The sequence below is a fragment of the Cibotium barometz genome, chromosome 21 (genome assembly GCF_041138505.1).
Source record: "Cibotium barometz isolate CiBa-2024 chromosome 21, ASM4113850v1, whole genome shotgun sequence".
Classification (NCBI taxonomy): domain Eukaryota; kingdom Viridiplantae; phylum Streptophyta; class Polypodiopsida; order Cyatheales; family Cibotiaceae; genus Cibotium; species Cibotium barometz.
In genome coordinates, this window is record NC_141066.1 from 35,569,010 (window position 1) to 35,636,219 (window position 67,210).

At 41.6% G+C, this 67,210-nt stretch overlaps 2 protein-coding genes across 2 annotated transcripts; one reads left to right on the forward strand and one right to left on the reverse strand.

Moving 5' to 3' along the window:
• Positions 1–8,222: 8,222 nt before the first annotated feature.
• Positions 8,223–40,259, forward strand: LOC147627130 (deSI-like protein At4g17486). The gene is made up of 3 exons (XM_086815736.1): positions 8,223–9,124; positions 39,016–39,303; positions 39,393–40,259. Exons 1-3 carry the CDS (start codon positions 8,983–8,985, stop codon positions 39,650–39,652), a joined length of 690 nt encoding a protein of 229 aa, XP_086671862.1. The 5' UTR covers positions 8,223–8,982; the 3' UTR covers positions 39,653–40,259.
• LOC147627131 (uncharacterized) lies at positions 12,680–13,542 on the reverse strand. Its single transcript, XM_086815737.1, has 2 exons — positions 12,830–13,542; positions 12,680–12,795 (listed from the first exon to the last, which is right to left on the reverse strand). The coding sequence occupies exon 1, from the start codon at positions 13,436–13,438 to the stop codon at positions 12,980–12,982; it is 459 nt and encodes a 152-aa protein (XP_086671863.1). The 5' UTR covers positions 13,439–13,542; the 3' UTR covers positions 12,680–12,795; positions 12,830–12,979.
• Positions 40,260–67,210: the final 26,951 nt, after the last annotated feature.

The following is a 67,210-nucleotide window of genomic DNA, read 5'->3' on the forward strand; positions in this document are numbered from 1 at the left end:
AGAGAAGAGGAGCCCGACACCCCCCCATGCAAAAAACCACTAGCAAAAACCTTTACCCCATACCACCTACCTAAATACCAATAGCAAATACCATGAGAGTAAATCCACTTACCACACTCTTTAAATTCACCTTGTTTTCAAAGAACCATGGTTTTTGGGCTCTAACCATTTCCCCTTAGACTATTTATTTAATTCTATGGCACATACACATTTAACCAATTAATTTTTCTATGGTTTTCGCCTCTTAATTTCAAATCATGCACACAACCCTCGGGTAAACCTCATACTTTGAATTCAAATATGGACTCGGATTTATTAATTCCCTTGGAGTTTGGATGCTTTCACACATGGGCTCACACATACACGTGCGCATATGCACAAGTGCTCCCATATTCCATTACAATTTGTCAGGGCATGTGAACCTTAGCATTTAGGGTCAAAATCAATGTTCTCACCTGAATATTAACTTTTCAAAGACTTTTATCCATCTCAGAGCAATATTTCCATGTGCTCATTCTATTTATACATTTTATCTCATTTCAAAAGTACATAATTTTATCATTTTAAATCCCAAAAAAATCTTTATTTCATAATTTCTTTTTATACGGGTAGGAGGGATCTTACAATTCTTAGTCTTCTTTTCTTCTCATTTAGAGATAGTGGTTGGCAGCTTGCATTTTTTTCTATCAATATAGAAGGCCTTCTTTTAAACATGGCATAGCTAATGAGTGTGTCCTTTTGTTGCGGATGGTTGTGAGGCACCATCAACTTGATCTTTTTATTTACAACTGTGTGTCACAAAAGCTAGTACTTATGGAGCAATTTGTTGAACCATGTTGCCTACTTCCACTAGAAAGGGAATTTGGCATTCTTCCCTTTCATTTACGACATCTCTCTTCTTCTATCAACTTGCCTCAATTTGTGGAATAAACCAAAGCTCATAACATGCATGATTCTCCTCTTTGCATGCCAAATCTCTAAGGGTACTCTTCATAGGTTTCTTTTGAGAAACCATTGGTGCAAAACTGACACAAAAGGCTTCAATAGTCTTTACACCATTTTGTTCATCTTTCATGAGCAAACTTAACCAGCACACAACCCTCTTTTTGGTGTTCTCAAGGCGTGTTGTATCCTTATCCCACAACCACTTTGCCTTACTTGGACAAGCTTGCACCTCTTCATATTCCTTGACAAATGCAAAGAACCATGGGAATCGCTTATCCCATCAAATAACATCCCTTCTGCACATTGAGCATATTCTATGCTCAAACCAACTCTTCATGAGGTTTAAAAACAAAAAAACAACCTTTCTTTGAGACATAAATGTCTTCTTGGTAGCTTCTTTCTTGAGGATGTAGACTCCAAAAATCTTCATGTTGCTAAAATCTTCACTTGCTTGCTCCATGGACAGCTTCAAGAAACCTCCAATCTTTCCATTGAACCATTGAGAACAAGGTAATCTCACGAATAATCTCTCAGTAAGGTAATGACTGCTGATTTTCCAAAATCAAGAAACAAAATGCATAAAATCCGAATCAAATGAATTAATGAGAAAATCTACTTTAAACTCTCTACCAAATGCTAAGAACATAGCATGGCTCTGATACCATGTTAAAAATCTAAGGTGCTAGGGATAGGCTTGGGAGAGTCTTGCACATAATGAGAGAGATTAGATTAGGGAGGCTCAAAATATTCAAGATAATCCATGATAAAAAGATGTGGACACCAATGAGCACACTCAACCAAATGTATTGTAATATGCTTACAACTATACAATGAGAGGCTTTTAATATAGATAGATTCTAGCCAAGACTCTTTGTGACATCCTTATCCATGAGTTGTGACCTTTCCAAGATAGCACCTACCCATGTGCTTATCCTTCTAGCCTTACACAATCGATATTACCCAAATTATGCTTCCAACACTCCCCCTCTATTACATAAATATGTGACACCATATTTTCTAACAGCCTAGGGGGATGATGGTCTCTCCCCATCCTTCTTTATAGAGTTTTGGGAACACATTAGGGATGAGATCACTATTGTTTTACAAGAGGTGTGGTGTACAAATACGATGCTCCCCTTTCTCGGAGGTTCTTATCCTAAAATGTGGGGATAAGACTAGCATCAAATAGGCCCATCACTTTTACTTAGATATGCATATAAAATTTTAGCTAAGGCATTGAGTATAAGGTTACAATATGGCGAGCACTTTCAGATTTCCCACTCAATGTGTGGCAAGGATGCCCCCTAGCTCCCTTACTGTATCTCTTATTAGTGGAGGCTATGAGTAGGCTTATTCAGGGCTACCCCAAGAGTCTCGAAGTTATTGGACTCAAAGAGGCCTCACATGCATGTCTCTGTGTCTTCCATACAACCTTGAAGATGTTTTGTTTGGAATTAGGAGCCACCATTAATGAGCACAAGTCATCGGTATTCTAGCTCAATGATTCTCCACAAGTAGATTAGGACTTGGATATGTGTGGTTTACTTAGATTGAGAGATGATGCTTTGCAACATACCTTGGTTGTAAGGTTTGCATTGACATCTCCCTAGCACAATAGTTTACACATGTGCTTTGCAAGATACCTTGGTTGTAAGGTTGGCATTGATATCTCCCTCTAGACAATAGTTTGCGCATGTTCTCATGAAAGAAAACTTCAACATTCAATGAAGGTTGTGGCGCTCTTACAAGAGGACAAAGAAATCCTCTTTTATTTAGCTTTCTCTACTTTGGTGGTCTCGCCACCACCAACCATTGAAGATCCATTTTTAGTTTTAGCCCATGATGCCTGAGATGTGCAGGAGCTTCAAAGATAGTCTAAAATTGCTGATGGGAGTTCAGGGAAGCACATACATGATTTGGATTTCTATAGTTCAACATTGCGAGATATCACATCTTTTTAGAGGGATGAGGAGGGATGCTTACATTTCTTTTAGTGCTATGATTTGGTTGATATAGTTGGGTCCACGGATTTATTGGTATAAAAGCTCTTGGCTTTTATCTTGATGCTTTGATTAGAAGATTAATCATTTTAGTATTATTAGTAAAACTCAATTTTCAAAATGCATTTTCTTGATAATGATTAGTGTTAATCATTTTTTAAATTGATTTTTTTACACAGTTTTCAGATTTGCTAATTTCTTAATTTGAGAAGATTAGTAATGAAATTTATATTAATCATTTTTTTGAATTTGTATTAATCACTATTTTCAGAACCCTAATCCACTTCACTGCTTGATTTCTTGAAGTTCTTGATCTTCTTGATCTTGATTTCTTAAAATTTTCTTGATTTTTAAAAATTTTATAGAAATTTCAACAACCAGTATTGAGTGATTTCTTGTTGATGATTCTTGTTGATGAGGGGAGCATTCTTTTTCAAAGATTAATCCTTAGAGCCCTTATTTCTTTTTCAAATATTAATCCTTAGAGCCCTTATTTCTTCAAGATTGAAATCCTAGATTGCTAAATCTTTGAGTTCTTGAAGGAATATTGCAAGGAGAAGGTTGTGGTGCAGAATCAAGAAGTGTGGAAATGAAGATCACGATGACATAGACGGTGTAGAGGCCTTCAGATCGAATGGAAAGCTAAAGCATCGCACGATCAAGGACATAGATCTCTTGCCACCCAGGTTGAAAGGGTAGGTTGTATCTCCCCACCCATTAGTGTACGACCATCTAGGTCAAACGTTAGAGCTCGGGGGGTGCACTTCTAAAAAATCATATGTATCACATGCATTCAAGGGGCATTAAAAAACCCCCTTAACTAAAAGTTTTCCCCAAATAAAACCACCCCTCTTTACTTATGAACTAACGTATTTTTTTTTAAGTTGAATTAAAATACCCCTCCTGTTTTATTGTAATCCTATTAAAATTTTTCCAAAATTTGAATTAAAATACCCCTCCTTTTGATCGCACATGGTACACTAAATTTTTTTGAGGTGAACCCCCTGAGCGTTAGAGATCGCCTTTTGACGGTGGGTGGCATTACTTCACGTTTGACCCAGGTGGTCGCACACTCGTGACGTGGGGAGATACGATCTACCCTTTCGACCCGGGTGGCACGAGATCTACATCCTTGATCGTGCGACTCTTCGGCTTTCCATTTGATCAGGGAGGTCTCTACACTGTCTATGTTCGCGATCTTCATTTCCACACTTGGATGTATACTATATGTTCAATTTTTGGCTTTTATATGTAGCTCTTGTATGCGTATTTTCATGCACGACCACCCTTAGATCTCGAGGACGAAATCATATTAGGAGGGGATGGTTTGTAATAAAGTATTTTTAGGATGCACATACACATGGGATGGGCCTAGGCATATGGGCTTAGGTCATTTACATGTGGGATTATAGCACATGGGCCTTGGGACTACTATAAAAGGCATGTGCTCTAAGACTATTGTACCTTTTAATAAACCCTTTATATACCTTTTGAACCTTTTAATATCTTTGGAGTATCATTAAAGTTTACTTTCCATTATTCTTAGTGTTAATCTCTTAAGCTTTCCTTATCTAGGCTAATTAGGCTAGTCCAAGGCTAACCTAGATGTTGCTTTCTTTTAGAGATTATTGCTAGCATTTTATTTGGAAGGCTAGATGCACTGAGGTCATTGAGAGCACTTTGGTTTATGTTTACACATTTGTATTTGTAGGGTGTTGAGTGATATCATCTACATCCTTATGCCCATTTTGGCTAGAATTCAAGGATTTTCATGAGGTGCGGGAAAGCGTAGACAATTTATGAGAGAGTGGGATCATGGCATCTTTTTCACTAGTACTCATATGGGATGTTGTTGGTAGCTCAAGGCACCTGATTGGTTGACATTTTCCACTTGTTTGGTTTAAAATCTTCCTTTTGTTTTTTTTTTTTCATACTTAATAGAAGTATCTTTTCTAGAAAACAAAATGAATATGATTAGAACGTAATGAATCCACCACATCATACCTATAACTTTTTTTTTCCATCACATGCATAGCTAAATCAACTAGTCATCTATCTTATTTATCATGTACTTTATTTGTCATTTAAATAATAAAGTAAGTGTGTATATATCGAACTAGTTAAATATTAGATATTTACAAATGTAGCTAAATTAGTTAGTGAATTGAATTAATATATATTTTAGAAGTAATTAATTATATAATAGTACAATGAGATATAAGTGCATATGTATATATTATTTTGTTTTTTGACAGTATAGTAATAAGATTCTAAAACATGAAAATTATATTTTAGAAGTTATTAATTACATATAGCACAATGAGATAGAAGTGCATATGTATATATTATTTTGTTTTTTGACAGTTTAGTAATAAGATTCTAAAACATGAAAGTTGTAAGCCATTGGAGTAAGCTACTTGGCTACTTGAGTACTTAACATACTTAAGGTGATCAAGTAGGTTAGTAATAAGATTCTAAAACATGAAAATTGCAAGCCATTGGAGTAAGCTACTCGGCTACTTGAGTACTTAAAATACTTAAGGTGATCAAATAGGTTAGTACTTTGTTAACAATATGCAAGAGAGGGGAATGGTAGAGAAAGGATAAAAATAAGAAGAGGGATAAATTTTATAGATTGATTTATTGGGATAAAAATGAGAAAAGAGAGACATTTTCTAATTGGGATGTTTTCTTTTTACGAAAGTGTATTAAATTTGTTTAAAAGCTTAAACAAAATATTATGTGCACGTGCACACAGAGAGAGAGAGAGAGAGAGAGAGAGAGAGAGAGAGAGAGAGAGAGAGAGAGAGAGAGAGAGAGAGAGAGAGAGAGAGATTGTAGGAACTATTCCAAGAGACCAAAATGATCTATCCAACGGGAAGTGAGATTCTATGTATTCTAACATAGGATGTGTCGAATATCAACTCCATGGACTAACCACTTCTGCCACATTTGGGTGGCAACAGAAGGGTTAGTCCAATTTTTGTTTATTTACCCACACACTTGTTGAGAGAAGCTTTTTTATGTCATAGGAACAACAATCCCGAGAGAGAGAGAGAGAGAGAGAGAGAGAGAGAGAGAGAGGCCACAAACTTTCTTAGGAGTTTGTGATAAAAGGTGGCCCATGTGCATCTAGAGGTCACTTTTCATTATGAACTTGACATCATAGATAGCAAATATAGCTATCAATTTCCATATTTTGAATGTCTATTCTAGTGTGGGAAAGATAAATTGAGGCCCAAAAAATTTTAATAAGAGCTCCCACCTAAATTAGAAAAACATAAGCTTCAAACATTAAATAAATGTGGACTTAAATGATTCATGTCCTTTCTTCTTGTAAATGAGATTGAGTTGCCTCTTTTTTTTAGCTCTCTTCTTCTTTGTTCTCTTCTATTGAAAATAATCCATATTTGACAGAGCTAGTAGTTAGGTTCATGTAGCCTACATGAAATAGTTGATGATATATTGCCTAAAATTAAACTCTCCAATTTACTAGAAGCCTACTATAAGCAGGGGGTGGTGTCATATCTAACTAACCCAAGTTGGCCATCCAAAGGGGATAATGATAGAGAGCTTTGACTCACATGCACGAATTAGTTGGTATTGATTGACTTCTAATGATTCACCCCAATAGCTCTAATGTGTGAACAACCCCATTGCCTCTCTCAAAGTTTCATTTTAGCCATGGTTAGTGAAACCTCCCTTAGTTATCATGTTCGCTTTTTCTCATAATGGTCCCACAACGCACGAAAAAAGGTCCTTCCCTTTGAAAAAACCATGTGGCCAACTCTAAGTGAAGGCTCATACATATTTATTAAAGAGTATCTTTTAAGTCTATAACTTTCCACATATTCCTTCAAGCTTGATTTTTGACCGGCATCATGCCCATTTTTTGACAATTTGAGCATCAAATACACCCAAAAGCTTATGGGGCCCATCACAAAATACATTGAATTTGGAATGTATCTCTCTCTCTCTCTCTCTCTCTCTACATTTTATAATCATAGAATATGCAAACTAAGTCTACTCCCAAGTAGATGTTAAAAAATGTTGATTTAACTTGTCGGCTGGTGGTTGGAGCAATGGAGGTCATGTGTCTCAAGTTTGCACATGGATGGTCATCATAAGATGGGCATGAGACGGTATCTCAACTAAAACATTAAAGGGAGCTTATTAATATTTTTCCATTTTATAGATTTTTCTAAAATGAACTTATGTGAATCTAGTTTTTTAATAATAATCAAGTGCAGTTGTTCAAGATCATACTCTAACGAATGGCCCTTAATGTAAAAAGTGAATCTTACGTCATGCAAGTAATGAGATGTTGCAATTTGGGTCGTAGCCATCGTATAGAGTGAAGAGGCAGAGACATGGAAAGTGCCAATCTTTTAATGTGATGACTGAGATGCCATCTCTTCTTTGTTAAACCATGTGCAAACTTGAGACACATGACCTCCACTACTGCAACCACAAGCCGACAAGTTACATTGACTTGTTTGCATTGCAAGACCTCACATTTCCCATTGTGTAGCATTGACTTTCTTGCAACCTCATATTCCCATTGCTCATTGTGTGTAGCATTAGGATTTATTTATAAGATGCATTACACATCACCTTAGGCCAAGTTTATTTGCAATGGAGATGTCTAGGCTGTGTGACATAAGCGATTGGCAAGTACACTCACCATTGTCAACTAGGATACCTCTTGCTTTACATGTTGTCATTTGACAAGAGTCCGCCTACACGTTTTTCACAAAGAATGGATGAACACAAAATACATATTTATTGTTTTCACCTTAGAAATCAAAAGTGGTTGGTTGCTTAAAGTGTAATCCTTGATACCTAGGTGAAGGCTGGAAGTTGGAATCTCCCTGGTCCACTTTTGCATAGTGTCTACATATCGTATGTCATGCATGCTAGAGAGACTTTTTACGTTGTTCTTGTTGGTGGACTATTGGAAGACTAAGCATTCCTTTTGGTCTCACATACTCTTTGGGAAAAAATGAGTACACCCACAACGGTTTTAGCTTGTATTTGCCAAACCATGTGTGAACCCACCCTAAGATTAAGGTTCAAACATACTTAAGTGAATCTTATCAATAATTTTTTATCAAGGTTCTAAAACCGAACTTTTCAAAATTAAGTTTTATATGCTATTCAAAAGTATATTGAAAAAACAAGTGTGATGAGGAGTCACATTTTGATTGGGCCAGACATGACTCATGAGGATTATGAAATTGTAACGCCCACCTGGCGTGAATTTAAAAGTTTCATTTCGTTTTGCCACTGCTTTTCCTGCAGCCATGGCGGATGGAACGAAGATACTGCAGGCTGCCGATACACAGAAGACCGCCTCGCTCACAACTATTGCAAAATCCCTTTATCGTTGGTTGGGCGCTCTCTCTTGACCCTGTGTAACTCCCCGTAGCTGCTGCTTCTAATCAGAAGCTTTTGATCCCTCTCACACGACGTGCCATTGTTGCGGTGTTAGATTTTCATCCCTTTTCTGCTTCCAGGGTTTCATCTGTGTCAGCGTCTCTGCGGTGTTAGGGCTTTTTGCCATACCTGGATCTCCTGCGGTGTTCATATTATTGCGGTGTTAAGGTTTCAGCCATACCCTGGATCACTCCAATGCTAGAGTTTCAACCATATCCTGGATCCTGCGGTGTTAGGGTTTCAGCCATATCCTGGATCTCCTCCGGTTTCAGGTTTCTCCTTCTTTTTCGTCAATCATAAGGTTCCTGCCTCCTGCGGGTTTCAGCCATCTTCACTCTCTTTTATGGTATCGTGGTTTTTTTTCCGTACTCAGCAACTTCTGCGGTATCAGGGTTTCTGCAGTGTCTATCATCACTAGGGTTTCGGTTGTATTCTTTATCTCCGCAAGAGAAATGGCTAGTATACATTAGACAAAGGATGATGCATGCTGGATCACAGGATCACATTGTGTATTGAGATGATCTTTCTCAGATCTGAGTAATTTCAAGCATTAGCAAGTTGTTGCAGTCATTGCATTCACACTTTGCCAGATTGAAATTCCATGGCTCAGACACTCTTTGATGCCATGGAAGAAGACAACACCATCATTGGAGAGCCCCTAAAGTTAAATGTCTATGACCTTACACACATGAACGGATACATGTACTGGATCGGCCTCGGTGTGTACCATTCTGCAGTTGAAGGTGAGTTAATTCTCTTTTCCTTTTTTTTTTTTTTTTGCATAGCAAAGGTGATCTTCTGCTGTTGCATGATTCTTCTATGATGGATCATGGTGATTGTGATTATGAGCTTTAAATGCAACATGGGTTCAGACAAAACTTGGGTTTGAGTAATTGCAGATCAAATATATGTAATGAAAAGAGAGATCTTAAGAAGGTGCTGGACATGCTCAGCTTCATTGATTGTTATGTGTGTACCAAAATTACCATCTATCATCATTTCAAGGACTCCACAGAAAGCTTTACTTAGAACTATAGATACCTTTCTTTGGTAGGCTGCTTGATTTGCAAATTGATGGTGGTGGCAAGTAAGCCCCTCTATTAAATTTATTTTTTTGAGGCGAACTTCGGCTATAAGATGGCATTGAACGCTAAAAAAAAGAAAGAAAAAAAAGGGGCTCACACAAATATAAAAATGTAATCATTCGCAAAAAACTCCACCCACCACCCCGTTAGGAATTTCCAATAAACCACTAACCTCTTCATTCATTAACTAGCTTTTCTTATTTCTTCAAGAGGAACAAAGACCATTGAACGTCATTCAATATCAAAGCCATCGACAAAGCTTGTTCATTCTCCCTACACACAAAGGTCTTCAATGCGATTGTCCCATCAGGAAAGGGGGAATGTTAATCCAATTCTAGGATTAACAAGAGCTACTGCCATTATCTTACATCAAGGAGTCATGATAGATACACCAACAAAGGGTCATACATTCAAGATATGAAGCAATAGTGTCCAAAGCTATAACTTGGACGGGTGCCCGTAATGGTGTGATGAAGTATTTATGGGTGTCCGTAATGGTGTGATGAAGTATTTATGGCGATTTTTGGCTATAAATTTTTTTAACAATTTTCCTCGAACGATACTTGGTTCCTTAGGATCACTATCATATGGTAATTTTGGTCATATAGGTCGCCAACCCTTGTTTTCTAGTCTTACAAAAATATCAACTTCTCTGCGTAAATAATGCTTGATGCCTCTAAAAAATCACAGCAGCCAAAAGACCGCAGTAATGAGAGATTTGCTTTCATAGACAATTTCTATTTACCGTGAAAAAAATTTATCTGGATTTTTTCCATTTGTCCTTCTGATCTCCTTAGGAATTCTTCTTCATAACTGTTCTTGGCTTCTTTTTGATCTATATTGGGTGAGGGTGTTGAACTAGGATGCTAACCCAGACTGTCATCCGATTGTGGCTATTGCAGGGCTGGGGTGGTGGACAAGGTCCTAGCCACCGTCATCATTGTCATCTTCTTGTTCCTCCTCATTGTCTATTATGCTTCTTTCTCCCCATCATTGTCTATTAGGCAGGTTGCCACACCTTCCACGGAGCCCAAGAGCAAGGCACATATGCCTCTACTACATTTCAGACACACACATGAGAGTTTTGTAAGAAAAATTGGGTGGAGAACTAGGATGCTGAGAGAAAAGAGAATTCAAGAGAAAGAGGGAGATGAGTCGATTCAGAAACCACCTAGGTGGTCGTAATATTAATTAAAATTCTAAAGTTTCTAATCTTGACACTTTATGGTCATTTACAGTGTCATTTTTCCAAATTAATTAATGAATTTACATATTTCACTCATTGCACCTGCTATACCAGGAATCCTTGAGACACATCCATGCTCACATATTCCATTGCTGTCTGGCCTGTTTCGTGCAATAACCAAACAGCAACTGTCTGTCGCGAGAAATCCACCTGTAAAGGGTCCTACAGCCCTGTGGAGGTCCCTAGAGCTGTCCTGTACTGTCCAAGTTGACTTTGGACACCTGTAACTAGCCCAAAACTCGCAATAACCAGAAATTGCAGGTATGAAATTTACCAACCAGCCCTTTAGAAGAGTGTGGGGATCGTTGTCCTGAATCCAGGAAGCAAGCAACTAGCCCTGTAGCAACTCCCAAAGCTCCAACCAGCTCTCCAATATGTTGAATAAATGAGTAAAACAGCCCAAAAGGGCCTCTTGAGGGAGGCGCCTTTTTCAGGTGCCACCTCAGGGGCCTGGTGGGTACACATGCTGGCTGACATGTGTCCCCATAAGGTGTCCAGGTAGGTGTCCAGCCCATAGTGCTCCATTTGTCATGTTTCTATAAGTTTAGGTCCAACCAAATGGGAAATAGCCATAAGCTGTCCGGACTTCATTAATTTTGGTCCAACCAAATGCGAACGCATTATAAGTTGTCCGGCCACTTATTAATGAGTGTGGACCTGCAAACCAATAAACCTTAGTAGTAAATGAAGTAAGCTGTAAATTGAGTGTGGACGCACTTACCACCTGCAAAACCCATAAGCCCACAGTTTTAGGCCCAATAACTTCTCCAGCATCAAACCTTCACCACACCTCTTGCGAAGGCCAGCTCTTTGGTGTTTTCAATAATACTTCTCGCATGTAGTTGGCGACTGTTGTGCACCCTTTGGTCCCCAGCTCGAAAACCCTTTCAAACATTTCCATAGGCAATTTTGCATCCATTTGCAAAGAGTAACTTTGTCTATCTTCAGAAGTAAAGCAATAGTGACATCTGGACCACCACCACTATCCCTCCAAGTAGTTTAAATCTTGAAAGCCTCCGCCACCACCTTGAAGCAGCAAAACCCACAACACCTTTGTACTGTCTCTTCTCGCCCCACCGCAGCTCCTTCTCTACAGCCGGCACCTCAGTCACCACCACCTTGCACACACAGTTGCGCTCCACGCTCCCCTTAGCGCCTTTTTTCCACGAGGCGGCTGTAATATGCGGAAGCTTCGGAGAAGGATCGGTACTTCAAAACTCAGAAATCAGCACTCTTTTCGCGACGGAATTAACGCACAGACTGAAAGACGATGTGCAGAAAATAGAGAGAGAAGGGGGAGATGGAGAGGACACAGTATTGGGTCCCAATTACCCTCTGTAGGGCCCCCACCACGGATGGTGTATTTGCTTTATTAGAATGATGTAAATTTGAAAACAAATACAAAGTACTTGACCTTTTCTTGGTTGGAAAACCTGCCCTTGACCTTCAGTCCTTCACCCCTTTGCTTTAGCAATGTTCTTGGCTGTCCTGGCCCTTGTTTGCTTGGAGCACTTGGTGAATTATGAGATGGATTCATGGATTATGGGCTGGGGTATTTATACTCCCTCTTGTCTCCAGTCGGCCAGCTTCAGGACAGCCTCACGACTAGATTCTTCTTTTTTTAATAAAGTGTTTTCACACTATGATAAACACTGTCCAGCCTGCGCATATATTCTGGGATAGCATCCTGGCTGCTGGGCACCATGCGCATGGGTGTGGGACTGCCCCCCACACCTGGTCGACTGGCTGGGTAGGGCTTCTGACCCTGTCGGCTGCATGTCCAGCAGCAGTACAGCTGGCCGACAGCCCCTCCAGCCCATGCCTTGGCTGGTGGGCACAATGTGGGCCCTCCTGGCCCCTTGGGGGTGGTTCTATACCTCCCCCATGCCCACACTAAGAATGCAAATGCAAATCCTCGCACTGGGGTAGCCCTATGGGCTGGCCCCATCTCTACATGCAAACCTACATGCCTACAGAGGCCTGGCATCCAGTTGCAAACCAGATACACAGCACATCTGACATCATTCCAGAGGGAGACTCACAGCGCGGACTGGCACTGCTTCATGTGCAGGACAATGCACACCTGACCTTGGACTCATGTGCAGGACGATGCACACCTGACCTCGGACGACTGAGATGGATCCCTGGCTGACTCGTCCCGGACTGGGCTCACATGGGACCAGTTCACCATCCCAGGTCCTGCACCTTCTGTACAGAAATGTCTACGTGGCATCCAAGTGCGGGATGCACGTGACATCCCCTTTTGCTTAACTTGACGGAAGCTGCATAGCCTCCAAATAATCCGTCAATAATGCCGGATAGTCTTCGAAAAATTCTTTGTCGAGCCATACCGCTTCATGAGTTCCTCGGTCCTGAAACTTCGTGAGAAACTGTCGTAGTCTTCGGCCTGAGCCATGCTTGAAACGGTGAAGAAGGATCTGTTCTGGAACCATTACTTCTGCTTCATCAATGATGTCTGGTTCCGCTTCGTCTTTGACCTCTGAAGGGGGTGGACCTGCATATGGCTTTAACCAACTGACATGAAATACATCGTGCATAGTCCAACTCGGAGGTAGCTTTAACTGCATAGACACCTCATTAATCTTTTTCCGGATGGGGAATGGACCGAAGCTCCTGAAAGACAACTTTGGGCATCGCTTGTCCACCTGCTTCAATCTTTGCTTCATAATCCGAAGATACACCCAATCTCCTTCCGAAAACTTCATGTCCCTTCGGTCTTTATTGGCCTGTCGAGTGTAGGCCTCTTGCGCTTTAGCCAATCTGTCTTTAACGGACTCTAGGATCTCCTGGTAAGACTCCGTCACTCTGTTCGCCTCCGGTACGAAAGACGAAGTCCTGGTTAACGACTGGAAAGGCGTTCCAAACGTTGCCTCATATGGAGTCCTGCCAATAGCTGAAGAAAAAGAGTCATTCAAAACAGCTTGAACTAAAGGCAAAAATGATTCCCACTTACCTTGCTGATCGTGGACATAACACTTCAGCACATCAAAGGCCAACTGGTTGTATATCTCTGTCTGGCCATCTGTCTGTGGGTGGAATGCACTGGAAAAATTCAACTTAGTACCAAAATTATCAAACAATGCCCTCCAAAAATGACTGGTAAACTTGGCATCTCGGTCTGACACTATGGTCCTAGGAATCCCACCAATCGGGTACCAATGCCGAATGAATAGCTGGGAAACATCCTCGGCGGTCACATTGGCCCTGCAAGGAATAAGCATAACAAATTTGCTGAACCTGTCAACAATAGTTAAACACTGTGTATTACGCTTACTCGGACTGGGAGGCAGATTTGTGACAAAGTCCATCGAAATGTCCTGGAAAGGACCCTCAGGAATTGGCAAAGGCTGTAACAACCCTATCTTCTTTCCACGAGGAGCTTTCACCTTTTGACAAATGTCACAGCGTTGTACATATGTAAACACATCACGCCTCATCTTTGGCCAATAGTATTGCCGTTCTAATTTCTCCAGAGTCGAATTCATGCCCCTATGACCACCTGTAATGGCGTCATGGGCATCATGGAGAAGCGCTGCCCGGAATGATTTCATGACACATAATCGGCCTTTGTAGAAAAGCCAACCATCGCGTATCAGAAAATGGCATGGTCCTGTGGCATCCAATGCCTGTTCCCACTGCGTACCGAATTTCTCGGAATCCGCGTACGTGTGCTTCATGTCTTCTAGTCCTGTACCAACAAGGTCAAGTCTAGTGGTCTGAATCGCAGATACTTGTTGTAGGCATATGCTCACTTATGGTAGTGCTATGTGTGAACAGGGCTTAACCAAGGGCACTTTTTCCCATGTGGTTTTTCCCCTTGGACATCAAGTGTGAAAGGACACATATAATATTTTGTAGTTCTATATTATATGGATGTGGCACACATGCAAGGGTTGACTTGCATTTTGTGGATACCACACTTTTGGCTCTCTCTCTCTCTCTCTCATTTCTGTGTGTGAGCTTCTCTACCCTGCACCTAACCCTAATGTGCAGGTTTGTGTGTGTGAGTGTGTGAGTCCAACACCCAACATTTGGTATCAGAGCTGGGAGCTGGCCCTGGAGTGGTGGCTGTGCAGAATCTGCTAAAAAAACTGCAAAATTCCGTCGGCGCTGTGTTTTTTCCGTCGACTGCGAATTTCCGTCGACACTGTGTTTTTCCGTCGACGTCCGTCCGCCAGTTCCGTCCAGCTGCTCCACCATCCGGCCGCCAGAAACGGGCGGCACTAGTGGGGAGCCACCACCTCCGCCCAGTCTCACGGGCGGCACCGCCCCTGCATCCGGCGGTTACACTCCAGCAGCCGCGGCGCTCCTGTCCGGCCTCTGCATCCGGCGGTTATACTCCAGCAGCCGGCGGCCGCTCCTGTCCGGCGGTTATACCCCTCTGCATCCGGCGGCCGCTCCGTCCCGACCGCCCGCCATCGCCGTTCAGTTCCGGCCGACCACTTGCCATTCAGTTCCGCCCGGCGTCGCCCACCGGTTTCGTTCCAGTCGGCCGTTGCTGTTCCGTACCCACGGCGCCCGCGTAATCCTCCTACGTCACGGCCTTCGTCGTCGTCGTCGTCGCCCAGCATCGACCCTGACCCCGCTCACCGTTCAGCTCAGGCCGCACTTTCCCTTCCGTTCCGACCAACCATGCCCGCCGTTGCCTCCCGTGCGTGCCCGTTGCCCAACGCGCCTGTGGTGGCTGGTACGCTCCGGACGTCTACAACAGCCGCAGCCGTCCTGAGCCCTCCGTGCTAGTGCAAGGCCGCCGGCGGGTCCTGCCCGACACCAGCCCTCTGCAAACCTCTTCGTCGACTGCAGCTCTCCTCGACACCTGCACGGTTCCGCCTCCACCTTGCTGCCAGGTACACGCAGCAGCCTTGAATCTCCACCTGCAACGTCTCCCCGGCTGTGCAACATTGCTGCCCAGGTACCTGCCCAGGTACCTGTGTTTCAGTAAACAAAATAGGGTTTGCCAGGAAGATTTGAATTTGCAGGTGGTGCAGGATTCAAGAAATTTGGGGAATTTATCAATTTCAGGACAAATTGAAAAAATTGGGCATTTTGCTTTGCCTGCAATTTGGGGGTTTTTGAAATTGAGGTCAAAATCAGCAAATTGAACCTCTCTTATTTGCAAAAATTTGGGGGTTTTTTCAAAATTGAGGTCAAAATTGGCAAATTGAAACTCTTACATTTGCAGAAATTTGGGGCTTTTGTGAAAATTGGCCAATTAGATGCACATTGAAGCGATTGGAGTGCATAAAAATTGGGGATTTTCTGATTGGAGCTTGTAATTGGGCATTACAGCTGCGATTTGTCGCGTATGTATACACATTGGGTGTAATTGGACAATTTGGTGCAGGTTTACACTTGCTTTGGTTTGCAGGCATACATTTGCTCAGGACATTTGGTTGCCTGGCAGTGCACATTGGTGCTTGGTTTGCTTGCAGATATATTTTGTTGACATGGCACAGAATGCTACAGATGTATTTGGTGTGCTCACCCAGCAGGACAAACTGGATGGATCTAACTACTCCCTCTGGAGTTTTATGATCCGTAATTTGCTGGTAGCCAAAGGGCTTTGGGGCATCGTGTGTGGTGACGACACACGCCCACATACCATTCAGCCAGCCACGCCTCAAAGGGGAGGTGCTCAAAGAGCTCCTGATGCAGATCCTGCTCCCACACAAGAGCAGAAGAGATGGGACTCTAGAGATGCACATGCCATGTCATTGATAGCCCTTTCAGTGAAAAGGACTATTATTCCACACATTCGTTCATGCAAGACATCGAAGCTTGCATGGGACACATTGGAAGCAATGTATCAGGTACGCAACGAGGCAAGAGTTGCCTACTTGAAGAGGCAATTGGATCTTCTTTCTATGGATGAGGGTGACTCCATGGCAGATCATCTCACCAAAGTGAAAGATTTGCAGGAACAATTGCTCAACATTGATGAGGTTATCCCAGACAGACAGATGGTCACCAACACAGATCTCTCATGGAGATGGCACGATGCATGGTGAAAGCACAAAAGTTGCCTCACAAATTTTGGATGGAAGCTATAATGTGTGCAACTCATGTGTTGAACAGGTGTCCAACAAAAGCTTTGAAAACCATAACACCATTTGAGGCTTGGTATAGCCGAAAGCCAACAGTGGATTATATGCGTACATTTGGGTGTTTGGCATATGCACATGTGCCAGAACAACTCCGAACAAAGCTTGATGACAAAGCAATTAAATGCATTTTTGTGGGCTACAGCAATGAAAGCAAAGGATACCGTCTTTATAATCCAACTACACGAAGGATTTTATTAAGTAGAGATGTGGTATTTGCTGAAAATTCAGAACAGCCCATGGTCAGCTTGTATAAAAGCAATGATACAGGTATACAGGACATGTTTGATGGACTTTTACCCATTGCAATTAGGGGGGATTCAGATCAGCCAGCCCCTACACAAGAAAATCCACATGTAGAACATGTGGACCAGCCAGCCATTCAGCCCCCTTCTGTAGAAGAAGTGGAAGATCTTGTCAGGGAAGAGCAAACAGCCATAGACACAGCCAAGTCAGTGCCAAGATGGTTGCTGAAAACTTTGCAAGAAAGCAAACTTGCAGCTCCACTCACAGGTAGAACAAGGGCTAGTTCTAGCCATGCTTTGAATGTACATCGTGGGGAGTCTGCATTCGCAATGGGTGGTCTCTTTGATTCAGAAGAGCCTTCTTCTTATGAAGAAGCACATGAGAATGAGCATTGGTTGCAAGCTATGCAAGCTGAAATTTCTTCTATCATGAAGAATAATACATGGGATCTTGTGGAATTGCCTAAAGGCAAGCATTTTATTGGCACAAAGTGGGTGTACAAAGTCAAAAGAAAGTCCGATGGTACTATTGATAGGTACAAAGCAAGACTTGTGGCTAAAGGCTACTCCCAGAAAAAGGGAATAGATTATGAAGAGACTTTTGCTCCTACTTCGAGAATGACCACAATAAGATCTGTGATTGCATTGGCTGCCCATAAAGGATGGAAAGTGCATCAATTGGATATCAAAACTGCATTCTTGAATGGGGATTTACAGGAGGAAGTATATGTAAATCAGCCCATTGGTTTTGTAGTTCCTGGTGAGGAACATAAAGTATGCAGGTTGCACAAAGCATTGTATGGGTTAAAGCAAGCTCCAAGAGCTTGGTATGATAAGATACATGCTCATCTAACCAGCCAAGGTTTTGAGAATAGTTCAGCTGAAAGCACATTGTATGTGAAGAAAACCGATCCCAATATTCTCATAGTCATCTTGTATGTAGATGACATGCTCATTACAGGTACAAGCAAAGCACAAATTTCAGATTTCAAAGCTGATTTGAAATCTGAATTCGATATGTCAGATTTGGGGCCTTTACACTACTATCTCGGCATACAGTTTATGCATACAGATGATGGCATTGTTATGCAGCAAACTAAGTACATAAAAAGTTTGCTAAAAAGGTTTCACATGGATGAATGTAAGCCCATTTCTACTCCGGTAGAATCAGGTGTACGGCTTACTATGCATGATATTGGAGAGCCTTTTGAGGCCGGCCTTTATAGCCAGGCAGTGGGATGCCTCATTTACTTGTGTAACACGAGGCCAGACATATCTTTTGGGGTGTCTTTGTTGAGCAAATTCATGCACAGCCCAGGCACAAAGCATTGGCAAGCAGTCAAACGCATTTTTCGATATCTTAAGGGTACCCTGGATCTTGGTTTGTTCTATCCCGGGGGGGGGCAGCTTGCAGCTTTATGCATACAGTGATTCAGATTGGGCTGGTGATTATGATACCAGGCAATCCACCAGTGGGAATTGTTTTTTTCTTGGCAGCTCATGCATATCTTGGTTGAGTAAAAAGCAACCCACTGTTGCTACATCTACTTGTGAGGCTGAGTACAGGGCAATCTTTACAGCTACAGTAGATTGTGTATGGTTGAGGAGACTATTGGCTGATCTTCGTGAGTGTCAGCAGACACCCACCACCATTCTCACTGATAGCCAGAGTGCTATGGCCGTGGCACGAAATCCAGTATTTCATGCACGTACCAAGCACATAGAGATTCATTATCACTATGTCAGAGAGAGGCTACATGCAGGGGAGATCAGTTTATCTTATTGTCCTACACAGGATAATGTTGCAGATCTATTCACAAAGGCTTTACCTCGAGAAAAGTTTGAAGCTTTCCGCAAAGCTTTGGGCTTACTCTCATACAGAGAGTGATCTGCTACCTTGTACAGGTTCACACTTCCACTACAGGGGGGATTTGTAGGCATATGCTCACTTATGGTAGTGCTATGTGTGAACAGGGCTTAACCAAGGGCACTTTTTCCCATGTGGTTTTTCCCCTTGGACATCAAGTGTGAAAGGACACATAATATATTTTGTAGTTCTATATTATATGGATGTGGCACACATGCAAGGGTTGACTTGCATTTTGTGGATACCACACTTTTGGCTCTCTCTCTCTCTCTCATTTCTGTGTGTGAGCTTCTCTACCCTGCACCTAACCCTAATGTGCAGGTTTGTGTGTGTGAGTGTGTGAGTCCAACACCCAACACTTGTCCCTTCCTGCTCAAAGCATCGGCCACTAGATTGGCCTTTCCTGGAAGGTACTCAATCATTCCACCGAACTGCTGGAATATCTGATTCCAGTGGTGTTGTCGATCACTCCACTGTGCACTTGGCATCGTCTGAATCCAGCGCAATGCCTGATGGTCAGTGCGAACCTCGAAGTCACGGCCATACAGGAAATGTTTCCAATGTTTCAAGGCCTGTATAACTGCTAGGAGTTCACTATCATAGACTGAGTAGTTCTTTTCGGCGGGCAGTAACTTACGAGACATGTAAGCTACTGGATGACCATTCTGTTGCAATACACCTCCAATTGCGATGTTACTCGCATCGGTGATCACTTGAAATGGTTCGTTCCACGAGGCAAGGGCTAAACAAGGCGCTTCTGATAAAGCCACCTTGAGGTTCTGGAATGCCTCCAACGCTCGTGGAGTCATTCGAATCTTTTGCCTTCTTGTTTTCACTCCCTTTAGCAGATCGGTGAGGTCTGTCGAGAGATCAGAAAACTTGTCAATGTGGGTGGAATATGCCTGGCATATACCCACAAATGATCTAATGTCATAAGCGGTCTGAGGTACTTCCCAGTTAACGATCTCGGCCACTTTAGCCGGATCAAGTCGAATGCCTTCGGCACTAATTATATATCCCAAGTAATGTACCTGGAACAGATAAAATTTTGACTTCTTGTCATTGACATAGAGCTCGTTGCTTTCCAGCAACTTAAGGACTCTCTCCACATCAATGTCATGCTGCTCAACTGTAGCTGAAAATATGAGTATGTCGTCCAGAAATATGAACACACACTCCAATCAACTCCCGGAAAACACGCATCATCATGCGGTTAAATGTAGCTGGGGCGTTCGTCAATCCAAATGGCATAACCACAAATTCATAGTGGGCCCGTTCTGTACGGAAGGCTGTCTTGGGGATGTCCCCCTCTACAATCCGTACCTGGTGGTACCCACTCTTTAAATCTAATTTAGAGAACACCTTAGCTCCATTCAGCCTCTCGAGAATATAGTCAATTCGAGGCATCGAGAATCGGCTCTTGATAGTCAGCTTGTTGAGTGCACGATAATCGACACACAACCGAGAAGACCCATCTTTCTTCTTGACAAATAAGATCGGTGCTGCAAATGGTGACACGCTGGGGCGGATGAAGCCAGCTTGCAACAATTCTTGGAGTTGGTGGTCCAACTCCGATTCCATTGCATTAGAAAGGCGATATGGAAACTTGCTCGGGGGTTCCGAGCCTGGGAGGAGGTCAATCTTGTGATCCTCCGGTCTGGACGGGGGAAGCTGGGGAGGGAGACTGTCCCGAAGAAAAATCTTCTGGAACTTTTCATGGAGAACCGAGTACTTCTCGGAAGCACTGGCCACCCTCTGGGTTGTGTGGATGTAAATCATCGCACACTGTGCGCCTTTCCTAACTGCTCGCTTAGCTTGCAAGTGGCTTATGAGCGGAAAGTTTGGAATACCTGGCTCACACTTAATGGTCACCGGGGTGTTTGACACATTCCGATCAATCTGGAACGTGTGCTTGTCCCACTTGACATCAGGAAGAAACTTGTGAAACCACTGGATATCCAAAATTATGTCTGCTCCTACAAGAGGGGCAACCATAAAGTCACGCACAAACTCTATGCCCTGAATCACTAATTTAGCACCTAGAGCTTCATACTTGACGCTCGTTGTCATACCTGTGCTAAAACCCTCAACCTGTTTGTCCACCGGAGTTAGCTCGAAACGGGCACGCCTAGCGGCCTCTTTCGTGATCACATCCTCCGTGCTGCCGCTGTCAAACAAGACAACAACTCTCTGGCCACCTATGTAGCCAAAGGACTTGAGCAATTCGTTGCGCTCATACTCCTGGTCATGGGCGCCCTTCTGCTTATCTTCGAGCTCCCGGCTAATAATTGCTCCAACTGAAGCACCGGGGGTTGAAGAACTAGGGGTAGCCACTGGGGTCTGTGTGGGAGCTGTGCTCACCACGGAAGCTGTGGAGGCGGCGGCGGCCTTTGGAGGCTTCTTCGGGCAATCCCGAGAAGTATGTCCTTTTGTGTGACAAAAGTAACATCTACCCTCCTTCCTGTACTGAGAAAGCTCCTCAGCACTCAACTTGCCACCTGTCTTGCCTGCCTCCGCTTTCTGGTCTGGAGTAAGCTTAGACGCATTGTTCGAGTTCTTGGAGCCAGAGGCTCCCGGGCTCTGTCTTGGGGAAGACCCCGTCTGGTTCTGGCTTTTGCCCCCCGAGGCGTTAGCCTTGGGAGAAGCCGGCTGGGAAGTCGGGGGCTTGCCACCATTGTGTTTCATTTCTGCACTCTGCGCAAGCGAGAGTGCGTCCTCAAAGGTGGCTGGCCTAAACATACGCACCTCCCATTGGATTTGCGTGTCCAGGCCATACAAAAACTGCCCTTTCTTGTCCGTATCAGATAAGCCTAATTGCAGACACAAGGTCGAAATTCTATTGGCAAACTGAAGGACTGGTTGCGCGTTCTGACGCGCTCCCCTGAACTCGTCTCTTTGAGTCGCTCAAGGTAGTGGGGCGGTAGAAACCGCTGCTTAAGGTCACGGACGAACTCGTCCCACCCATAAGCTGCCATACCTGATCTGGTGTGGGCATGAGCCCACTGAGTCCACCAAGGAATGGCCTCACCTTCCAAGTACCAACTGGCTAAGATCACTTTGTCAATATCTGATTTCCTAACTGCGGCAAAGTAAGCTTCAAATTGATGTAACCATGAATACAGAGTAGTGGGATCGAGTTTACCATTATACTTACTGAAATTCATTTTCTCGGGAAAATGATTCGAGGGCGCCGCCGGTGTCAATCTGGCGTCCAAAGCTTTGAGGTAACGCTCGTGTTCCACTCGTCGCATGGCGTCGTCTTCGCGTTGTCGAATCTCCAATGCGCGCATCTGCATCTCAAGCAAGGAGCTTGGCTGCGGCTGTGACCCCGCGAGAGGGTCCCTGTGATGAGGATCTGGTATCTGGGATACGGAAGGAGAGGGAGGAGGAGATGGAAAACGCGACGCTGGAGAGCGAGAACGCTCCTCCAGAGCCAAAATCCGCGCCTTCTGCTCATCCAACTTGGTTGTCTGGTCTGCGATTGCTCGCATCATCTGTTGGAACATATCTGTTACACTCAAGCCGGGTGCCCTAGCTGGGCTGCCTGGTGCACTCTGGTCCCATGGTTCTGGTTCTCTCTCGTCGCCAAAGCTCGCCATAGCGGGAAAATGCAATTCCTTTCCGGAACGCAATCTGACCATCCACTATCTGTGTGGGAGACTTCCGAAGGCTTCCGGAGGCTAAAAACCAACCGTCCTTCGAGGGACAGGAGTCACTCCGAAAGGGGTAGTCCACCGGTGTCTAAAAACCAACCACACGAGCGAAAAAATTTTCTGGTTTTCTTTGCTAAATCTTTGTCCTTGAAGTGAGCTCTGATACCACTGTAATATGCGGAAGCTTCGGAGAAGGATCGGTACTTCGAAACTCAGAAATCAGCACTCTTTTTGCGACGGAATTAACGCACAAACTGAAAGACGATGTGCAGAAAATAGAGAGAGAAGGGGGAGATGGAGAGGACACAGTATTGGGTCCCAATTACCCTCTGTAGGGCCCCCACCACGGATGGTGTATTTGCTTTATTAGAATGATGTAAATCTGAAAACAAATACAAAGTACTTGACCTTTTCTTGGCTGGAAAACCTGCCCTTGACCTTCAGTCCTTCACCCCTTTGCTTTAGCAATGTTCTTGGTTGTCCTGGCCCTTGTTTGCTTGGAGCACTTGGTGAATTATGAGATGGATTCATGGATTATGGGCTGGGGTATTTATACTCCCTCTTGTCTCTAGTCGGCCAGCTTCAGGACAGCCTCACGACTAGATTCTTCTTTTTTTAATAAAGTGTTTTCACACTATGATAAACACTGTCCAGCCTGCGCATATATTCTGGGACAGCATCCTGGCTGCTGGGCACCATGCGCATGGGTGTGGGACTGCCCCCCACACCTGGCCGACTGGCTGGGTAGGGCTTCTGACCCTGTTGGCTGCCTGTCCAGCAGCAGTACAGCTGGCCGACAGCCCCTCCAGCCCATGCCTTGGCTGGTGGGCACAATGTGGGCCCTCCTGGCCCCTTGGGGGTGGTTCTATACCTCCCCCATGCCCACACTAAGAATGCAAATGCAAATCCTCGCACTGGGGTAGCCCTATGGGCTGGCCCCATCTCTACATGCAAACCTACATGCCTACAGAGGCCTGGCATCCAATTGCAAACCAGATACACAGCACATCTGACATCATTCCAGAGGGAGACTCACAGCGCGGACTGGCACTGCTTCATGTGCAGGACAATGCACACCTGACCTTGGACTCATGTGCAGGACGATGCACACCTGACCTCGGACGACTGAGATGGATCCCTGGCTGACTCGTCCCGGACTGGGCTCACATGGGACCAGTTCACCATCCCAGGTCCTGCACCTTCTGTACAGAAATGTCTACGTGGCATCCAAGTGCGGGATGCACGTGACATCAGCCACCTCTTTTACCAGCCTTTCCGGCTCTCTACCAGTCCCCACTTTTATCACCAGTCAGTTCCTTGCTATACAAGGCGGTCACCAGACCTTCTCCAGCGCTGCGCCTCTGGTCCCGCCGAATCCCAGCCGGCTCTGCCCACACCAGCTGCGCCTCAGAGCCCCCAGCAGCTCTTCCCCAGGGCGGTCCCCACTCTTTCACTGTCTTCCCCCTCACACCCAGCAGCAAGCCCTTGATACCCGAGGCGGCCACCTCACCCCAGCCCTCTTCAGACTCACAATCACCCGGCTCTTCTCTTTTTTTTCAGAGCGCCGTCCTTTTTCTTCGCTCCCCTCCTTTTCGTTTTTTCTACCACCTTCTACGCCTTCGCCCTCTTCGAGATGTCTGTGCTGGCAACTACCCAAAACCCCCACGTGGCCATTAAAATTATTGGCCATGTGTATATTTTTATTTATTTTATTTCCTTTCAAAGCCTAAATGATGGCCACACTTAATGCTAAAAGAGCCCCTCCTTCCTTCACTTTCGGATCATCACGTCGCGCCCACGACCTTCCAATACCAGAGCTGCAATATCTGCTTTGAATCATCAGCATCATTATTACCAAGACACGGCCATTTCCCAGTCATTTTGAACCTCAATCAAATGCCACTATCATCTCAAGCATGATTTCTGAGCATTTTACCATCTCGTGGGGCCAAGAATTGCCTTTTTCACAGATTCAATCAGTTTTAAAACAATCCTTTAATGAAACCATAGTATCAGTGATCACAATCTTCCAAATTATCCGATTGATTCTTAATTTCCCATCATTCCTTCATCAGAGTATCTATGGCATCATTGGCAACTAGAACGCTCACCACCTGTCCACTCAAGGGCCTTTTCAATAGTTCCTAGCCCATAATACTCGGCAATATAATCACTTATAAAAATCCAGATGGACTCTCGTTGAAGATCAGCAAGATCAACCAACAGATCCATATAAAGAGCCATGGACTCATCCATTGAAGACCAGCAAGGTCAATCAACCAGATCCATGTCCGGTTTCACAAAACAACTTTACTCCTTGTTCCAATATCTTCCTCGACGCACGCGTGGGTATCCTAGGCGACCCAGAGCCCGAGCACCGTATGGTCAGCACCCTCTAGGATCCTTCGCAGGTGACCTAGCGCTTCACTCATAGGTCGCTTCCTTGGTCCCTCATCCACCGTACCGGAAGCTCACCATTTTAATCGAACCGAGGCTGGTCAAGACCTCGGCCGACCTTGCTACGCGAGACGTCCACCATTGACTCTCCATCAGCAGTTGCAACTTTATCAGTTAGGTCTCCACGACCTTAATCACAAGACGGTCAAAATGCTTCCCCAGCATTCTTGACATAAAACAGCCATTTACAAACAGTATTTACAAACAGTTTACAAATACAGTTTCTATATAAACTCTCATTTTTCCACATTATCCCTCATCAATCCACATTACTTATACAAAATTCCATTTATATGAGTACTCATCCCATCACATCATTTGTTAAATACTCGAGCAAAATCCAAACCTATGTACATAGGCACAGGGACTTCTGCTAGCCCCCAAGGTTCACCATAAGCATAAAAACTCCACGATTCACACCACACTCATGTACTGAGGCTTCGAGACCTGGCTCAGCTTCGGCTCGTCTTATTGAACCTCATTTACAATATGAACATATGTACATGGGCATCATATAATGACTCAAGTCATGGCACTTAATCCCATGCATCTGAATTTGTATTTAATGGCCTCACATGCATGGTTTCACACCATAGACGTGCCATGGCACGACACCGTCATAGCACACCATGTGTGCATGGCCGGAATCCACACGGGCACCGCCCGAAAGTCCACAAATGTCCTGCCATGTCCTTGGACTCATATGCATCCACTCATATGATCCATACACATGCCCAGGTATAATACATACATGCATCCGCATGTTTCTAGGCCTGACACGCATCCGCATGTTCCTAGAATATAGGGGTTTGTGACACTCACCAGTGAGATGGGGAGCCGCTACGTGGACTCTATCTTGAGGATCTGTGATCCTAGCTAATGGAAAATGAGCAATGAATTGATGAATAAACTGATTTACTGCTAAATGATCACACTTACCATCATACTTACTGAAATTAGGTTGACTTCGAATGACGGTAGTTGATGTTGCGGATTGCTGGTTGGTGGCACCTGAGACTGGGGATGCTGAAGAGAGGTGCTGGTATCTAAGATGAATGGCCTCCTTTTCCCTTTGGTACTCGAGTAACGTACGTTCTCGATCGAGCTCTCGTTGGTGCTTCCGAGCGGCAAGTTCAGCTTGACGCTCCGGTCTTCATCGATCCTGCATTGGGCTTCCTTATAGTCCCGTCTTTCTGCTTTTTCTTGTTGATTTCTAGCTTCTGCTTCTGCTTTTTCTTCTCTCCTTTGGGCCTCGTCCTCTCTCCTTTGTTGTTCCATCTGAAAGAAGCTGGAGATGTAGTTGGGTGCTGTTGGAGGCGGAGGAGGACGTGCTGCTGCTGCCTCCAAGAGTTGGAGACGCTCCATGGGTAGTTGGTTTTGAGCTCTAAGAAGAGCTATGGTGTCTGCGGTAGACGGAAGAGCAAGGTCTCCTTCGGGGGAGACGTCTTCCGGCTGATGAGTACGCTCCTCTGTAGACATGATGCTGAAGTCGGTGGTCGTGCCAGAACGCAATCTGACCATCCAAGGATGCCCTCACGCTAGGATATGGTGTTTGTGGACAAGCTAAATCTGATACCAACGTAACATGCAGCGGAAGTCTTCGTATTGGAGGATCCTGTCACACAAATGCTCACACCGTCTTCTGTAACTTGAGTTTCGCGAGTTTAGCAATCCACTTTAATACTTCAAAATTTAGAGATATGAGAGAGAGAGATGAGAACTGTACACCGTATGGGGTCCCGAATTACCCACTGAAGGGCCCCCTATCCCGTTACCGAGATAGTATTTGCTTTATTATCTTTAAAGAGACTGACGGTGTGACTGACGATAAGCCAAACGCAAGACCTCTGAAGACCAAGTGTTGGGTTGAATTGTGCACTACTGTAGAAGCACCAAAGATGTCCAATCTCGAGCCTATTCACTCTTCTCAATGGTATGAGGGAGGGATGCAAAGCTAGGGCTGAGAGAGGGGCTGTTTGGGACTGTTCTAGACTGTATATGAATGCTGTAAATGAATGAGAATGTTGCGTTTTACCTTCACCAAGTGGTTGGAGCAAAACGATGAATGAATGAATGTTGAAAACTGCATGTATATAGAAAACACAAGATGGATTGAAGGCTGAATGCTGAACTGCTGCGTTTTCCTGATGTAGATGGCTGAATGCTCATGTGTTTGAGGTGCCTAGGGCTGTAGGAGACAACTGCTGAAGAGAGATGGCTGAAATTGCAATCGCCTATGCTCCTTATGCTGAGGATGACAAGCGCTTGATGGCTCTCTTGCTGAATATGATGAATGAATAGATGATTGTGCAAAGCCTCTATTTATACTAGTGATGTTGCTAGTCGGTTGGCACTAGATGTTGGCCGATTGCTATATAAACATTAAATGCTTAATGATGATGCATAAATGCTGAAAATGATGGGAAAAATACGAGAAAAATCCTAGATAATTCCTAGATGCTATCTAAGGTTCCTGCAATGGTCTAGATGCTATGCATGAATGATGTGCAATATGCAGGATGCTTTCTAATGCAAACCCTAAAGTTTCTACTGACTGTATATGCATGAATGCGTCTCTTTAAGTGGGTTAAGGGACTTAGACTGACTGACTGACTGACTGACTGACTATGGCTGAGAATGACCTACGTAGTTTGTGACTTACTTATCCTGGACTGAGGATATACACTGGGGTCATGGCGTATGACGAATATCATCCTGAATGGAACTAATACTGTACAAATGTCGCACTGCTGATGATGAGCCAGCTTGTCACCATGCACTACAGTGCAGAGTGCATGTGACATTCATCAAAGTGAAGTCCTTATGATATCCCATAGAAACCGCATGACTCATGGGTCTCCGAGTATCTTTCATCAAACTTGCAATGGATTAGTATCCACTGCCAACCTCTTGACGATGTCAATCTGATGATCTTCCGATTTCTCTGGCTTCTTGCATTGGCTTGTTTGGACAATTTGCAGCCATACGTCCCTTCTTTCCACTATTAGCCACCAATTTCAAGGCAGCATCCTTCCAATGCATGCGTACCATGCGAAGCTTTGACTTTTCAGAGTAGTCGTCTCCGCCAAAAGCGGCGTCAAACTGCTTAACAAAAGATAATGCTTTTTGTGCATCTTGCTTTCCATGAAAAGCATCAAACTTGACGCTCTTCTCTCCCGGCTTGGAGTCCTTCTTGCCGGTAGGTGAAGGCTCCTTTGCCTTCCTTTCTCTGACCTGTCCTGAAGAAGTTGCATTTGAGAAAGCAGGCTTGGGGATCCCTTTTTCCTCCACGAGAAATAGACCAGGTAGCTCTAGATCCTTCTGCAATGGTGCCTCCTTTAGCACAAAGATAGGCTTTAGTAGCTTCAACTCCTTAGGCTTTGGTGGCTTGGTCCTTGATGAAATCTTCAAACATCTGAGCCCTTCTATGGTCCTAGTACTAGATCCAAATCCAAATCCAATGAATCTAAGTCCAATGAATCCAAATCCAAATCCAAATCCAAGTCCAAGTCCAAGTCCAAGTCCAAAGAACTCCAAATCTAAATCCAAGTCCAAGTCCAACGAACTCCAAGTCTAAGTCCAAGTCCAAAGAACTCCAAATCCAAGTCCAAGTCCAAAGAACTCCAAGCTTGAAAGCAGGGTATACTGGGAATTTAAGTAGATGACGAAGTAAATGTTATTTAGTAGCAAATTCAATGCCTAATCCGGAGTAGACCACAAGGAGTGGATGCACAGATGAGTACATTCCAGATCAGGTCCATGACCACAAAGCAATACGACGATCTTGGCGGCGGCGGCAGTGTTAATATCAGAAATCACCGATGGTGGTTTGGTTGACGACTGTCGGGCAACTACTAGCTGATGTTGACGGCACTGGCTAGTACTGAAAGCAGCACCTCAGATGGCGGCTAACAACAGCAGTAGGTGCTGGCTGCAAGCGGCAACAGGTTTTGGCGGCGGTTCAGGTGCAGGCGAGCAGGCAGTACTGGAGAGCGCAACCAGGCAGCTCTGATGGCACAGATAGGCAGTTCAGGAATCAGCGCTGGCTGGAGCAGGCAGCCACACAAGCTGGTGCAAGTATGAGGCAGCACTGGTGGAGGATGACGGCGGTGCTGGCTGAGGCTTGCGGCAGCGCTGGCTGGTTCGTGCAGACAAGCTGGCTAGCGCAACCTGGCTGTAGGCAGCGCGCATCAACCAGGGAGCAGGCAGTGACAGTTGGGTTGCAGATGACGGCAGTTCAGGTGGCGGCAGAGATACAGCCATGCAGCGTTGATGCAGTACAGCAGGACGACGGTGCTTCTTAGTAGGTGGTGGCGGCGCACAACTACAGCACCTAGGTGTTGATGAAGTTGACGAGGGTGATGTTCTACACTTCCCCACGTTTTTGATGGTGAAGGCAAAGAAGAGCTTTAAGCCTTAATGATGATGGAGAACGTAACACATCCTTCCACACCCATGCTGATGTTGTTGATGAGCCCCACGATGGTGAAAAGGGAGGGGTTCATGCTTCTTTTATACTTGAGGGGATCCTTGCTTTGCTTTTCTAACTTCAGGGCCTTGGAGCTGCTTTTTAGAAAAGCAACTTTTAGGTTTTTGGTCTAGCTCAGTCTCGCGGTCAACCCAATTTGACTTTTTGCTTTTTCTTGCTTTTTGACCAAGATTGGTGCTTTTTCTTGAACAAACCTTATGGTCCTTGCTCCCATGCTTTCTTTCACCTGTCTAGTGTTTGGGCAAGGGTTCCATCATGTGAAATAGAGCTAGGAGGGTCAAATAGTTACACTATGTGTGAAACACTGGTCAAGATTGGTGAAGGGACCAAATGGTGACATCCCTTCTGTCTTATAAGCAGTTGTTTGCAACTGTTTAAGCCAAATGGTGACATCCCTTCTGTCTTATAAAGCAGTTGTTTGCAATTGTTTAAGCTTGATACCATTGAAATATTCTTCAAATAAAGTAGTTGTATTGCCAATTTATAATATTTCATAATCCATGCATTAAAGCCATAAATCCAAATCCACGATCCAAAGTCAGATACGAGCACAAGAGCCAACCGTATCGAAAAAGAAACTTTATCCATATCCCTAGTCAACAACTTTGATAATAACCAGACACAGGCACAAGAGCCAATTGTGTCCCAAATATCCATAAATTCCATAAGTAGCTTTGAGTAGTAGGGCTACCACCCTTCCATGAGTGCTTGTCGCCAGGGTTTTTCCTTCCACAAGACTTCACTCACCAGGGCTACTACCCTTCCATGAGTGAGTCCAAGATAACATCCACAGTTGTAGGCGCATTCCCTTGACAACAAGATATTAGTCCACATGACCGTTGGTGTAGACATGAGTCCCTTGCCATGCAAATCAATGGTCTTGTATGAGGTCTTTAAATGCAAAAACACGGTTTCCTAGGCATTGCATGTCAAAAACGCTCGAAAATTACCGAAATGGCCAACATTATCTTGGCCATTGCGCAAAAGGAAGCGTAACGTCAAGGAAATTGTTAGAACCATTGTGCAAGGACCGTTTCACAAAGGAATCAAAATTGCTCACAATTTTATACTTTCTCCAAAATTGTGCAAGGACCGTTCCTTGTTGTAAAACAAAGGAAATAAAGCACAATCAAAACTGCTCACAATTTTATACTTCCTCCAAAATTTTCCCATCAATTTTATATCGCTCCCATATTTTACATTATTATCAAAAATTTTCCCTCAATCTTGTATTTTTTTAAAAAATTTGGATTTCCCTCACTTTGCTCCCCACAAACCACCACCAATTTCATAATTTTCCCTAAATTTTATATTTCACTGCTAATTCCATAGTTTCTCCAAAAACTTTTCCCTCAATTTCATATTGCCCCCAAAATCTCCCTCTCAATTTCAGATTCCCCCCAAATTGTCATTTTCGAGCTGTTTTTGTTTTCTAGTTTTATGTTGTTTCCTTTTCTTGAAGACCCCGACTGTATCCATTTCCATTTTTGTTGCATGCAACTATGGTAGAAGTATAGATAATGTCGTTTTTGAGCACGTTGCCTGGCAAGGCTGCTTAAGGAGTCACTGATTCCAATGAGGGTATGAATTAAGTCCATGTTTTGCTTGATTGATAATACTGTAGATGGAATTTGTGTTTTCATAGTCACACCATTATTCGGTGTAAACGCAATTTTTGTTTCCTCGGAGAAGAGACTTCTATTAAGTATGAAAAAATATACAAGAGATTTCAAACCAAACTAGGTGGAGATCTCAACCAATCGGGTGCCTTGTGTTGCAACAAGGTCCCAAATGAATGGACATGAAGAATAGACCATGATTCCACTCTCATAAATTGGCCGTGCTTTCTCTCTGGAGTCTGCGGCCCTCGAAGATCCTTGGATTCTAGCCGAGGTTGCCATAAGGGTATGGATAATGTCACTCCAAATCTTGCAAAGGCACTGTGTGTCCAAGACAATAGTGCCCTCTATGGTCTCAGTGCATCTAGCCTTCCAGATGTGCTAGGCTGTAATACTAGCAATAATCTCCCATGCATTGTCCAATCTTTGTGCCGACGGGGCGTATCCTGAATCTGGCAAATCTTGAAGGCAACCCCGTTGAGCAACTCCTTGCCTGATCAAAATGACGCGACTCGTGTCATCCCCCTCGTACCTAAGTTGGGGGCCCGACTGAGTCAACCAAATGATAGCACCAAAAGATATGTAGGCATCCTTACTAATCCTGCCAAATAGGTGTGCTATCACGGTCCAAATCCTTTGTGCTTCCCTGCATTCCCATAGGGAGTGATAAATTGTCTCCGGAGCTCCTGCACATCTCGAGCAAGTTGGACTAACACCAACAACCGATCTCCATTGGTTGGTGGCCAGTCCACCATGTAGTGAAATCCAAAAGAATGAGGAGATTTGTGCCTTCTTGTAAGAGTGCCACAGCCTCCGCCAGAAACTCCTCTGAATGTCAGAGGTAATACCATAGGACTCCCAATGAGGTCTAAGGGTAGGGACTCTCTGAATCTGTCCCAAGACAAGCTACCTGGCATTCCTCACAGTGTAGCTATAGAAAGGCAAACTTTTCATTGGATTGGTGGCATCCATCCATTCCCACTCACCGGGATCCCAAGGCAAATGTCTAATAGGGCATCCACCAAACAGCCAAAGGCAAGAAGCATCTGTGATCATCTTTGGGGGGGGGGGGGTGGGGGTTCAATATAAAAGTGCTTCCCTGCTTGGACAACAACTCTCACGGGCCAAACCTCTGGGCCCTCAACCATATCTTGCACCACACATTTCTCCAACTGCCACCCATCGTGAACAGAAAAGAAAAATGGTACCTCACCCTTCCCTGGCGAGGGGAGACCCATAATCTGCAGAGGAACCTTGGTCCTTGAAAAAACCCCAAACCACAAGTGAGGAGATCCATCCAGAAAATCCCATGTAACCCAATGGTTGGGTATGGCTGCATCAATTTGCATAATCCTCCGACTAGCTCCCCTCAAGTGCTGAGTAAGGCCAACCCTCTGATCCTCTATGTGGCTCTTAAACCTCTTCCACTCTAGGACAAAAGGAAAAAAACATCTCCCAAGCAGCCCAATGGATATGTGTGGCAGTGCCAAGAGATCTACCATGCTCATCGATGATCAAGTCATTCCACAAAATGGGCTGTCTATAAGCCTCCTCAACTGACCGAGGAAGTACATGAACTAGAAAAATTGTCATGCACTCCCAGGCCCGAAGAAGGGACCTAACCAGAGGGGAGGACGGGGGGTGGTGATTGTTAGAAGTCATCTCCTGTCCAGTTTTATACACCAGGGCCTTTGTTGTGGGTGTGCCCGCCCTTATCAGGTGTTTTATCATTTTTCCTCACTCCCCGCATTTTTCCCCTATTTTTTCCCATTTTTTTGTGGCTTGGTAGGCAGCCCTGTAGTGGCAGGTGGACACTGAGCCTGGCCGACTGCATCTGTGAGATAGCCGACTGCACCTCATGAGTCGTGGGACTCTCCTGCTGCTGGCCGACTTATCTTGATGCTGGCCGATTGTGTTTTATCCAGTCGTGAGGCTTCGTGTGTCCAATCGGCTGCCTACAGAGCAGGCCGACTGCTGATGTGGGGGCATATAAATAGGCCCCTAGCCCCCATACCACACTTGTATCATATTCGGGATCTTCTTGTGTATATCAGAGCAGAGTTACACGCCTACATCTCTCTCTCTCTCTCTTGTGCTGTTTTTTTCTGCATGTGTTTTTGCTCTTGTGTTCCCAGATCTGGTCATCATCTCCGCTGCGTATTCTGACATGGCATTAGAGCCCTAGGCTCTAGATAGGTCTTGGGATTTGTGTGAGCAAGAGGGGGACTGTTTTGTGGCTGATTGGTGGACTGTTTTGGACTGTTCGGGAAGAGGAGAAGCAAGAGGAAGGCGGGCTGATTTGCTGGACAGCCACTTGCAGGTTTTAGTTCTTCTTTGTTCGCACCCACCCACCCTATTCAGAGTACATCCCCGCAATGGCAGGTCTGTTTGAGATGGACGAGAGACATGTGAAGATCCCGACACTCCCCACGTTCCCAGTGGACCGTCAGTTGGACGGGAGCAACTACGGCATATGGAAGGTGATGATGGAATTTGTTCTGGAGTCCTACGACCTCGCCGATTTCGTCGTTGTTGGTGTTCCATGGCCGGAAGTAGAGGAAGGGGAGTTACCGTCGATCCGAAAGGACCGGGAGGCCCGGACACAGATGTGGGATTGTTTCAACGCTAGGGTCCGTTCGTTTATCTTTCTCAACTGCACACCACAGGTAATCAATCATGTAAAGCATATGACGCTGGCTAGAGGTATATGGCAGCATTTGGCCTCACTCTACAACAGGGTATCGCCCATGAAGAGGATTTCCTTGGAAGTACAGATGCGGGTTATGAGCCCTGCAAAGTCGTCGACGATGCGGGAGCATATTAACAAGCTGCAGGCTCTTGAGCAGGAAGTTCTTCAGGCTGGGAAGGAGATATCGTCAGAGGACATGGCCATCACGTTGCTGTCACATTTGCCCTCTTCGTACTCAGCATTTTACTCGTCTTTGATTACCAGTGGCAGGCTCAGCACCATCACGTGGGAGGAGCTTGTGCCCATGGTCTTGGACCAGGAGGAACGATTCACGAACCCTCCTCACGGTGGAGGTTCAGAGGCCTTAACTGGCCAACGGTCGAAAGGCCGTAACTCGGGCAAAGGGAAGGCTTCATCGGAGAAGTCTTCTGAGAAGAAGTCCGACGCTGACCGCGAGAAACTGAAGGCAGAGAGGACCTGTAATGATTGTGGCGAGAAAGGCCACTATTGGAGGCAGTGTCCCAAGCGGAAGACCGAGAAGGGTGAAGACTCCTCAGCAGCAATCATGAAGACTCCGGCTTTTGTGCACCTGGAGGTGATGGACACCGATGTTTCATTTTCTTCAGGCAGGGAGGAGATTGGAGGATTCTCCGCAACGGATACTTGGGAGTGGATTCTCGATAGTGGTGCTTCCAGGCACACGACTCCTTCTCGTTCCGGTTTACAGGATCTCTGCAAGCTTTCTGGTCATATTCTTACTGGGGATACGTCCACTATCCCAGTTCACAGTGAGGGCAGGATGGAGATAGTTCCCGATGGCAAAGGGGGGAAGCATTCCTCCCAGGTGTTGTATGTTCCGGCACTTGGTTTTCATCTGTTGTCAGTGCATCAGGTGTGCAAGACTGGCGTACGGGTGGAGTTCGATGAGCATTTTGTCGTTCTCCGGGACAAAGCAACAGGCCAAGTGGTTTGGGAAGGTGGAGTGGAGAATGGAGTTTACAAGCTTTCAGCACTCTCTCTCCCAGGTCCTCAGGTTTGTGATGAGTGGCAGCCTGGTAATGGCTACTCAAGTGTGGATACGCTGCAGGTGCGGGCTTTCCAGGACCAGATGGTGGATAGCTTGCTAGTAGATGGCAGCAGTTGGCAGGAACTTTCCAGTACTGATGTTGGTAGTTCTTGTGTTCGTCAGTCAGAGAAAGCTGAACAGGTCACTTATTCTCTGATGTCTCGTAGTGTTCGGGACATAGAACTTCCAGTTGTTGAGGATGTTCTTTCCACGGGGACCTTTTGGAAAGCCAGGCAGGTGGCAGGTGCTTACTTGCAAAAGGAGGTGGTTTCTCCAGGCTTTGTGGTTCCAGATTCAGAGGGGGTGGTTGACAGATTTCATCAGGTTTCCAGGACTTGTTTGTGCACCGTAACACGTGTTGATCCTTGTGAGCGGTGTGATGCCTTTTTGACTCAGAAGCTGTATGGTTCATTGATCTGGTTGATGGACACCAGATTGGACGGGAGCTTCCTGATGAGGCGGTTGAGCTCATGGTTGCAGATGTCTTTTTGGGAGGCAGGATTGCGTTTCCTGTGGTTTCTGCGGCATGCAAAGGATCAGGGACTCTTGTACACAGGAGGGGGATTGTTGGATGGAGTCCGACTCCACGGTTGGAGTGACTCAGTTTGGGGAGGAGATCCGGACACGAGGGGATCTACTTCAGGCCCAGGAGCAGGTTTTTCGAGCAGTAAGAGACAGTCATCTTTTGCCTTGTCGCGGACAGAGGCAGAGTACCGGGCTGCTTGTGGTGCTGTTTGTGAGGTGGTGGTGAGGATGCAGAGGTTGCATAGCAGGTTTGGGCTTCCACTGGAGGAACCCATGGTCATCTAGAGGCACTTTGTTCGTGAACAGATCGTTGCTGATGACATCTTGCTGGAGTTCTGTTCGACGGAGGACAGTACGGTGGACCTCTTCACGACGTTGCTATCTCAGGATTTGCTCAGGCGGCACTCCAGCTCCCAGTGGTTGGTTTCACAGCCAGGAGCTGAGAGGGGGTGTTAGAAGTCATCTCCTGTCGAGTTTTATACACCAGGGCCTTTGTTGTGGGTGTGCCCTCCCTTATCAGGTGTTTTATCATTTTTCCTCACTCCCCGCATGTTTCCCCTATTTTTTCCCATTTTTCTGTGGCTTGGGAGGCAGCCCTGTAGTGGCAGGTGGACACTGAGCCTAGCCGACTGCATCTGTGAGATAGCCAACTGCACCTCATGAGTCGTGGGACTCTCTTGCTGCTGGCCGACTTATCTTGATGCTGGCCGACTGTGTTTTATCCAGTCGTGAGGCTTCTTGTGTCCAGTCGGCTGCCTACAGCAGGCCGACTGCTGATGTGGGGGCATATAAATAGGCCCCCAGCCCCCATACCACACTTGTATCATATTCGGGATCTTCTTGTGTATATCAGAGTAGAGTTACACGCCTACATCTCTCTCTCTCTCTTGTGCTGTTTTTTTCTGCATGCGTTTTTGCTATTGTGTTCCCAGATTTGGTCATCATCTCCGCTGCGTATTCTGACAGTGCTATGCCTCAGAAAAGATGAACCGTGAGCTGTAGAGCTAGTTGCCACCCTTGACTGGAGTGCATCTCATAACGTGTTGCATGAGAAAGTCCTTCCAAGGCTATGTGCCAGGAAGAAATCCTCGGACAATCAACTTGCAAAGCAACGCCTTTACATTGCACCTCTGGGTCAATGATATTCAATCCCCCCTCGTGCTTAGGTCTGATAATGGTTTCCCAGGCAACTCTAGCCCGGGTGTGTGTAGTGCCATCCAAGTTCCCACCCTGACCACAAAAAGTTCCTAATGAGGCGACGAAGTTGGCCAATGCATCCTCTATGAAAAACCCAACACGAAGTGATGAACCAGGCCGTGGCTAGCAGCAGTTGGTTAACCATCAACACTCTAGATGCCAGATGATAGATCAAGCTTCCTGCTGCTCCAATGCTGAAGTGTGCTGTTAATGCTCATGAGTACAGGTGCAAACTGCTTTGCTGGGGAAATGTCAATGCCAACACGACAGCCAAGGTACCTGGCATTGCAAGTGGTTTAGAAAGTTCCAAACCACAATCGAATGGGACATGAATTCTTTGTGTCTCATGAAGAATGTTCAGAGAACAGCCATCATCCAAGGTGAACTCCATAGCTCTCAGACTCCGATCATCTCCAGCATGCAGGTGACGTGGATAGTCCCTGAAACTAGTTGGTATGCTTGGCTTTAATCTCCATTATAGTAGTTTGCTTGTTCTAATAGCGTCAATTCTCATGTAATGGGGGTTTAGCATACGGATGAGTTTACATAGGATTGTTTGCAGACTGCACCAAGAAAGAGCTAATATGAAAAGAGTTATGAATCCTCCAATGGGATGGAAGATCTAGTCTATAAGCCAGGTCATTGATTTTGTCTACTATCTTGAAAAGACCGTAGAATCTAGGTGCTAGGTTGACAACAGGATTCTTTTCTACACTCTTAAGTCTCCTCTTTTCTATCCTCAAAAGTACATGGTCTCCTTTTTCAAAAATCATGGGTTTCCTTTTCTTATTGGCCTGTTTTACATACTTTTTCTGATACTTTCTAATAGCCTCTTTAACCTTGTCATGAATAGAGCTAAAGTCTCTAGTAAATTCATCAGCAGCTTTTATAGTGTGGGAAAGATGAGTCATTGGAGTGGGAAGGGTCTTTCCATACATTATCTCAAACGGTGCCTTTTTAGTGGCAGAGTGAGGAGTGTTATTGTAGGCAAATTGGAGAATATGTAAATATATATCCCATTGCCTAGGCAATAAAAATTCGAGTACAAATAAATGGCACACGGCCAACCAAAAATAATGAAGTATAACTCATAAATGTCGAGGCGATGTAAACGCCCATGCACATGACAAAACCCGTGCGACACCTCGTTCGGTGACCCTCGCACGTGCAACACCTCGTTTGGTGACCCTTGCACACTCGTGCCTGTGCGACACCTTGTTCGGTGACCCTCGCACAAGTACGACGCCTCATTCGGCATTCTCGTACTCATCACCTATACTCAACAAGTCAACATGTTAGGTGAGGCAATCAAACACCAATATCAACAACACTAGCATGCGTACACATGGCATCACCCAATCACAGCATACATAGTATAGACCCGCAAAGCATATGCCAATCACACTTACAATGTAGTATTTAATATGACATCACTCACGATACTAATTGCAAGCATGGCACAATGGTCGGATGAGCGTCCCCAATAGACCATAGAGGGCCAATAATGTAACAGCAGCCAAAGGGCAGCAGTTGAGCGGTAACACAAGGCAACAAGAAGGTAATTCAGGCAGCCTAAAGGGGGCGGCCAGAATCAGCAGGCTCCTGGGCAGTCCATGCGTGTCCAAGTGTGTCTTCCTCCTGGAGAAAAATACAGATCTCAGTCCAGTCTAGAAGTTGGGAAGATTCAGCCCCGATTGTACTCATTGCAGAAAATGCAACAATAATCAAATACACCATCCGTGGTGGGGGCCCTCCTATCCTGTGTTGCTCTCTCTCTCTCTCTCTCTCTCTCTCTTTGTCCTTTGCATTAAATTGAAGAAATGCTCTGTCTGCAAGACTAACAAGTAGATCCATAAGCATTTGCATGTTACCGTATGTATCCAGCTGAAACAAGGCATTTATGTGAAGTGGGTGAGCTGCGCGCACACACACACACACACACACACACACACGCATGCACATGCACATGCGCCCGCCCACCTGCGCGCATGCAGAGAGAGAGAGAGAGAGAGAGAGAGAGAGAGAGAGAGAGAGAGAGAGAGCAAACCATGTCCATTTGTCTTCCTTTTTTTTCGCAAAACTTCTGGCAAGAAAAAGGTCCCTTATCTCAACTCTGCCTGTTGATCCAGGCACTTTGGTCTTATGATTTGGATTCAATGAATGCTTTCTGCATAACCTGAGCTGTTGCTAGCCCTGATACCAGGAGTTATGTGTGGACATAGTCATTCTTTGTAGTACTAGCCTATTCTTTCTCTTCTAGGGAAGCAACCTGGCTCATGTGTTAGTAGAATGGATAACTGAAAACTATGGTTTTGTATGATGTAAGGTATGGATTGCTTGCTGAAATTCCTACGTGGTGTGTGACTTGCTGCAGCTTATGGCACAGAGTATGCTTATGGTGCTCATGATTATCCCACTAGTGGTGTATTTGAAGTGGAACCACAACAGTGTCCTGGGTTCAAATTTCGCAAGTCCCTAACATTAGGAACTGTTTGGATGGGCCCTGAGAAGTTCAGGGAGTTTGTGGAGGAAATTGCATGCGAATATACTGGGGACTCCTACCATTTGCTCTTCAAAAATTGCAATCACTTTTGCGATGACGTTTGCATGCGGCTGGTCGGTTCGCCTCTGCCGGGTTGGATAAACCGCCTTGCAAAAATAGGTGTCCAGCTCAGTCAAACCTTATTTTAAATTTTTGGACAAAAATGGTTTTCTTTTTGAGTTTCTCTAATTCATTATTTGTCGTTTCAGGGTCTTTGTGCAGCTGCTTCTTACCTGTTACCCTGAAGGCAGAGGGGCTGAATGCACTTGATTATGAAGAGGCAAAATGCTCTGAGAGTACGTATCGGCGTCTAGCGGGTACCTTGGCTAAGGTTGCACCAAAGAGAAAACATCTGATATCTTCCTCTGCTTTTCTTCGATCCTCTTTCAAAGATGGTATTTTTCCTCGGGACTGGAAAGATTATAATTTTTCTAGGAATCTCTCAAGAGAGAGATTAAGAGAACTTTGATCAAATTCTGCATCTTGAGGTGGTATGCTTCTCATGAGAAGTGGACCGCATTTGCCTCTGAATGCACCAAGTTCATCCCACGAAGAGTCTCAAGACCTCCATTTAAATAATTTGTGTGGGTTTGATCCTCGTTTTAGTTTGCTGTAGCAATCCTTCAATGGTTGTTTATGCGTGGTTGTAATTGTGGGTGGTCAGTATGTGCTATGTGGAATTCTATTGATGTCACAGATTGGCCTCCTAGGTTCTGGAGTGTGTTTGCACATAATTGTGTCAAGTCAACATTGTGTGGGTTTGGATCCAGTCTAGCCCGTGTGGCGGATATAGGACTGCTAAACTCCTAGCGGTATTGCCCATGGTGATTTCCCAGGAGCATGGTTCTCCACAATTAATCTGATTTAGCAACATTCTTTGTAATCTGGGTGGAGGGTAACTCAAATATAGGAGATCTCACCTGCCCATCTCTCTTGTGCCAGTCAGGGATCTCCACTGTGGCCACAACCCCTTCTGTCCGGTGGTGGGTGGTGGATTTGTTTGTAAAGACCCTTAATGGTCACATGTAAGATTCTTTATGATGTCCTTGCTACTAATTATATTAGTTTGTGTTTAAGAGTCAGTACATCAAATGCTGGTCACTGCCTAATTCAGCACAGCTTGAGAGTTTGTTGCCTAGCAATTGAATGATGGTTTATGAAAAATGAGAAAAAAAGGGAGGTGGAGCCCGGCACTTGGGTGCGATAGTGTTGAAGACTCTACCGTTGGGCTACTCCCTTGTCTTGAGACCCATGGGGCTTTGGGGGTATGCTAGACCACGCCGAATATCATGCATCTATATGGGGATGAAGTGGAAGGAGGCAAAGCACGGACTCATACTAGCCACACACAGAACACACTCACGCACGAGAGAGAATTTGCCCATGATTACATATACATATCACAAGCATGTGGACACAAGGTACATGATGGCATGCTTGGTCGGGCCCATCGGGGACTCCAGCTGGAGATACAAAAGCTTGAATAACAAGGTAGCTTTGGACGGAGGTCCAAACGATGGAATTTGGGAACATGTTATATATAAAAAGTGATCAATTTTTGAGTAAAATGTAGTTATGCAGTCTGTTTTGTGAAAATCCATAATTGACTAGTGAGCTATTTGGCATGTGGAATGAATGCAAGGGAAGGTATCAAGGTGCAAATCCAACTGAGTTGTTGGCAAAGGGCCAATTTTTCTAATAGAGGATATATATATGAGGTGAATCAGAGAGACATGAAACTCAGTCATGGTGGGGCGGACATCACTTCGAATGAAAAGAATAGCAGGCTCGGGACCTCACATGAGACAATTGCCATGGAAGGTGAAGCTTTGTAGAAAAATGGCAAAGGCAAGTAATCAAGTTAAGTGGCACACTACGGACCAGGAACACCTGACTTCGTGTTTGCGGACTAGGAACATCACAACAAGATCATTGTAAGAGGAACCAAGGAGAACATGTGGAGTTAGCCAAATGGCATGATTCGGGAGGCAAATCTTTTGAAGACACATATAGATATGAGCTAAAGGGAATTTGGAATGTTTGAATGCATGAACATATGGGAATTGAGCAAAATCAACATGAGGAATAGACGACAATTCAGGTGCCAAGAAGAAACGATGTGGGAAGCCGAATCAACTTGAATCAAGTCATTGGCCGAAATGAAGAGTTGTGAGGCTACAAGGATGCAGATGAAATGGGTTGAAAGTAACATGATACAAGACCGAAGAACCCATGGAGGTGAAGGCTTGTAGTTGTGAAGTTGGAAACTAGCATGAGGCAAGTATGAAGAACCGCAGAGCAAAGAAGGCTTGTTCTTGTGCAGACGCATGGATGAATTTTGCATGTGAGTGTTGGCACAAGCATCGTGTCGGCATGTACACACACACATACACACACACACACACATATGCAAAAGGTATCAGATGAAGAAAGGAGAACAATGAAGCTGCACAAAAGGATAGAAGACACAAGGGGCTTGGAACCCCATATCATGTAGACAATGTGCAAGGGGTGTGAACCCCATATATTCAAGTGAGGGTAAGCACCAACAACCCTATCATATACAATACAGATGAATATGCAATGCAATCCGATGGGAATGTGAATGAACTTGATCGAAGAGTCAGAGCGGGGAGACTTGAAACTCTTGCTATATCATTGTGGCACCGAGTGAGTAAAGTTGGCAAGTTCAAATGGAGATGGTGGAAGCTACTAGGATGTGGAAGCCATGCTCGTAGTTGATATTCGGGTGAGGGTAAGACCAAAGATGGGACCGACAACCCTATCATATACAATACAATGTATGTCGACGAGGCAGATGTCTCACAGGTTGACAGTCGGGCAAGTACATAGCAAATATCATTCGGGTGAGGGTAAGTCCAATCATGGCACCAACAGCCTCCTTTCTTTCGTGTCAGCATTTGGGTGAGGGTAAGTGCAAGCTTGGCACCAACGATTCCCTATTCATATCATTGAGCAAAAAAGGACCCGACATAGTGGTTAGATCAGAGTGGCCATGCAACCGATATCGCACAAAAGGTCACAAAACTAGAACAACAATCCATGGACTCTAGGTCTCACAAACACTTCGGGGTCCATGACGGCCCAAACTTGAGAAATCTAGGGAGGGTAAACAATGTTGGTACTACAACGTGCTACACGAGGTCAAAGTAGGACCATGAAGGCACACATGCATACAAGGAAACTTGAAGGATGGAAAAACAACCACGAGTGCAAGTCGCAATGTACTTATGGTTGGATGATGGTAGCAAGGTGGCAATTCCTCTCATCGAAGTCAAATGGTGAGACTTGGGCCAGGTGAAGTTGAAAATGAAATCTGCATGTGCACAAAGTGGCAAGTGTGCTATGTATGGGTGAATGCTTAGTGGTAGAGTGTTCATTAAAGTCCGAAACAACACTTGGTTTTTGATGGTAGCATGTATACTTAGTTGTAGAGGGCAAAAGGATGCATAACATGTACTCAAAGGCTCGAGGAAAACTCAAACATGTGACTTAGGATTAGCCTACTAAGCTACTTATGTCCTCAAGCTTCAACATTCGAGTAGCCAAGCTCACAAAGCAATGAACAAACTCAGATGCGAGCATAAAGGCTCACATACACATGGGTACAACTTCCAAAGGTGAGAGATTATGTAAATTCCGAGATGGTGTCATGAAGGCTAGAGCAAGCTCAAGCAAAAGGACTTTATGCCCAAGAGCAAAAGCAGGTTAATCATGACGCACAGGTCAAAAAAACTTGCACAAGGTTGCAGAAGACAGATATGACAAGAACCATTGCATGCTGACTTGGTGTCAGTAAGGTTACACAACTCATGTCCCAGAAGAATTCGGCACCACAATGCAAACAGGTAAAAGCAGAGCACCAGGCTCAAAGAAACCCACAGATTCAAGGGATCAATGGAAAAAGAACATGCACAACTTATCTTGGTGTCCAGATAGCTAGGGCTTGACCAAGAAAACCTTGTCCTCATCAACAATGTTGACAACAAAGATTGGAATGATAGATGATTAGATTGGTATGATGAGAGGCCAAGTGGAAACAAGTTCATGAAAATCAATGAAGTCGACCTCCTTGAAGGTGGTAAAATTATTGGGAACTGTTGGGAATGCGACACTCAAGAAGGCCATGACTCACGATGACAAATAGGCAAGTGTTGCATTGTCTTGAAGGAATCTATATTTGACTTAAACAGGAGTAACGCGGGGACCAACGCAGCAGTTTGGGACCTCCCACACTGGGATTTCGGGGACTCTCGAGTGGGGGCTTGAAGTTCGGGCCAAAAAGATAGATAAAAATACAAAAATATGCACCATTGTAGCAGGTTAGACACTGACTTTGCTTATGGCTATAAAGCAAGGTTAAGACCTCCCACTTTCTATTTTAATTCTAGCAGCACGTAAGCACGTGATGGAGATAATAATTGACATGATGAAGGCACTCACTCCTAGTTCGAAATCCAATTGACGTGGACGTCAATTCCATAAAGGGGGGGGGGTGTATGTGAGGTCGGGAAACCAACTTGAGATCCATGGGGCTTTGGGGGTATGCTAGTAGGTATGAGTCCGTGCTTTGCCTTTGCTTGCACTTCATCCCCATATAGATGCATGATATTCGGTGCGGTTAGGCGCACATAGAACACACTTATGCACCGGGTAGGCACATTAGGCCTCTTGGGTTGCTGTGGGGGTTACATGGTGTTGTGTGCGCCCCAAGGGATGCCCTCCCCACCTTGACGGCAAGTATGCTGATGCGTAAACGGAATCGTTGGAATAGGAAATCTATTCTTGATTGTAGACTTATTCAAGTCCCTATAGTTCACACACACACGTGAAAAGTGCCATCCTTATTGATTTATTGTCATTGGAAACTTTTTAAAATGTAAGCCTTTCCATTGGGTTTTGAAATGAAAGTTATTCATATAAAGTGAGTACTATTAGTTACTTACTTTTTAGCCTAAGGATACTCCCCATATATTCAAGCTACTCCCAAGAGTGCCCGGACTAACTACTGAATACAGGTTTAAGCTTTATACATTAAAAATCAATTTATTTCAAAAATATTTTTTTTCCCTCGTGTCATTTTCACTCCTCTCTCTCTCTCTCTCTCTCTCTCTCTCTCTCTCGTGCTCTTGCCGTAAATGCGACGCACATGGCCTTTATACCTTGTATCCAAAGTCCAGACAAATCGGCTGTCTTAAGATATTATTAAGATACTTAACTTTTTAATTAGTGTTTGCCCCAACATGCATGCCAAGATGACATGCATAAACTCATCACTTTTGTTGTCATACTTCTATGCGTTGAAAAGAGAGAGTATGCATGTTTTGTCATTGCTACTTAGGATGGATGGCTAGCCATTGTCAATGTGGTCAACAAGCTCTTTTGTCCAGTGTCTTCTCCTTGGGCTTAGCACCACTAGCCACATGTGAGTTACATTGTTGTGGTGGTGTTTGGACATGGCCAAGGCTTTCTCTTTTTCTTTGCTAGTTGCTAGTTCTTGGCTTATTCAAGCTTTTCTTTTCATTTATTTGTTTTTTGGCTTCAAGTTGATGCAAAGAGTGCGTGTTTCTATGTGTTTACCAATTATCCACCTAATCCTTTTAGTGGCAAGATACTCTTCACACTTGAAGACTTCATGTGGAAACATTTTCACATGCCAAACACACTTTGCAGTACATGCAAACTATCCTTTGTAGAGAAAAAGATTCTTTGTAAAAATAGCATCTCTCATGGACTTCTTACATGGTGCTTCTATTTCCATTGTCTCTTTTCTATCTACTCTCCTCTCACAACAAGACTTCAAATGCACTCCCTATTGGTGATAATTAGTATCCTAAACGCTCTCTTACCTCTCAAACTTATATTAAGCTCCTCTATTCATTGCTAGTTTTTTGAGCAAAAAGAAACCTCATAGCTTTCCCACGTTTTTGACTCAAACTTTGCTTCTCTCCTCATTCTCTCTACTCTTTCTAGTATCATCTTAGTGTAAGACTTTGTTTCACTCCTTTGTTAATTCTCATTGTTTATCACTAATTTCTTAAAAGCTCTAACTCTAAACTTTAAAGTTAAATCCTCTGTTCTATTTTTTGACTTATTACATGACCCTTCTCTTAATGTTTAATCTATGTACACTCATCACAAGACTTTGCTTCCACTTCCTTTGCCAATTCCTTTTGTTAATCAATAATTTTATCTTATTACATGACCTCTTAATGTTTTCTCTATCTACTCCGCTCTCATCACAAAACTTTGCTTCCACTTCCTTTGCCAATTCCTATTGTTAATCAATAATTTTCTATATTTGTCTTGACTCAAGCTTATATAAAGCTCAATTCAATGATACTTTTGATAAAAAAAAGGGAATCTTATTTCTTGCTCTTTTTCTTGACTCAAACTTTGTAGAGCAAGCCCTACATATACTTTTTGTCTTTAGAGTAGGAAAAACACTTGATTCAAGCTTAAGAATCTCCTTTGGGGCTACTCCCCCCCACCCCCCCTCCCCAACAAAGCCCATAATGTGATAGCTTGGTAGAAAGCTTATAACCTAGAAGATAACTTAATATGTAAGTCCACAATAGAAATCTACAAAAGAGTAGAAATCACAATAATAGTAAAGAAAGTAAAGAGATTAAAGTCTCAATATCAATCAACAATAAGCCATTGATAAGAATAGATAAATTGACCTTTATATAAATAAGGGGATAACTCAAAGGCTCTAAATCCTTGTACGTATTATCTATTATTATTACATCAAAAGATATTGAAAAGTAGAATCTTGGGTACATTTATCACCTAGCCTTGCGTCATCTTAGGTCACACGATAGCTATTATGTCGCTATTAGTAGGTGAATATGTCATTTTACAAGATTAACACACTTCTTCCAAGCTTTTATATTGACCTTTTGTTGTTATAATAGTGGAACATTATTAACCATTTCTTAGGTTAACATGGTTTCACTTGCTCGACTTACTGTAATGCACTTTGTCATCTTACTTGCTCAAACGAGCATACTTTCTTTTGACTAGAAATAGTGGCTCAGGATGTTTTTTTAAAAGTTTGTATGGCCTATTGTGAAAGCTAGTCACTTATATATAAATCATTTTTGACATTGAGCAATACACATTCATTACCTTGCAATAAAATACTTGTGAGCTCTTCTCTTCTCTATTGGAGCCCAAGAAGAAGGTTTTGAAAGCCAAAGGAAAGGAGAAATCTTCCTTAGAGTCAGATTCTAGAAAGGACACTTTGGGCGAAGACACTAGCTCTAACTCCGAAACCAATGAAGAGCTGAAGCCCTGGAAGAAGAGGCAAGAAGACAATGGATTTCCAGGAAGAATTGAAATCCAAGATAACCGGAGCATACGTAGGAAATGATGGTTTTTTGGAGTGGGAATGGGCTCGTGCAGCACCAAGTGTAAGAACCCAAGGACGCACCAAGGAAGAATGTAAGATGCCCCCTTCTCAGCAATGTGCCATTTGTGAAAAGACAAATCACACCACGGACAAGTGCTACTACAACATGAGAAACATGAATTCAAGAATGGATGAAACGAAGCAAAAGACAATCCCCACTGCTCGATGTGAATCAAGCGACAACACCACCTCAAAATGCTTGGCAATATGGATGAGGATGCGGTGGCAGATGGGCCAAGAGGATCATGATTAACTTGCTATTACTGTAATACCCTCAAACACAAAAGGAATGACTATCCGATTTGGCAAAAGACGTTAGTAGGAGCGTCAAACCACAAGAGGCAACATGGCGATGCAATCCAAGGAGGATAAGCACCCTATAAGGAACATGGTAAGAGTATAAACTGTACTTGGGAGATTATAAGGGAAGCCCCTAGATGTGATGGTTGTGACTAGATCACAACGCCAACTACCAAAAGCACAAGAGAGGACAAGCCAAAAACAAAAAGGATGAAGTCGCAAGAATGGACAGGGCAACATAGAGTCCAAGAACAGGTCACCAAATTGGTAAAAAAGCCCAGGGACTAATCTGGACTATGTAGGAAAGATCGTACCACTGGAACCAGCTGAGAATAATCCGGAGTAGGACATCCTTGATAAGAGAAGGAAAGAAATAGCTTCTAGGAAGAGACATGAAGCAGGAGAGCCTCATGGAAGTGGAGAGGTGCAGGATTGCCAAAAAGAGCCCAAGATAAACTCATTGAGATCAATCTAGGTAATGAGGACAAGTAAGCTAGAGTGGGAGCTAAAGGATGAACTAACATAATTGCTCACAACATACAAGAATGTGTTTACTTGGGACTATATAGGCATGAAGGGCATTGATCTAAAAGTTTTATTAGCACAAGATCGACCTCAAGAAAGACACTATGCCCATCAAACAGAACATGTATAGAATGAACCCAAACTATGCAAGACAACTGAAGGAAGAAACAGACAAGTTGATCAAGGTAGGATTCATTTATCCCATAGACAAGGTAGAGTGGCTCTGTCACCCATTGTGATAGTACCAAATAAGAATGGAAAATGAGAGTTTGTATTGATTCCAGAAAGTTAAATGCAGCTACAAATGCACATCCTTTCCTACTACCATTTACTGATTCACTTCTAGATGCATTAGTAAGACATGCAATGCACTTCTTTCTAGATGGATTTAGTGGTTTACAACAAGGTCCAAATGGCTTCGGAAGACCAGGACAAGAAGACTACGTTCATCATAGAATGAGGGGCAGTAGAATCAAATATAATGACCTTTGGCCTCAGGGGAATGGAATGCACCAACAACTTTCCAACAAATGGTATAAGAAATCTTTAAACGAAATACCTTGCCACATTTATGAGGGTGTTTGTTGATGATTTTAGTGTGGTTGGAAAGAAATCTAAGCATTTACATCACCTACTACTACTATGTGTAGAAAAGTGCAAAAAGAAAGACTAGTCTAAATTCAACAAAGTGTGCAACATTTTTGTAGTAACCAGTAGATCTCTACTAGGCCATGTGGTGGCTTGGCAGTGGATCTAGCCAAGCTAGAGATAATTGTGAAGTTACAAGAACCATGGAATGTAAAAGAACCTTGCCAGGTTTCTTGGCCAAATTAAGTGGCATAGCAGGTTTTTAAGGTTTCTAGCAGATGTTGCAATGCCACTTTGTGGCCTGACTGTGAAGAACATTGAGTATGGCTAGTCTGGAGGATGTCAAGAAGAATTTCAAAATCTGAAGAAGATGATCGTATCTGCACCCATCCTGCAGCAACCCAACTTTGAGTTGATCTTTAATGTATTTATGGATGCATAAGATGTGGCAATTGGGAGTGCACTAATGTAGGAATCACAAAAAGGTTGGTTCCGGCCAGTGTATTATGCAAGCAAAAGACTCGCATAGGTGAAAATAAACTACTCCACCATAGAGAAAGAAGCATTAGGTAATTCTTTTAAATTTCACATGGGTCACAAGGCATATTGTACTTGGTGAACATGCTAAATCTAGCAAGCAAATTGGCAAGGTGGTGGTTGTTTATTCTAGGGATTCACTTTGACCATCAAGCATACACGAGGGAAGGAACATGTTGTGGTAGATTTCCTATCTAGATTGGAGTTTGGTGAAGCCCCAATATGGGAGTGGAAGATGATTTCCCAGATGCACAAATAATCTTAGTACATTAAGACAAAAATAGATCAAGACAAAAGAAATTGTTATGATTAAATGTTGCAATTTGTGACGGATCTCTCTGTCTTGGAAAAGATGCATAAAGATAATATAAAAAAGCTGGTCTTAAAGATAGTGGGATAGTTGTACAAAATGGGAATGATCAAATAGTAAGAAGATGTGTCCCAGATCATGGACAACAAGTTGTCTTGGTTGAAGCACATTATGGTGTAAGTGTAGGTCACTTCTCTAGAGACATAATTAAAAAAATGGTGTTCCAAGCTAGACTATTAAGCTAGAATGTGGTGGCCCAATACGCTTAAGGATGCTCACAACTTTGTAAAAGACTGTGATATGTGTGAGAGAGTAATGCCACAGACAAGATGCCCCACCAAACCAAATTGCTTCTAGAACCATTATAGAAGTGGGTTTGGGCTTTGTGGGACCATTCAAACCTACAATCTAGAAAATAGGAAACAAGTTTATCTTGGTGGCAACATATTATTGCACCAAATGGGTAGAAGCAAAGGCAATGAGGGATTGCAAGATGGCCTTTGCTGTATGAAGTCATCATGACAATGTTTGGGTGCCCAATTGAGCTTGTAAGTGATCAAGGCACACCCACTTTCTAAATGAGATGATCAAGAAATTGATTGAACAACACATGGTCATGCACAAGAAATGCATAGTATATTATCCTTAGGCAAATGGCCAAGCCAAATCAAATAATAGGATCCCAAAAGGAATTTCAATCAAAACGGTGAATGAAAACAGAACTAATTGGGACAAGAAATTGCACTCTACATTATGGGATTTCAAGATAGCCTACAAGAACTCAACTAGCCTCATGCCTTTCAACATGGTGTATGGTTTGGAGGCAATGGTGCCTATTGAATTCTTAGTGCCTAGTCTCTAGATAACAATCACAGAAAAGTTGAGTCCACAAGACTCAAAGGATCACATAATTCAACAATTATGAGAACTAGATGAAAAGAGACTACTTAGCCCTTGGACTATTGAAATAGTGCAAATAGTGCTTTGAAGATCACATAATTCAACAATTATGAGAACTAGATGAAAAGAGACTGCTTAGCCCCTGGACTATTGAAATAGTGCAAAAGAGAATGAAATTATAGGTGGACATGAACAAGTTCAAAATCTTTGAAGAGATGCAGTCCTATTGTTCAATTCAAGAATGGAGCCACATCCTGGCAAGTTGAAAATGAGGTGGATTGGACCATATATAATTCATAGAAAGTTGGAAAAAAACTAGAACCTTTGAGCTAGAAACATTGAATGGGGTAGTATGGAACAACAGACCGGTAGGATATAGGCTCAAGCCATACCATGGCCTTGTACCAGGTAGCAATACCAAAAACCCCAATCTAGAAGTTACTGAAATTGATAAATTACTAGAAAGAGGAAAAACCTAGAATGGGTATGACCATGGCTTCAATATTTAGATCACAAAATAAATAGAGTGCCACAAACGCATCCTCATTCATCCACCATATCACAACCACGTAAGCTCTCAAGTGCCTTTGTGCATAGGTTTGGTGGAATTTGATCCTTTATAGAATCGTTTTTCCCTTTGTGATCCATGCAAATACAATCGAGTTCACATTTTCCTCCCAACGAATTGGAGCGTTCCTATTGCACACATCGAAAAAATGACATAAACCTCGACATCACTTGCATTCTATTGTTTAGTAAGTGGTGCTGAATAATATATTAAAATTTGTATTTATTCGAAGATGGCCATGCTGCATTGGTAGGGAACTCAAAGCCACTATATTCGATTCTTCATGTAAGACAATGTGCCAACTATGCAATACAATTTTATTACCAAGATAAAGGGAATCCTATACTACGAAGAGGGGAAACCTATATTGCCAAGAGGGGAACCATGTTTTGTTACTAATGTTTGTGTAAATTAAAGAACACTCAAAGGTGGTAAACGAGGTCAAGGCATTAAATAAAATACTACTAAGAGGGGAAACCTATATTGCCAAAAGGGGAACCATGTTTTGTTACAATGTTTGGGTACACTATGAAAATGAATGTTAGCCTGATTCTTTTGGAGCCAATCCATTCCAAGGATTCCATCATATATTCCCAGGGGTAGGACTCTGAACTGGCACTCTGTTATGTTCCCATCTAAGCTAAACTGAATACGGTCAGTCTCAAGGTGAGTGAAAAGAATCTTCCTGCCACCCCACTGGCTAATTCCACTTGCATGGATTTCTCTGATTTTTTATTTAGGACTAATTTACGCAGACATCCTGAGAAAATAAAAGAATGATTACGGCCTGAATCAATAAAAAGCCTGAATTTCTTACCCTGGTACTCTGCTGGAGTCTAGAGGACTGAGAATTGATAGTTATTTCCCTGATGCTCAATTATTGCATAGATCTGTCCTTTCTCTTCCTCCACTTCCTCAGCTATGGTGACTGCTCTTGCTGCTGCAATCTGAGGTGGGACTCTCTATAAAGAGCCATGGACTCATCCATTGAAGACCAGCAAGGTCAATCAACCAGATCCATGCCCGGTTTCACAAAACAACCCTTACTCCTTGTTCCAATATCTTCCACGACGCACGTGTGGGTATCTTCGGCGACCCAGAGCCCGAGCACCGTATGGTCAGCACCCTCTAGGATCCTTCGCAGGTGACCTAGCGCTTCACTCATAGGCCGCTTCCTTGGTTCCTAATCCACCGTACCGGAAGCTCACCATTTGAATCGAACCGAGGCTGGTCAAGACCTCGGCCGACCTTGCTACGCGAGACGTCCTCCATTGACTCTCCGTTAGCAGTTGCAACTTTATTAGTTAGGTCTTCATGACCTTAATCCACAAGACGGTCAAAATGCTTCCCCAGCATTCTTGACATAAAACAGTCATTTACAAACAGTCACAAAATACAGTTTCTAAATCGAACTCTCGTCTTTCCACATTATCCCTCCTTAGTCCACATTACTTATTCCACATTCCATTCAATGTGTACTCATTCTCATCCATTTCCTCATATCGACGACACATTAATTCACATACACATTCACATTCACATTCATACATCCACATTTACATGCATACATCCATTTTCACATCCTCATTTATACATCCACATCCCATATCCACATTCATACATACACATCCATATCCACATCCATACATCCACATCCACATCCACATTCACATCCATACATCCACATCTACATGCATACCTCCATTTTCACATCCTCATTTATACATCCACATCCCATATCTACATTCATACATACACATCCATATCCACATCCATACATCCACATCCACATCCACATTCATATTCACATCCATATATCCACATCTACATGCATACATCCATTATCACGTCCTCATTCATACATCCACATCCATATACATACATGCATCCACATCCACATTCACATTCCCATTCACATCTATACATCCACATCTACATCCACATACATACATACATCCACATCCACATTCCCATTCACATCTATACATCCACATCCACATTCATACATACATCCACATCCACATTCCCATTCACATCTATACATCCACATTCACATACATCCACATCCACATTCCCATTCACATCTATACATCCACATCTACATCCACATACATACATACATCCACATCCACATTTCCATTCACATCTATACATCCACATCTACATCCACATTCACATCCACATTTCCATTCACATCTATACATCCACATCTACATCCACATTCACATCTATGCATATACATTTTCATGCATACATCCATTTTCACATTCATACATCCATACTCCCATCTCCACATCCACACATCCACATACATACATCCATTTCCACATTCCCATTCATATAACCCCATATGCCTTCACATCTAATCTTTTACATCACATCCATTCTCGCCCTATCACAACCCATATACATCTTATCCTATCACATACACTTCTTACCTCATCCCATACACATCTTATCACATCTTAATTCATCTTATCACCTCTTATCACCTCTTATACACCTCTTATCACATCCTATCACATCTCATATCTATTTATAGAATACAAGAGAATTCTTATATTTGATATAAGATTTCTTTACACATTTACTTATGCATAAATTCCATTTAAGGAGATTAATACTTCCGAAGTAAAATCAATCTTTTATGCATCTTCCTATGCATAAATTCATTTTGAATGAAAATGACACTTTTGAATTAAAAATCAATTTTTTATGCATCTTCTTATGCATAAATTCAATTTGGTAGGAATTACACTTTTAGAATAAAAGAATTTCTCTTATGCATTTTAGTTATGCATAAAATCCATTTATGATGAAAATCACACTTTTAGTATAAAAAGAATATCTTTTATGCATACCTCCATGCATGAAATCCAATATGATAAAAGTAACACTCTTACAATAAAATAATCAACTTTTATGCATACCTCCATGCATGAAATTCAATTATGATAAAAGTCACACTTTTATAATAAAATAATCAACTTTTATGCATACCTTTATGCATGAAATTCAATTATGATAAAAGTCACACTTTTATAATAAAATAATCAACTTTTATGCATACCTTTATGCATGCAATTCAAATATAATAAAAGTAACACTTTTGATATAAAAATTTATCCATTATGCATACTTCTATGCATGAAATAAAAATGATAAAAATAACACTTTTGATATAAAAATTTATCCATTATGCATACTTCTATGCATGAAATAAAAATGGTAAAAATAACACTTTTGATATAAAAACTTATCCTTTATGCATAATATTAAAATTCAATTTCTCCATGATTATAATGAGATTCTTTCAATTAATCTAGGATGATAATTCCTAGAATATGGTAGGAAGTCCTCTTTTTATGCTTTGAATGAAATTATTTTATGCATAATTTTTATAAAAATTTTGCCATAGCTCCGCTGCTATGACTGATAAATCTCAATTTTTCTAAGGGATAAAGCTTATCATTAAGGAAATAATTAAAATGATTCTCTAATTGGATCATTAATCCATAATGGATTGAATCATCAATATACATAAACTAAAAGCATAGAAAAAAGCCATTAATTTGGCCTCAAGCATAGCTTAATCTTGGGTTAAGGAATAGCTTTATGAAAAGCTTCATTTGGATTGAGAATGGGTTATGAGTATGACCATTTCTTGAGTGAGAGAGAGAAATTACATAAAACCATTAGAATTTAAACATAAATAGAAATTTATGTAATTCTTTACTATCATTAATTAATTAACTTCAATAGCATTCATCAAATTATGTAACTCTTCACTACTATTCACCAATTAACTTCAATAGCATTTAAAAAACCATACCAATTAAGCTTCTCAAGCTTGAGAGGGGTTGAGAAGAGAGAAACATTGAGAGGGGTTGAGAAGAGAGAAACATTGAGAAATTATAGAAAAGATCAATATTCACTAATTACCTTACAAATTGCTTGATTCTTTGTTCACGGTAGAGGCCCCCAACCAATCAATTGGTTAAGTATGTTGATGGAGCCACCAATGGGGATTGAAGAAAGAGGGAAGCTCCAAAAACTAGTGAATTATTAATGAATTCACAGTTCTTGGCTTAGGTGGAGTAGAGTAACGATGCATAAACACTATATATTTTTTTTCAACAAGGGGAGGCTTCTATTTATAGCAAAAATTGAGCTCCTAACCAAACAAACTGATTCTAGAATTTTCCAACTCAGTTTAGTCAATTTTTGACCATTTTTAGGTCAGTTGAGCTAACTTTTTGTAACCAGACTTGAATTAGGAGAGAGGAGAGATGAAATATCTCAATTTTTATGAGTTTAAAACTCATTTAAGCATGTGAAATATGCGCCTCCTTTAAAGAACTCCCCTTCCTTACATATGTGTCAAAATAGAATCATTATTCCCAAAATATCTCATATTTTTAATATTGCTCATAGTTTTTTACTAATAAACCTTGTACATTTTCAACTCTTCATCTTATGTGAAATATGCACCTCCTTTAAAGAACTCCCCTTCCTTACATAGTGTCAATATGAAATCATTTGCCCAAAATATCTCATATTTTTAATATTGCTCATAGTTTTTTACTAATAAACCTTGTACATTTTCAACTCTTCATCTTATGTGAGCATTTACTCATTTTTGGGTATCTTCTTTTACAAAATTGGATTTATCTCCTCCCTACACATGGATTGATGCTATTGGCCCATAGGAACCTTAATTGGACCATAATCCAAAAATTTCTGAAAATCTAGACCCTTAGGCTAAGGTCCTTTATACCCATTTCCAATTAATTCCAATTGCACATTGGAAAGTTCTTTTTGAATTTCTGTTTCAGGGGAACTTATTTTAATAACATGAGATAATTTTCTATCCAAAAATATTAAGAATCTGAATATTCTCTCTCTAGAATATTTTCTCTCTCTAGGTTAAAACAGTTAGAAACAAGGTCTTATATTTCTGAAGAGGGATTGATTATAGGGGAAGATGCTGGACATTTTGAGAGACTGGGGAGGAATCTTACATTACACCTATCCACTCAGGGGCCTTTTCGATCGTTCCTAGCTCATAGTACCCGGCATAAAATCAAGATAGAATCTCCGTTGAAGATCAGCAAGATCAACCAACAGATCCATATAAAAGAGCCATGGACTCATCTGTTGAGAGTACCAACAAGGTCAATCAACCAGATCCATGCCCGGTTTCAAAAAACAACTCTTACTCCTTGTTCCAATATCTTCCACGACGCACATGTGGGTATCTTCGGTGACCCAGAGCCCAAGCACCGTATGGTCAGCACCCTCTAGGATCCTTCGCAGGTCACCTAGCGCTTCACTCATAGGCCGCTTCCTTGGTCCCTCATCCACCGTACCAGAAGCTCACCATTTAAATCGAACTGAGGCTGGTCAAGACCTCGGCCGACCTTGCTACGCGAGACGTCCTCCGTTGACTCTCCGTCAGCTGTTGCAACTTTATCAATTAGGTCTCCACAACCTTCACAAGACGGTCAAAATGCTTCCCCAGCATTCTTGACATAAAAAAGTCATTTACAAACAGGTCACAAATACAGTTTCTATAATGAACTCTCGTCTTTCCACATTGTTCCACATCAATCCATATTACTTAATCCACGTCCAATTCATATGTGTACCCATTCTCATCCAATCACATCATTTTCCATCTCATCACATCACATCATTTTCCATCTCATCACATCAGATTCATTCACATCACATATCATCCATTTACATTCTGATTCTTCACATGACATCACATATCATCCATTCATTCACATCACATATCATCCATTCACATCACATATCATCCATTCACATCCCATATCATTCATTCACATTCTGATTCTTCACATGACATCACACTCATTCATTCTCATCCCGATTCACATCACATTACATCTCATCCATTCACTCACATCGACATCACATCCTTTCATATACAGATCCTCGTTCACTCTTCCACATACACATCTACATTCATTCTTCCACATACTCATCCACATCCATACATCCACATCCATATCCACATCCATACATTCACATCCACATCCACATCCACATCCATACATCTACCTCCATATCCACATACGCATCCACATCCATACATCCACATCCATATCCACATCCATACATCTACATCCATATCCACATACACATCCACATCCATACATTCACAACCATATCCACATCCATACATCCACATCCACATCCACAACCATACATCCATATCCACATACACATCCACATCCATACATCCACATCCATATCCACATCCATACATCTACATCCATATCCACATACACATCCACATCCATATCCACATCTATACATCCACATCCACATCCACATCCACATCCATATCCACATCCATATATCTACATCCATATCCACATACACATCCACATCCATACATCTACATCCATATCCACATTCATACATCCATACATCTACATCCATATCCACATCCATACATCTACATCCATATCCACATTCATACATCCACATCCACATCCACATACATACATCCACATCCACATCCACATCCATACATCTACATCCACATTCACATCCATACATCCACATCCATACATTCACGTCCATACATCCACATCCATATCCACATACACATCCATATCCATACATCCACATCCATACATTCACATACACATCTACATTCATATCCACATTTATTCATTCTTATACACATGCATACCCTTTCTTTCACATATACATCCGCATTCACATCCAATCACATCCCATACTTATCTTATCGCATCTGTTCTCATCCTATCACAACCCATACACATCTTATCGCATCCCATTTACATATTATCACATCCCATACACATCTTATCACATCCCATACACATCTTATCACATCCATTCACATGTTATTCCCATTTAATAGCTTTTTTTAGATTGATACCGATAATAAAACTTTTTCTAAATTTCTACCAATTGTTTGTCCTAATTAAAGATTCTTTTTCTGACAACTATTTTCATATTCCTTCTTAATTCCTCAATTGAATTATATTCAATATTCTTCTTTTGACTAAAAGAATTCATGGGATTTGTAGAAATCAATTCTGCCCATATTTTCACTTTTGGTAAATAATCATAAATTGAATTATACTAAAAATTCCTCTTCTTCCCATTTAATTTCTTGGATCCCAATTACCATGGGAATTCCTCTTTTTGCATTTAATTATTTACATTCCAATGTCATGGGAATTCCTCTTTTCCTATCAATTATTTCTCATAAAATAAATTTATCTAAATTAAAATATCCATTATTTTGATATGCTAGAAATTTCTCTTTGCCCATCTAAATGATGGAATTCCAATGTCATAAGAATTCCTATTTTGACATTTAAATATTTCTCATAGATAAATAAATTTATCTAAAAATTAATCTTTGAATTTAAATAAGTTATCCCATAATTCCAATATACTAGGAATTTCTCTTTTCCCATCCAAATGATGGAATTCCAAATGTAATAGGAATTCCTCTTTTAACATTTAATTATTTCTCATAGATAAATAAAATTATCTAAAAATTTATCTTTAAATTTAAATGAATTATCCAATAATTCCAATGTGATAGGAATTTCTCTTTTCCCATCCAATTGATGGAATTCCAAATGTAGTGGGAATTCCTCTTTTATCATTTAAACTTATCTATGCAAAAAGATAAATTTAACTAAATTTTCTCTTGAAAATTAAATAAAAATCTTCATTGATTCCTTTACACTAGGAATTACACTTTCCTTATTTAATTATTTGAATTCCAATATGGTGGGAATTCCTCTTTCATCATATAAATTTATCTATGCAAAAAGATCAATTTAACTAAAATCTTTCTTTAATTTTTACATAAAATATACATTATATTAGTATTCTAATTTTTTCTCTTAATTCTTTGGAATACATGGATTTCCAGTATCATGGGGATTACTCTTCTAACATAAAAATAAATTACTAGAATTCCTCTTTTTTCTAATTTATTGATTAAGTATAAACATAAAAATCGATTTCTCCATGATTTCAATGAGAATCATTCAATTAATCTAGGATGATAATTCTTAGAATATGGTAGGACGTCCTCTTTTCATATTATGAATGATAATGTTTTATGTGTTTATTTTATAGAAATTTAGCCATGGCTCCGCTGCTATTATTGATAATTTTCAATTTAATTGAAAGAATAAAATTTAATATTATTGATATGATTAGAATGACCACTAATTGGATCATTATCCAATCATGGATTGATTCATAATTTCTCTATGAAATAAATATCATAAAAGCATTAAAAAGTTATTATTTTGGCCTCCAATTAGACAAGCATAGAAATTACTTTTGGAGTAGAGAAATGCTTCATGAGAAGCTTCATTTGGATTGAGAATAGGTCATAGGAATGACCTTTCTTTGGGGGGGGGAGAGAGAGAGAGAAATGCTTAATAACCATTAAAATTAAGCATAAATGAAAATTTATGTGTTTCTTTATTACAATTCATAAAAGAACTTCAATAGTAATCAAAAGCCATTCAAATTAAAGCTTCTCAAGCTTGACAGGGGTTGAGAAGAGAAGCATTTGGAGTTTTAATAAGAAAAAGACAATAATCTACACTTTACCTTCTAATTTACTTGATTCTTTGATCACAGTAGAGGCCCCCAACCAATCAATTGGTTTGGTATATTATAGGAGTCACCAAGGAAGATTGAAGAGAGAGAGAAGCTCCAATCTCTTCAATTTTGTAGAGGTTTTTAGAGGATAATAGAAAATATCATTATTTCAGCATAATACTAGCATAGTATAGTTCTCATATTTGTTTTTACAAAGGGCTAAGGATCTATTTATAGGTGAGGGAGGCCTCTAACCAAGTCCAACTAATTTCTAGATGTTTCCAGGTTCAGTTTGGTTGAATTTGGACAAGATTTGGACCTAGTTTGGTTCCCTTGTGATTTGGTTTGATCCAAGAGAGAGGAGAGATAAAAATATCACAATATTTTTGAGTTTTAAACTCATCCAAGCATGTGAAGTAGATGCCTCCTTGAAGGTATCCTTTTTCCTTACACATGTGTCAAAAATGAATGATTACTCCAAAATATCTCATTTTTTTACTAATACTTCATAATTTTTAACTAATAAACCTAGTACTTGGTCAACTCTTCATCTTATGTGGGCATTTACTCATTTTTGGGTATTTTCTTTTATTCTTTGGATTTATCTTGTTTCAACACTTGGATTAATCTTATTGGTCCATAGGAACCATTATTGGACCATAATTTTAAAAAAATTCAAAAATCTGGACCCTTAAGCTAAGGTCTTCTGAATCAATTTTAATTGATTCCAATTGCACCTTGGAAAATCGATTTTGATTTTCTATTTCAAGGGAACCCATTTTAGACACTAGGAGGATTTTTATATCCAAAAAATATCTCAATTTTGGACTACCTCCCTCTAGACATTTTCTCTCTAGGTCAAAACAGGATAAAACAGAATCTTTCTTTTATTTCAAAGGGGAGAATAATTACAATATCAGAAGGGGAGGTTCTTACACCTGTACACCTCAAAAGCTAGGAGGGGAGGAATCTTACAAAATAACTGCTTGAGATAGCACACCTTTACTTCGTGCAAATTGTCACTTGAGGTAGCACACTTTTTCTTCGTGTCAATTCGCTACTTAAGGCAACATAATTTTTGTTTTAAATTTATGAACAACTGAGGACAGTTGCTCCTCAATCCCACGGATGTTATGAGAGTATTATTTAAATGATTATTTGAATGGTGAATGCTATGTGCATATAATCCATGTGATGGTTTTTGATAAGCAGATCAATGGAAAGGCTAGCGTCGGCATTGGATGACTCTCCTCCAATTTTTGCACCCAGTTTGGCATTATAGGCAACCATCAATTATTTTGACTATTTGCTTAGACTACCCCTTTAGTTTAATTCAATTAGACCATTTTAGAGTAGTCGATTTATTTAATTCATTATAACACTGTAGTCTAGTAAAATATGAGATCAATAATTGAATACATGCATGAAGCAAGCAGCTTTCCTATTCTTAAGGAAAAAGTAAACTTTTCTTAAAATGGACCTCTCCAGTCTATTTTTACATACGATCGAATTTAGCAAAACGGTCCATTCAAGGTTGTAGACCAACACTATCCTCGTATATTTAAGTATGAACTCAACTATATTTTGGTAAAAGACCAAAGAATTACAACCGCTACAAGTTGTAGGCCTGTACCTACATACATGGAGCTAGGACATGGTGAGACAGGCAAATGTATATACAGAGTATTAGTTTCTTTTACTGTTTTTCTTGTATGGCTTAATTATTTTCATGAGTGAGAGAGAGAGATAACTCTATTAAACATGATTTATAAGAATTGCAAGCTCCTTGGATGAAGTTCTCCTTTCTTTCTATATTCTCTTTTCTCCTCTAATGAGATGATGTCTCCTCTCTATCAAAGAGATTAATTATCAAACTACTTCATATCTTAATAAATCATTGAAATACTCATGTGTGATACTGGGTCTCACACATGGGGGGTGAATTTGGACCCATATGGTGTTTATGTCTCTATAATTTATTTTCTTACAAATCAGAATGCCGCCCATAGAGAAACACTTTTGTAATTAGCTTCATCACTCCCATTTCTAGTAGTTTTTATACCCACCTTAAGGCATTGCCTCGAGAGACTTGTAAGGAGCATGACATCGACCAAGTACTGCCTTGTCCAGGTACCTAGTAACACTTGCGTGCCATGGCACAACCACTACAAACTCTGTATACTTGATGGATTTCCGAGTAAGAATTACCATGCCCACATTGAGGATAGCATGTCCTCCACCACATTGTGCACTACCTTGCAGCCCTCATAGAAGCTTAGATTGATGCCACATGCATTGCTAATGAATTGCTAGTGAACTTCACACAATTGCTCTCAGTGTGAAGGTCTGCCATCTGTGGTAGCTTCATCTCTAGCATTGGCAAGCCAGCACCATCTTCAACACCCACTTTTGCTATCAAGTCCTCTAGTATGTGCTACATGATACTAAGGATTACATGTACCACCTCCATAAATTTCCATGGCCTGAGGCAGGCACACAAGACACGCCACTCAAACATAGGGGTAAGTATCTCAAACATCAAAGCTGATAGAAGTAGGCGACACTCCTCATTGTTGTTGTTGGTTTGCCATCATGGCTATGGTTACTATAGTGGGTATAAGTGACCATGGCTATGGTTACTATGAACTTGTTCGAATGAGTGAAGTGTGATTGATACTATAGTGGGTAAATGCTTTTTGAGGGTTGTTTGTGTTGCACATATTGATTGATGCCATAAACACTCTTCCTTGCTTTTTAAAATCATTCTTATTGTGTATTTTATATATATATATATATATATGTATGTATGTATGTATGTATGTACATACATACGTACATACACACACATGTGTGTGCCTATTTTATTCTATATTATATATGATCAAGAATGAGAGAACGATTAAAATAATAAAGTAGTCATATTCTAGATATTACAATTGTAGTAGAAATTAATTATATATATATAGCATATATCTTAATTATACTTATATATATATATATATATATATATATATAAAACTAAGTAATTTGTAATTAACTCTTAAATAAACTTTAATGAAAATGTACACTAAATATAAATATAATTATAAGTGTTATAATGTTACAAAGATTATAAATATATATCTACATGCACACACACACACACACACACACACACACACATGTTTGTGAAAGTGTGCATGTGTGAGTGCGCATGTTGTTGTATATGCATGCATGAGTGTATGTCATATTTCTATTAGTCAACTAAATATTATAACATGAATAGTAATGTGTACAAATATATATATATATATATATATATTTATTAATATTACATAATATATATGTTTACTATCAGTATAGACATAATCATGGTCATTGTATTAATATGAATAATTAAATATAGGGACTATGATAAGATTATAACACGTACTATATAAAATTAAAATATTTATGGAAATAATAGCATATAAACCAATTATAGGTTTATAGTATATGTATTTATGTGTATATATTTCCTATACATGTACTAGGTTTTGTGCTATATGATATTTATTATTATATTCAAGTATAAATAGCATTATACTACAAATAAATTTATAATTATGCGAGATGAAAATTTCCACGTGCCATGCTATACATTTCTAATTTGGTGTGAAAGAAAATCCACCAATTTCAAAGGCTTGAAATTGTCAAAGGGGACGGAAGAAATGTCATGGGCTTCGTCTTCAAAAAAGACATTTAGCACTGTGAATTAATGTATGGCTATAATTTTTTTTTTAAAAAAGGTTCCTATGTTCATGTAGCCATGTTCCCATGTTTATGTAGCCATGAACCTTTTTTAAAGATATATGTCACATCAAATATAAAGTATTTAATGTCAAAGATCCCTTATGGATGAATGATATAATCACACTCACTTCATGGCGATGGGCATAGTTGTGGGGACACAACTAAATGAGAAAGGTGTGAAAGCGTAAAAAAGGACACAAAGCAATGCATGACTATTACACATCATTTTGTGAAATGCAAATGGCATGTTAGATCATCATACATAGGGAAACACGATTAATGTAATGTCCTTCCAGATTTTCATGTCAAATGGTGCTACTAGCCAGCATTAATATTACTATTATCTTATTGTACCAACCACATATGTCATCAAGAGTGTATTCATAACTTTAATCCTCGAAAATGAATGGCATGACCTATTTATGCATGCTTAGGGACATGTGTAGTGCATATAAAGTAGGGTTGCTAGGATGAGAAAGTGAGAGACATGTCTTGTACTCTCATCATTGGTGAGCATAGCGAGGGATTGAACATGTTGCCTTTGAGCTAGGTTTGACATCTTCTCATTATGGTTAACATTGATGAAGTGTAATCCAATATGCAAAATGGATGTAGACAACTATGCTAATCCCACCTCATCAACCCATTTAAGAATCACTCATGTCATTCAATATATACATTTCTTAAGATGGAAAGAAGTAAATGAATTGACTCATTCCTTCTCCTCTCTCATCATTTAAGAAATTGTGCTTATATCTTAACATGTGATAAACTATATGAGTATGAGATTTGACATGTAGTATCTTGACATGCAATAAACTTCAATGCATATGCAAAAGACAAAAAGGGATAGCATGAAAAGCACCTCACCTTGGGAGAAACAATAAACGATTGACAAATTTAATTTAATGGATGCACATGCATTGATATACCACATGGATGCATAGGAACTAAATACACAAGTGTGCTTTGGTACTCTAGGATAGTGTAGCACTCCTATGCTAGAGAAGGCTCTTGTACCTCTTGCTCATGTCTCAAGAGGTTATGTTTTGCATGAATATCATTAGCACTAGGGTCATCCTATTATGTCAAAGGACGAAATCAATGCTTATAGCAATCCATCATTCCCTTCAAAGAAAGCATCTCTAATTCATATGAAAGGTAAGATTAGCCGGAGCTCTTAGTGCTCATCACCAATTTATTCGTTCGATTTATGCATTTATACACTAGATGAGATTCTACATAGGAAGGTTATAAGCTTGATGGGTGTGAAGTATGGATATTGTTGTAAAGATGACATGCAAGTAGAGTTGGGTACTTTTATTGACTATTAATAGGATTTGTCATTTATTGACTAGCTTTTGATTTCATGGGGTGCCTTTTGATTTCATGGGGTAAGGGACAAGTTGGTTTCCTTTATTGACTTGTAACAAGGTTTGCATAGTATTGTCTACCTTTTGTCTTCATTACTTGGAAGGTTGGGGTGAGGGACGGGGAATGCCATGTTTGGACATGCTTTTTGTGTGAAACATGGTTTGCATCATGCCCTAGGCATTATCTGCATGGGAGTTGAATCATGTACACTTTCTCTTACATTATGTATAGTGGTGGCATACATGAATCTTGTTAAGTTTGATAAAAGGTCATGCCTTGTGGTATTGCAATTTGAGACATAAGAGGGTTTTGGCTTATGAGTGGGGACATACCGATTCAAAATACCAACAACGGTATTTCTGTGGGAGGGTGGAGTATTTCCATCAGCTTGCAAACACATACGTGGCATCATTGAAACTTTCCACACCTTTTCATATTTTTTTGGAGTTTTTGTTATTTACTTTGACTTCTCTTATTTTTGGCAATTGGTGCACATACAACCACCATGCCATCGGGGGTGTTTTTTCAAAGATGTGAGGATAGTTCCTAAGGGGGTTATAGTTGGTTGTTGTGGGGTAATCCAAGTTGAGCTTTGCACATACAACCAAAGTGCACCGGTGCGTTTTTTCGAAGACGTGAGAACAACTCCTAAGGTCGTTGAGAGTTGGTCCTCGTGGGGTTATCCAAACTTTGGGGATAAGGATGTCAATTTTCAAATGATGGGGAAAAGGTGTTCAAATAAACAAAGCATTTTCGATGAGTAAAATAAAAAGAAAATTTGTTTTGAGCTTTGACCCCGCCCCAGATGAGCTGGCAGCTCGCAGCATTTGTTGAGCGACACGTGGAGATGAGCTGGCAGTTCGCAGCATATACAACGTGGAGCGCTGCCGTATGACACGTGGCCCCCCAGAACACACAAAAACAACGTTATTAATAAATTTTAAATGGTAATTGCCCATACTAGCATGCCGCTTCATGGACCAATCACAAGTGGCTTTTTCTTTACACAACAATTTTTAAAAAAAATTTATTTTCCTCCTTGTCGCTACCTCACTAATTAATACTCACAAATGCCCCTCTTAGACCTCCCCACTCTCTCATCAATTTTTATCTCCTCAATTCTACAAAATAGAAAAATTTGAGATACTTAAACTTTGCTCTAGCTTCAAAATGTGCAAAATTCCAAATACAAGTTATACAATTTTGAAGATCTTGTTTTTTTTTTTGGGTTATATATTATTTAGTTATAGACATGCTATGTCCAGTGAGTACGGAATTGAGATCCTAGCAAAATCCTTCCCCACCACATCACAAGCTTGTGACTCATACTTATTGAATGGTTAAGAAGAATGCTATCAATAAATACTCAATCATGCTCTATAACTAGCTCCCAAGACCAACCCAATGTGAACATTCAACATTGCTCTATAAGTAGCCTAGTTCATTGATCTTTTAAGAAAAATGATTTTTTCCAAAACTACTTTATAACTTACTAGCTTTAGAGCTCTAGAAGTGTTGCATTGTTGCACAAAAAGGAAACATCATATATTTTTTTAATGCTTTTCTTCAAACATTAACCATGTTGCATGGGTAAGTTTAAACTCAAGATGGCAACATAGAGATCTATCCTAGTGGCAACAATTGAGGCAAGAACTTTAGTAGGGGAGCTTAAGACATGGATATCACATTTCTTTGATGGGAATGACTGGGATATTTTCAATGAGCATAAAAAAGAAAAGTTTCATGAAGTAAATCCTCTTGATGCATGATAGCAAAATCCCACCGAATGTGTATGCATTGATTGTGAGGCAACAATTTTTGGAATCAACATTGTAAGTATTCAAAATAATCTATAGAAGTCTTGTATGTAGAATGATAGTCCATGTTATAACGAGTAGCTTGGCACATAAAATAGCTTACTACACCTACTACTTTGGATGAGCCTCCATGTATAGGTGCTTATGTAGCGAGTATGAAGCCTTAGTGTCAATAAGCAACCTTAGAGACTGGTCTCCTCAAGTCTTTTAGGGTGACAAAGACATTTAATCTTGTTTCTTAAAGGCCTTGATTGTGCTAGAAATAATGCTACTCTAATCATTTCATTTACCACGACCTTATTTTTTAGTGTTCCTTTAATTGTAAGATCAAAGAAACTCACAAATTTTAAAGCTAATCAAAAGTAAGGGAGAACTCCAATTAGGACTTCGAAAATGTATGCTCCAGTAGGTTGTGGCTTGAAAGGGCCCCAAAGGTGTGGAATACTATTTTGTGGTGCGTTATGAAATACCTGCAATCATGTAGATTGCTTGTTTGAGTTTCTTTTTCTCACAATGAGCATGTGCAGTGTCTATCCTTTAAACGTGCACTTTGTCGGGGCCACCGTTGTTGCTGCACCAATTGAGGACAAAAGGCTAAGTGCTTTATTTCTATTGAATAGCTCCACTTGGGAATTCCACTATGCTAACTTCGAACCAAGTAAAATATAGACAATCATTGAACGTAATCTAGTATTGTAGTTAAGCATTTTACAAAAACGTCGATTTACATAAAGACATGTTAAAATGAAAACTCAAGAAAACAATGCAAGTAAAATATGGACAATCATTGAAGATACTCTAGTATCACTAATAAAAACAACAAGATGAGTATTACTTACCTTGATCATAGCTAAGAAATTTAAGAATGATGCTTTAAATAAAGGACACATTAAAACTAAAACTTGAGAAAACAATACATAATATGCGAAGCGAGTAATCCATGACCTAATGATTTCATGGCCCCATTTGCAAGCACTTTCTCTCAACAAGTACTTAGGTTGTGTAAAGGTTTTACAAACATAAGCCCTTCATGTGGAAGGAATAATCTCATCGGCATGTCCCTCTTATGTAAGGGCTCTATCTATAAAGACCCCTAAGAAGCCTGTCTTATCAATGCTTGCCACAATACTCGATAATACATCCTTTCTCATCCATTGAAGGGTCTCTTCAAGATGAGTTTGGCATGGATGGGTAGTATGTTCCATACACCTCCATAGGCTCATAAATGTATAAGCTATATGTGGGTGATCTAAGCTAATAAA

What these genes read in the sequence shown, in the direction of transcription:
- LOC147627130 (XM_086815736.1), top strand. Translation starts at nt 8,983, where the DNA reads ATGGCTCAGACACTCTTTGATGCCATGGAAGAAGACAACACCATCATT. An exon ending in GTACCATTCTGCAGTTGAAG is followed by an intron (nt 9,125 to 39,015) that starts GTGAGTTAATTC and finishes GACTTGCTGCAG; the next exon opens with CTTATGGCACAGAGTATGCT. An exon ending in AAACCGCCTTGCAAAAATAG is followed by an intron (nt 39,304 to 39,392) that starts GTGTCCAGCTCA and finishes TTGTCGTTTCAG; the next exon opens with GGTCTTTGTGCAGCTGCTTC.
- LOC147627131 (XM_086815737.1), bottom strand. Translation starts at nt 13,438, where the DNA reads ATGAAGTTTTCGGAAGGAGATTGGGTGTATCTTCGGATTATGAAGCAA.